The sequence below is a fragment of the Amblyomma americanum genome, chromosome 4 (assembly GCF_052857255.1).
Source record: "Amblyomma americanum isolate KBUSLIRL-KWMA chromosome 4, ASM5285725v1, whole genome shotgun sequence".
NCBI classification, from domain to species: Eukaryota; Metazoa; Arthropoda; class Arachnida; order Ixodida; family Ixodidae; genus Amblyomma; species Amblyomma americanum.
Genome location: NC_135500.1, coordinates 126,002,534 through 126,074,622, shown reverse-complemented (window position 1 = coordinate 126,074,622; position 72,089 = coordinate 126,002,534). Strand labels below are relative to the sequence as shown.

The 72,089-nt window shown below is 46.2% G+C and overlaps 1 protein-coding gene and 1 long non-coding RNA gene across 3 annotated transcripts in view; both read left to right on the top strand.

Annotated features, from left to right (window-relative positions):
• Positions 1–10,112, top strand: part of LOC144128325 (DNA damage-regulated autophagy modulator protein 1-like) — a 14,302-nt gene extending 4,190 nt beyond the window's left edge. For both annotated transcript variants that reach the window (XM_077661645.1, XM_077661646.1), the window contains exons 5-7: positions 1,025–1,202; positions 6,305–6,369; positions 9,744–10,112. In XM_077661645.1, coding sequence (XP_077517771.1) covers positions 1,025–1,202; positions 6,305–6,369; positions 9,744–9,893 — 393 coding nt within the window. In that variant the 3' untranslated portion in view covers positions 9,894–10,112. The remainder of the gene's footprint in view (positions 1–1,024; positions 1,203–6,304; positions 6,370–9,743) is intronic.
• A 30,751-nt stretch (positions 10,113–40,863) lies between these two features.
• LOC144128323 (uncharacterized) lies at positions 40,864–71,755 on the top strand. Its single transcript, XR_013313771.1, has 5 exons — positions 40,864–41,294; positions 41,385–41,421; positions 57,382–57,515; positions 71,394–71,543; positions 71,659–71,755. It is a non-coding gene; the product is annotated as an uncharacterized LOC144128323 (long non-coding RNA).
• Positions 71,756–72,089: the final 334 nt, after the last annotated feature.

Sequence of the window (72,089 nt, the reverse complement as noted above, 5' to 3'; positions counted from 1 at the left end):
CATGGTGTAGGTTACGTGTAATCTGCATGTAGGGAGACTGATGCCGACCGGATAAAAACTTCTTAGTTAAGACAAGCATAAAAAATCACTTGAGGTGTTGTCGTTCTTGAAACACAAAGAAATCAGACTCTAGAAGATAAAAAAACTAAGCTACATAATACATAATATGCATTACATAATATATTACTCAGCATGTAGAATGACTTGAAAACGTACTACACATTTCCAGAATAATGGGCGTCCTCAGCTTAAAGAGGCGCGAAATAGTGGTCTCCATTCTTTTTCTTACAGGTGCTGTCATAGCACATATTTTCACGTGACCGGAACATAAGGCTCTGCCGTACAAATGAAAAAAAAATTAATGTGGCGCAGAACTTGGGCTATTCGATGGAGGCAATTTTGCCCACAAGCAAACAATTCGGCGACCGCGACAGCAGCAAGTTCAAGAGACGATCATAGTGATGAGAGTGCGCTTCTTTATCAGTCACACTCAGGATATAGTTTACAGGGAAACGAACATCCCAGACAAGGCGACTGAATCATTGACAACGATATCACGTCTCTTAGGAACTACAATGAGTGATCGTCACTGTTTTACGGCCTTCTGATCGCTTCGCGGGAAACAAACATAGCGATAAGTGTGCGCGATCTGGGGATGATAAACAAAGGTTCGCATCACACAAAATCTGGTTTAATCACCCCGAAGCAATGCGTGCAGCAACGGGGCAGTAATGTTATTTTTTTTTTACTGAAACTTCGCGCAAAAGTAGAGATACTATTTGACGCAGTCACGGGAACATTTCAATTGTAGCACCACCTACTACCTGTGGCGGTGTTTGACTATATGTGATCTTAGTGTAGCCCGGAGTAAAGGGAGGTTTTGTGGTTACATTTTCTCGCAAGCAGAAGAGCTGTGGAGAGATGTGTTCCTGAACTCCTTTTCCATTTGTTTGTTTGTTTGTTTGGCTAGTCAAATTGCTCCCCTTCTAGCTCACTCTTCCCTCGTGTTTTTCTCCTCCCGCAGTACTCGTCCATGTTCGTGCCTCACATGATTGGAGCATGCATGGTTTTCGGCATCGGCTATGCTACGACGCTAATGCACCTCTATCTTCATTACCTCACGGAGCCACGCTGGAAGACGTCACCCCTCTTCTACGTCAGGGCGCTCCTTTCCACTGTGGGTATCGTCGCCATGATGATCAGTATCCTTTGCGCGAAACGTGACACATTTTAACTCGATAGCGTTAAAGACCCAGTTCTCCAGAAAATCCGGCGTCGGCGTTGTCAGCGCCGGCGCCGTGAGCGGAAGATCAAGGGCACTGCACCGGCAGGTGGTCCCAATGGAGAGATCAACCTAAAAGACAGGTGAGCTACCTAGGTCACGTGACCTTGCGGCGTCGTCCAACCTATGCACGGGATAGCGAACACAATTTCCACCGTGGCAGGTGGCAGTTAAAATAATGATTGATAATGAAGAGCCACCTGGGTCGCACAAGACCAGCCGCTTTGAGCACCTGCCATCGCAGGTCATCAAAGCATCGCTTATCCGCTGCACCACCGCGCCAAGTGGGGTATGAGGACTCTCAGGGGTCTATGAATGTAAAGTAGAGACTACCCCTATAAAAATGGTCTATAGACAGTCTATAGACATCATATAAACTCTATTGCCTTTCTATAGATATTTCTTTTTCTCTATTCGTAGTCTATAGCCTCTCTGTAGACAAAAGTACTGAAAGTGTATGACCATAAATCTATAGGTTGTCTATGAAATTTGTATTGCCTATAGACTATTCTCTAGGATTGGTCTACAGACAGTCTATGGTATTTATAGACAGAAGTCTATGGGCAGCCTATAGACTGTCTAAAGAAATTTTTGTAAGGGTAGAGAATGACCTTCTGCATATATGGGAATTAACTCATTAGGCTAGCGCCCTTAAGGCGGAGCTTAAGTTTGCCCTCCTGCGTATATGGGAATTAACTCATTAGGCTATCACCCTTAAGGCGGAGCTTAAGTTTGCCCTCCAAATTTTTTTGTAGCTTTCCATGTCGTGCATAGATGTGAGTGAACCACTCACTCCTGTTGGTTGTCAAATACTGTTCGCTGATTTGTGCTGAAATCTTGCAAACTCTGGGGAGGTTTCGGGCAGCCTTGTTTATTTTAAGCCTGTGTCCAGTGCTGTCAGCTGCAGGGGCCGAGAAAAATTATTTAGGTTCTGGCTGAGGAGAAAATAATATAATGGGGGGGGGGGGGTTACAAATAAATAATAATGATAATGTTTATGATGGAAAGATTCAGCTACCCGTTGTTGAAAAACTTGGTCTCTCCGTGATTAAGGTGAAGGTGGATGAGCTTAACGAGATCAAAGTGGAGTTAAGCCTTTTTTTTTTTAAAGCGAACTCTTTTCTATTCAGAAACTGCCGTTTGAACATTAAACTTTTCCACCGTCTAGCTCTCCTTTAAGAGCATCACATCTTGCGGAGAGCCAGATTTGTTGTATACTGCAGTGAAATTTCACGAAACTAGGCACACATTGATCGTTTCCATTCTCCAGAAATTTTAAACATTACCATATTTGACACTTCAGTGTGTTTGTTTTATTATAATGTATAGAGTACATCACTTCCCCTTTCACTCAGTTGTGAGGAGAGGTGGAAAAATGCCCTCATTTTTACTTTTCCTCCCTTACCCTCACTTTTGAATCCATGGCCCTCACTCACCCTGGCCCTCGTTTTGAAAAGCTATCCGGCACTCCCTCGCCCTCACCCCCACTTTAAGAAATTTTCTGGCCCTCCCTGGCGTCACCGCGTGTTCGGATCCCGCTCCCCCAGCTGTGGAGTTTTTTTATTTCGTAAGTGGCTCCCCCCCACTGTGATGCCGGCTTTCCGCTGCAGTTTGGCTCTTTTACTATCGCTTAAAATAAAACATTATTCGGGCCATATGAAAATCAAGCGGTTCGCTAAAATGCAGCATTTGGGCTGAATAACGGTAATCACTAACTCCCCGAGTCTGGAGTAAACGATTCCTGTGGTTGCCATCATAGTGTCCTAGAGCTTCCACTCTGCCGAAAAGTGGTTGTCTGTTTGTCCGAAGCCTGCTTCCACACGTGGTCATCTTTGTCACATGACGTTATGTCGTCCTCACAAGCTACCCATCGAATTGTGAGCAAACTGCCCACCGTGGCAGTTCAATTAATGATTAGTCGCGAGAGATTGCTCAGGAACAACATAGGTCTCACAAGGCCTGCCGATGGCAGCACCTGTCATCGCAGGGCAGTGGCGCGTAGCTTAACCGCTGCACCTCTGCGCCAGGAGCGGAATCAGAACCCCCAAGGATCTGTAAATGTGGAGAATGACCAATTCTGCCGCAGTACAAGTCTAAAATGATGCAATATCACGCAAACATGCATCATATGATATATAAACAAATTAAGCCAGTTCAAGTCAAACAAAAGCATAGAAATTCAAAAGGAAGCATGCAAAAACAGGGATATTGGTGCTAGCGCACGATAATTCGCGATTGACCCCGAGCTAAACCACCCATGATATTTTAAGAGCGTTAGCACTCATCACGTTTCGAGATTGCGTGGGTTCTCCCTACCACCTTGAGATTACAGCGCCATCTGTGGCAGCAACTAGAAAACAATGTCGCACTGAGACTTGTAGCGCCATCTAGAATAGCACTGTAGAAACAACCACCCACCGCGCGCAATGTTAACGCGATGTTCCAATATGGTGGATAGAGGTGGAACTAAGTGAGTATGACGTCAAGGGACAAAATGGCGGCATAGTTTTCGTTTCTTGAATTCAAAAAGGCGGCATTAAAATTGGTTTTTCCCTCCCCTCGCTTTACACCTCCCCCCAAAATTATCCTATAACGAGTAGGAGAACGGCCCTCTTACAGGACCGCTGTGTAAAATAACATTCGTTCCGCTATATATATACTATGACAACAGTTGTGTACCGCATTTGGTAGGCAAATAAAACCCTATGGGTTGTGGTATAGAAATAAAACCACAATTAAATAATAGGTACCCGTTGTATACATGCAATTACTAATTGAAACGTTACCTTACTGCACCGCAAGCTGAATTCTAGGCCCACCTTGGCCCCCCAAATAATAATAATTAATAATAATAAGTTTTTTGGGAAAGGAAATGGAGCAGTATCTGTCTCATATATCGTTGGACACCTGAACCGCGCCGTAAGGGAAGGGATAAAGGAGGGAGTGAAAGAAGAAAGCAAGAAGTGCCGTAGTGGAGGGCTCCGGAATAATTTCGACCACCTGGGGATCTTTAACGTGCCCTGACATCGCACAGCACACGGGCGCCTTAGCGTTTTTCCTCCATAAAAACGCAGCCGCCGCGGTCGGGTTCGAACCCGGGATTTCCCCCCCCCCCCCCCCAAACGCAGCAAATTCCGTTTTGACGTATCTTCCTTTCTTCTTTCACTCCCTCCTTTATCCCTTCCCTTACGGCGCGGTTCAGGTGTCCAACGATATATGAGACAGATACTGCGCCATTTCCTTTCCCCAAAAACCAATTATTATTATTACGTATCTTGAGGAGGTGTAACTCGACAACGGGTAGACGTGCATCGTAACTTCTCTCATAGATGGCGCTTGACGGCGATCGTTCCGCTAGGCGGCGTGCGTGCACGCGTAGCCGAGCATGGTGGCAATCCACCCCCTTTCAAAAGGTATTAAATTCCGTTTGTCGCGACGAGTGGCGCGTTCCTCTTCGCTTTCTTCGTCTAGTAAACAAAACAGCTAACGCTCGTTGCTTCAGCGTCTTCCAGACGGTGGCGGCCTTTTTTTCTTGCACGCATACGCGTTACCCATATAGTGAGTGTCAATTCCTACCACGGCTGCAATAAATTTGGTTCGTAATATCAGGTGCGCCATTACGTGGTCACACGTCTCACCAGAGACAGAAATAAACAAAGCGATGTTACTGCTATTTGAAGAACAGTACAATTTTTTTCTTTGCTAGCATATCGTTCAATGCAAGGTGGAGCGTGAGATGACTTCACCGAGGGGGCTTATCTGTTGCTTTATTTCGATGGTAAGATACAGTCGTTTGCTTTGCCCGGCACATTGCGGCCCCGCTTTCCTATACACATACACACGACCACGGGCAGGGCCTTACTGGTACGACTGGTATACCCTGACAGCCACAGGACGGTTCAGGAGACGGAGGACGTACCAGACGACATCAGATTGACCTACACAGTCCTAATCATCCCTAAGCACATGCAGCCACAAGTGCACCGAGGCAGGAGGGAAGGAAGGGCTCAATAGGTAGAACAGCGCATTGCTGGCAAAAAAAAAAAAATCAATCTTTGTAGACGCAGCCAGCTGCCCAAGATAGAGTCTTGGCGGCAGCTGCAATCGTCTACTGTCACAAGGAGCTAGCCAGCTTCACCATAAGGGCTTGTACCTCTATTGAGACAGAAGAGACTGCGATTGCTCTCGCGAATTCCTGGTAATCATATCGGACTCGCAGACTTCTTGTCGGAATTTCCTGCGAGGGAGAATTGCCAGGAATTCTCTCCGTGTTTTAAGCCAAGGTGGCTCAAGGGAAGGAACACATTCCATCATGTGGGCACGGCAACACGCCGGCCTGGCCGGGAACCACGCAACGAATCACGTAATCAGCCACGGCGCCGCGCCGCTGGCCGCTCCTCCGCACCACGTGACCAACCACATGACAGCGTGGCGGCGCCGCCAAGGTGAAGGCTCGAAATGCTACCGTAATGTAGCTTTCGCTACAACACGTTATTCCGGAGCGGGGTTCGGGCCACCACCCCTGCCCTCAGACAGTGCATCTCTCCCTCCCTAACCCTCACCTTACCATGTCTTTCCTCCCTCGCCCTCACTTCACCATGTTTTCCTCCCTCACTCTCACGAATTTTCATGCGCCCATCGTCCCTAACCCCTACCTCACCGAATGAAATCATCATGAGGCGAGGGTGAGGACACCCTCATGAGTGCTCGCTCTCGTGAGGATGCCCACCTCTGGTTGTGAGTAAAGGGCGTTGTAGCACATCGCTTAAGAATTTAAAGCAATACATATATTTCTACAGGCTGCAGAAATCCAGCTTACCAGCATTACGCGCAGTGTTTCAACCAGCTTCAATGGCCCTTTACGATGGTATGATGAAGCTGCATTTTTATCAGGTGATTCTCCTACCTCGTTTTTGACAGGAAGTGCAATGGCTACTGTGCAAGCAACAGAGTTAAGTGCCCCACTGTACGTGTCCCAAGCATTTACGTGCAATATTCCTTGACTTTACTCCAACACTAAAGCTGCGTTCAACTGGCTCCTCTTCGATATGACCCTAATGATTCCACCGAGCGGCCGGGGCAAAGTGGTAAGACATCTTTATGCTACTTCTTCGTCAGGCAACCATGCCTTTAGTCTCTGCCACCCGCAGGATGGGATTTTCCTGCAAATAAAAACTGACTGACTTTGAAACTTTCTAGAACCCCAGGATCAAAATTTCGCTCGCAGCCATCCTGCTATCTGGAAGTCTTCAAATGCTCGCGCTAATGAAAGTAAACGACAGGAAGAATACTTGACATGGTGGAAAGGTAGCCGATGTTCGCGCCACACCTCCAGCATTACTAATGTCTCGAACATTTTAATCCCTAGATGAAGCAGTTGTTTGGTTTCTTGTTGTTATCATACAACGAAAAAAAAAGTTGTAACCTTTACAAAATCCTACTGTGTGTTCCCAACTTGTTTTGCGTTCCTCTTCCGTTCCAGTTTTATAATTCGCTTTACTGGGTGGAAATTTCCTGGTCTCAACAAAATACATATATCCATGAATCAATTATAACTGTCAAATATACGCCCGCAGCAGACGTGCTACTCGTGCTGCCAAAAGATGCTCAACATAAGGATCGCCGTATGGCCCCCAAAGCCAGCAGCATTAAATTTTTAAAAGCGGGAACAGACGTTCATACTTCGCAGACGGCATAAGAAGTGACGCCACTGACTGGCACTTAGTTCACGGAAGATCAACCGACTTTTGTGGAAATGTAGACGGCTGCCAACGTTAAAGCACGCACGTGAAAGTCAATATGTCAGACGGCAGTAGCTTGAGTGTTACTTAGTGTGAGAACACTAAGTCCAGTGTGCGAGTGCGTACGTGCTGGGTGTCGTGTTTCGCTCGTTCTCTAATTGCGAAACTGCGACGATCTTACGTAACATTTATCTACGCGCGGTGATTGCGCGTTCAGATCACGATCGGGACGCCGATTGTGGGAAGCTTATTCAGCACATAGAGAACAAGGAAGACGCTGTACCGATTGCGGCGCGTTTCTTACGTCACTGCCGCCGTAGAGAAGCACGTCCTTCGCACGTAGCGAGCACTGCTTGTGACACTGACCTGGCTTTCCGCCGTTGCTCGCTTCAGTCTACGGTCGCCCATTGGCCTTGAAAGCGCCCGCCGTTAAGACTTCTGTTGGGAGCCGAGAAGGACAAGACACTTATAGATATATAGGCAATCACGCCATACTCGCAAAGACCTTGATTCCAAAGATCACTCGGTGATAGATATCCCTAACGCGTAAACGTGGTAGAAAAGATCAATGGTGGAGTGATACAAACGGAGCAGCTGACACTCAAGTTAACGAAATATATCTATACGCCCTTGTCTGTGACGTTATCTGCGAGAGACAAGGACTTCTTCGTGGCAAGGATTCCTCTGATACTTATCTTTGCAAACCAAGGGCTTGCGAGGAAAGGACGACTTATGCAAAATCAAAACACCTTGGTTTGCTAAGCGAGCAACTCTGGAGCCAAGAGCCTACTCTTTGGGATTACAAGGTCTCCGAAATGCTATTACGGCAATTTTATGTGTGTTCGTCATTTCACACCTTTTATGCCACGTATCCGTCAGGCGATCCCGGCGCATTATCTGCCCATCCGAAACAAACACACAAGGTACACTCACGCATAAGTTTATTGCTCTTTTCCCTCTTCGTATCTTTGTCACTTTCCTCTTCAAGTAAAGAGTTTTGCCTCGAAGGAATACCGACTCGAGTCTTAATCTTCATTTTGCGTTCTTTATTAATCAGTCACGCATAAGCCAGCCATGAACACCGGAGCTCGAGCAGTTTCTTTAAGCGCGACATCCCGTAAATAAACACCTTCGCCCAATATTTACAGTGCAATGTTGCAGGCATACCCTCTCTTTCCCTGTCAGAGAGAAAGCAGCAATTTTGTCAATATTTCTACTACTTCAGTTTCTGCTCGATGGAGAATTCAGTAAGGTATCTTGTCGGGCTAGTCGAAGCTGCATGTTTCATTAAAAAAAAGGAGGGGGGGGGGGGGGGCGCAACATCGACAATACATAGAACGAGGCAACTGACACAGACACCGTCTTGTTCTCCGTCTTGTCAATGTAGCATCCTTTTCTTTTTTTTTTGAAAATACAGAATGAGAGTTCAGATTAGACTGAAGTGGCAATGCATGCAGCCGTAGTTTGTCTCTTAACGACAACAGCACTGCTGACGAGTACGAAACACGGTGGAAAATGTTTTACTTCCTTTGAAAGCGTCCCATTCAACCACACTAGCAGCAGAATCAGTATTGAATGTAAAAACTTAACCCCAATTTTCGTTCATTATTTCTGGATGCCGTTACGGATGACGCAACAGTTATACGCACTGCCTCGAGGAAACTAGACTTAGCAACGAAAAACATCTGTCTGTCGAAGTTTCTGAGCAATTCCAGGCAGCCGCTTGCGCATCGACAACCTCCTGTATAACCAAACATGTGCTCAGTCAACCAGCCGGTTTAGGCTGCGCTTCAAAGCAATCGCTGCTTCTTGCGAACACCTCCGTGACATCGCCTTATGTCGATCATTATCGCGTCCTTATCCTTGGAGAATACGATTACTAGTGCCGCGATTGTTTCTAATCGGCGCAGCGTTTTTCTTGTGGCACGATTATCATCTCACGCACGACCAGCCGGCTGTAGGACAGCGTCATCAGCGAAAGCAATTAAGTCGTGGGTGACCGTATTATATGCTGCACCGCTGTACAGTTTGGTTGCCCGGTTGAATGGCAGGCGCTTTCGGACTCTCAGTTCTCTAGATTTATTTGGAGCCACTATTAATTGAATTGCCTTATTCATCTTCCTGGAGCAGGCGCGGGTCATTCTTTTTTATCACTCTCTGCTATGAATAACTTACTTCTTTATGCCGGTTTGCACATTATACCGGGAGTGCAGTACTATATAGGTTTGTTTCCGCTTTTGGGATTCCAAAGCCCACACAACCTCTAATTTCGACGCTCGTGGCAAGGCTCGGTATATTAGGACTCCTGTATCTGTCTCGCTTTTGTACTCGGTCACCTGTCCTTTAGTTGTGAACTTGTTTTCCTTATTTATTTTTTCGCGCTTGCGAACAGCAGATGGAAGAAGTTCTGTCGCATCGTACAATACGAGGTATTTGATACTTTGCCGCAGAGCAGTTAAGCTGGCATTCTATTTTCAAAAAAAGGTGTAAAACGAAGCGGAAGAGTCCTTTCTTTTTTCATTGAAAAGTTTACTTCCTTCGAATATGGCGGCCCTGATAACTTTTCTTCGCCTGTACTCACCCATCCAGTCTGGCACTCAATTAATTTATTCCTTCTTTCCTTCATTGCCTTCTAAACTTATATTTACTGCGAATGCTATGAGTCGCATTCTACACCCAGTGCATTTGTAAAAATGTCACCCTTGTGGCTTTCTTTCCAGTACCCGCAAGGTATGCTGGGCGCAGTCATCGCTGAATGGATAATGGTGTTCATCTTCCAGTCGTACGTCCTGACATACATTCCTGACTTCCGCAAGGCGACGTTTGTACTCAAAGTGAATATGGACGACATCCGATCAAAGCGGGAATAGCCCGGATGCCAGCGGGTGCGGCTGAACTTGCCTTCTTTGCACCCGTTGGCGTCCATCGCATTATGCTACTGAGGCTTGACAACGGATCTTCTGACTGGCAATGACTTGAGTGTGGAGAATCTATTCCATACCGTTCATGACATTTTATGAACGGCGAACTGCTACACCGTGTATTATGTGTAAATATATTTTAGTAAATCGCTTTAATAGGCATCTTTATTTCGGTGTGTCTCTGTCTTATGTCGCGGCCTTCCGTTATCTTCAACGGTACCAAACCGGGCGTATCTTGAAGTGGTTAAATTAGTTTTGGCGAATAAATCGACAAAGTAATTGTTTTGCTACTGTGAACATAAAAAAAACGAGTGAATCATGGTGCGCTAGCAGTATATAATCAAACTTTGAGATGAAAAAATTTAGATAACTGTGGACCTCAGTTGGGTTCTGGGGTTCTGTTAGGGATCTGGCCATCTCGGCCGAGACGGTGACCTTCGTCTGTTCGACGAATAACTACATTAGAACGGCCACATCGCACTAGTGGGAGTTGTTCCTAAGATAACATTGTTTCATGGCTGTTCAGAATTTTAAGCCTTACCAGTGAGTAGCATGTCAAAATATTCTGGAAATGCACAATACGTGCCAGTAAGGTCAGCGGAATGAAGAGGTAAATATTCAGTATTTTATTATTCCCCAGAAGTTTTCAGAAAAACACCTAACCGAGTTTGTTCTGATGTAAACTGGAATTGTCGCTTTATGCTCTTGTAGATATTTGGGCACAACATAAGTAAAGCATATCATACTTCTACGCTGAACTTCAGTAGGCGGAAATTTGGATACTGTCTTCTTCGTCGAAGCAAACGCAGCTGATAAGGACGTTGAGTGTCGCGAATCAACATAATGCTAAAAGAAATAGGAAATATAAATGAACCATGTTTTGCGCGCCAGTGTAGTGTTTTATGCTTATTGACATCAGCAAGGCGTTCGTAAAATTGAGAGAATTTAACAAAAACACGTTAGTGCAGGGTGAGCCAATAGCTTAAACTATAGTATAAAGTTGCCCTGCCATACTACAGTGAAGAAGCTTATTTCAAAGAACCAATGTGGACCTGAAGTAGGGGTCCTAATTTTTGTGAACCGGTCAGTTAAATGGTGCATGGCTGTGCTGGTCGTGCAGACTGCAATACCGTGAAATACCCGAAGTACATATCGAATCAATTCCATCCGGCAGCCAGATGACGTCAGAATGTTCAGATTAAATCTGCTCTAGAATACAATCCGAGCACATCTCAGACGTTCACAGGGAACACATTTTAGCTTTTGTGGATTATTCACCGTACAACCTGCAGTAATCGGCACGAACTCAGCGGACATCTGTGATATCGTAAAATGAATGGTAACAGCGGAGTGTTTTATGGTTTATGGTGCGAGTGCACTTTCGAGATTTATAGTAAAGTATTCCAGCTTTTACAAAAGCGGAAATTCCAAAAGCTTAGCGGAAGTATTAAAACGGGAATCCATGATCGTGAGTTTTTCTACTGAAAAGCGGATGATGAAAAATGCGTTGCCGCATTTTAACAGCTTGTCTTCACGTGTAAGCAGTTACAAGGTTTTATTGGGTATAACGTCCAGAAGCGACCCAGGCTTTGAGGGACGTGGTAGTGGAGAGCTCTGGACCACCTGAGTTTCTCTCAAGTCCACTGACATCGCACACTATACGGGCCTCTTCCATCGCTTCCATCGAGATTGCGACAGCCGCCGCCGGGGGGCACTCGCGTTTCTCGGGTGAGCAGCCTAGCACCACAACCACTCAGGCGCCGCTGAGGCTGGGTAAGCAGGTACGGCAATTCATCACCATCAAACTTGGGAACTCTGCTTGACACAGACAAAAAATAGCGCTACAGCTTAAGCACGTCAACCTTTAGCTTCATAAATCCACTTAAAAGAGCCACTCTACCAACTATCAGATGCCTTGCTCTGACTATAAGTGTTGCTAGCACGGCACATTATCTTGCGCTCTCAGTACCTCGATGTTTGTGATCGAGTAACCTGTGTGCTATGAACTATGCTTCATCCTAAGCCTTCCTTCTTTTTTTTTTCGGGCGGGGGAGAGGGGGGAGGGAGCAATGACACTTTTGTGTCACAATTCAGAATACTGTGTTGTGCCCTGGACCACCTCGATCCTCGCCCATTAACAGAGCAAATGATCCTCGGTCCCTGGCCGCAGCAGTCGACTGACCTCAAGGCATACAAGGCACTCTTTGCCTCCTTGAGAGCGACTGGATTGAGTGACATATTGTGACAGCGTTGTGTGTGTGTGTGTGTGTGTGTGTGTGTGTGTGTGTGTGTGTGTGTGTGTGTGTGTGTGTGTGTGTGTGTGTGTGTGTGTGTGTGTGTGTGTGTGTGTGTGTGTGTGTGTGTGTGTGTGTGTGTGTGTGTGTGTGTGTGTGTGTGTGTGTGTGTGTGTGTGTGTGTGTGTGTGTGTGTGTGTGTGTGTGTGTGTGTGTGTGTGTGTGTGTGTGTGTGTGTGTGTGTGTGTGTGTGTGTGTGTGTGTGTGTGTGTGTGTGTGTGTGTGTGTGTGTGTGTGTGTGTGTGTGTGTGTGTGTGTGTGTGTGTGTGTGTGTGTGTGTGTGTGTGTGTGTGTGTGTGTGTGTGTGTGTGTGTGTGTGTGTGTGTGTGTGTGTGTGTGTGTGTGTGTGTGTGTGTGTGTGTGTGTGTGTGTGTGTGTGTGTGTGTGTGTGTGTGTGTGTGTGTGTGTGTGTGTGTGTGTGTGTGTGTGTGTGTGTGTGTGTGTGTGTGTGTGTGTGTGTGTGTGTGTGTGTGTGTGTGTGTGTGTGTGTGTGTTATGCCTTTTTCCCCTTCTCTCTTCCTCTTTTTAGTCCCCTAATTCCTCTTCCCCAGTGCAGGGTAGCCAACCGGAACCCCTTTTTGGTTAACATCCCTGCCTTTCCCTTCTCCTCTTTATCTATCTATCTATCAGAATGAAAATTTATCTTCACGCAGTAAGATAAAGAGAAGCGACGACTCGAGCACACCCCGCTGCACGACGCACTACAGCAGTGCCACGCTGACGTCACGAGCTCAGCGTTTCTTTTCTCAGCGTTTCTCTGCGTTTCCGTTTCTCTTCTGTCGCGCCAACGCATTTTTAACGCGTGTCGGTTATCTTGTGGAAAATGGCAGGCGCACTGTTAAGATACAGGAAAAGAGGAGAATGAGTAAGGTAACAAACGCGAGTTAATGATATCTTAGTCGAAATAAAGAAGAATGGGCATGAGCAGGGCACGTAATTTGAAAAAAAAAAATAGCTGATGGTCCCTTAGCATAACGGAGATTTTTCAGAGAGGCCAAGCGTAGAAGGGGAGTCAGTGTGTCAGGTGGGCGCAAGAGATTACGAAGACCGCCGAGATAATGTGGGAGCAGCTGGCACAGGGCGGAGTTCATTGGAGAGATATGGGAGAGGCATTTGTCCTGCAGTGGACATATTTCAGATCAAATGAAATTTATTCCTCAGCTATACATGATGTAAGTGGCACAGAAAAAATAAACAATGAAAGTTTTCGGCTTGACGAGAGTTTGTGCACCTTTAGAATTTGCATATACAATACTGAAAACATTTAATTGGCAAAAACAAACAAACATAGGTATCATTATGCAATGATAAGAGGGAGATGCAGGTGTACGGAATAAAGAAGTGTACCGCAAGCAGTGTGATATGATACAGTCATCAGTCTTGAAAAAGCAGAAGAATGAGATGAGAATCAAAAACCAAGTGAGTTCAACAAGCAGGATAATGAATGGGATATTAGTTGTCTTGCATAATTCGTGCTTGCGCGTGGTGGAGCCAGGTCTCAATATGAACAGTGTTTTTATGTTTTTGTAAAATTTGGTTAGTTGCTCGCTGCTGTGACTTTCTCGCTTCTTTTCTGTAAGGTACCGTTGCAAGAGTCATTCATTCAATATTAAATTTACAGGACAAACTTGAAGTTTCTTAAAAAGAGGTTCAGTATGTGAGTCATAGGCTGCGTTGCTAAAAGCGCGTGCAGCCTTGTTCTGTAGCAGAAAAGGTTTAGCAGTGTTTGACCCTGTAGCGTTACCCCGAACTAGGAGACATAATTTTAGGTGTGAAAAAAAAAATTGATTTATGCACTACCAACATGACGAAGGGGGCCGAAAAAGCCCACTTTTGCAAGGGCACCTACGACGCCTGCAAGTTCACCAGAAAGCATGTCAGAATGTTTATTTAAGGTTAAATGCTCTTCAAATGTGACGCCAACGCAGTTCACTGAGGACGCGACATCCACAGCTGAGTTTCCAACACTTATACGGTCCGTAATAATAGCCCTAGATCTTTAGGTCGAAATAGAAGAGCTTTCGTTTTGTTCGCGTTTGTGTTTATTAAGCTCACTATATACCATGTATTTAGGTTATTTAACGCTGAATTTGCGCGAGCCACAATTTCACTACAGCTAGGAGACGTAATAGGCTACTATCATCAGATTAGATAATATACACAGTGTTTTATATAAGACTTCATACAATTTTTAAAAATAGCCGTTTTGAGGTAGAATGGGATTTTTCGACATAGCATTGTCAGCGGTGTAGTATTTCAGAATACAGTTAAGACGTGCTAATCAGCAGGCTGGTTAGCAAATACTGAATGCTTGACTTTTACTGATTACTGTTAGGCTCCTTAATTACTGAGAGGCGTGTAGCCCACTTTAATTAATACTCATATCTGTTTTTAGAACTTCGAAAACGTGGTCATCTTCGGCGCTCTGGCCAAACAAATTTTGGCTAATTCGGCGAGTTGCGTGCACTGGAGAGGTTGCTTTGCCGGCATGCTTCTTGAAAGCGCATGTATTTTGGCACGATGCAGCCAATATTTACGGCTTTATATAAGAGTGTATTTGGCGAATTTGAAATGCTGTAATTGGAGTGGACAGGTAGGCTTAGCAGCTGCCATTTCGTGGAAAAGAGCCACATACCTGAATTATCGAGTATTCTTGAGCTGGCACCTCGTCGAGGAGTAACAGCGCCCTCTAGATTCGAAAGAAGCGAGGCAGCAAAATAGGTCGAGGCCGCAAAATAGGTTGAATGTCTGATGACATTTCTGTTCAAGACAGACAGCACCACCCTCACTTAAAGGCAACAGCAATGAGATGCCACTGGTGCTCATCATTAGATACTTTTAGCATCGCGTGCACCGTTGTAGCATCGCGTGCACCGTTGCTGCCACCGCTTATTACGTACCGTGTCCCGCCCCTGTGCGCGCGCTGATTGGCCCCAGCGCAGCAGACAAGCGCGCTGTTGGCGGGAAAGTGGTGCCATCTGGCGCCCTCAAGGCGATTTGCGCATGCGCATTGGTGGGGCGCGGTACGCGGTAAGCGGTAGCGGTACGCGCTGCGCTAAATCTATCTATTAAGAGGCAGGATGATGCGCAAAGCTCATGTGCCAAGTGTGTAAAATGCCGCTCTGCGTGCAATGTTTCCCGCCAAATCCAAGCGCCGATAATGATCTTGCATCGAAAAGGTAAATCCCAGCTTTATATTTTGCTGGGGGCGGAACCATCTGTGGAACTTCTAGTGTCCCAATTTCTACGCAATAGAAGTTCAGAAAATTAGAACTGAATTTCATATTATGCTTTAACAATGCGCATTCAGTGCCACAATGTGAACTTCTATTTCTAGAAAGTGTAAATGTATGTCATTTCACATAGGAGTGTCACAGCTGTACCACGAAGCTTATATGCAATGCCCCTGTCTCTGAAAACAGCCTAAACCTCGCGGGGAACAGATGGTGCCCCGCTTTCAATTTTAAAAGCTGCTAGAAAACGTAGCCTAGCTTTTTATTGTTTAGCATTTCCAAAGCAGAGAGACTGCAAATGTGCAAAGGGCAGCTGCGTAGAGACTGTATGTCTCTCGGGTCTTACATAGGTTTGGCATTAATTTGTGTTTCATTTGTCATGTCTGGCACGCGCATCGGAACGCATGGAGGTAAACATTTAGCTGTCGCTAGGTTTCTTCACTCCTGGATGACGTAATGAACTCAGGTCCCCCACCGAGTACCCTAAACCAACGCAACATCGTCTTTTGAGGAGTTTGCCGTGGGAGCAAACAATATAAGCAAGGTTGCGTTTTTAATGCAGAGAAGCGCTTCTCTTCACAAAAAACCGTAGTAACAGATCTCACTATCCGCAGCAGTGGATGACCGATGCTCTTTACTGTTCATCGGATGCAACAATCAGCAAAACATCTCAAGAAACTAGCCTCGCAGCTCGCAAAATCCTGCTGGGAGTGGAAATTGAGTAGAGGCGCATAATTATTTCTTCTCTGGTTGTCCCGCTAAGGGACGTTCACCACGCAATCAAGGAGCACGTGTTATAGTGTAAGGTAAACAAAAAAAAACGACGTTTACCTTAGTAGCAATATGAATTACAGTGACAGCGACAATACCTATGAGGAAGGCGTTAGGCATTACAGACGCCGCGACGACGAGAAGGAATAGGAGTTGAAGAAAGGAGAGGGCAAACTTGTGACTTTCAGACTGCCGTCATTGTGGTCGTAACAATCAGTGCGAATGCGTGGCACGTTGTCAGGACGCCGCGGACAGGTAAAGTGGTATTATTAGCCTCCGCTGTAAAGTTCTGTAAACATAAGGACGTCGTCCAAACTGTTTCAAAAGGCCTAATGGTTCCTGGAGACGGCAGGAGGCTTTTTTTTTTAATTTCTGCCGTCTGCGGGCACGGAAAAAACATTTGAAATGCGCTGCAACGTGAAAATTTACCTCTCCGAGCTTTAGCTGCTGAACAGTCGTGTATGGTATTATTGCACATTACGAGACGTTATTAAACATGTTTTTTGTTTAGGAAAATGATCAGAACTTTAAAGGAAATTGATAACCTTTTATAAGATAAACGTATCCAAGTACTTCGAACTCTCAAGAGGGACAGCTATACACACCCTGAGATGGACTTGATTCTGGCTAGTAGACTACAAAGAGCGCTTAGTTGTAGGAACGGCCAACACAAAATGACGGCTATAGTGTTTATATTTTTAAAAGCAGTATGTCCTTCTTGGAATTTAAGTGCGAACTTGGGTCGCACAATCCCTACCGGTGGCTGTGATAGAAATAGCAGCCTGCCGGTCTAGTGGCGCATCAATCGCTTTAACCGTTGCGCCACTGTGCTGGCAGTGATTTGAGGACTCGCCACGATCTATGAATGTTACGTAGAGAGTGACAATTTCTGCATATATAGGCATTAACCCACTAAAGATACCCTTAAGGCGGAGATTAAGTGTCTCCTCCAATTGAAAAAAACAAAAAAAAACAAGTGTTTTCGCCAGTCTACTCGTATGCACGCGGTTAAGCCGCTACCAATTTCTGATTTTAGTTGGTGTCTAAATCTGCAAAATTCGTGGAGGATTAGTAAAGCCTGAAGATGACTGATTCACCGACAGAACAGTTTTGATGTTACAAAAACATTTAGAGACTGGGAAACTTTATCCCTGCATGAACCGTGCGCAAGAATGGATTTACGAAAAGTCTTCTCCCCCCCTCCTCCCAAGCAACAAAACTGAACTGGAGAAACCACGTCGCCCCCGAGTTTTCGGGCGCACAAATTTCAATAAATACATTGCCTCAATACGACTTGCAAGAGGACCGTGGACAACACAATGAAAACAATGACGCAGCAGCGAACACCAAAAACATGAGGTGGTGAAACACCGCTCGTGAAAGAAGCACAGTGACATGGCAGCATCCACGTCATGACGGCGCAATGACAGTTGATTGCACCGAAAAAAGATAGTTCAGAAGGCTGTAGTTTTTCGTAGAAACAACACACAATGTTAGGACCACATGCAAGCGAGGAATGAACAGGTGCAACGACAAAGAAAGACGAGGCTGTTTTAGTCATGATGCTATTTTTTTCGTGCCCTTCTGAAGAGTACTACTGCTGCCTTCCAGGGATAATGATCTCGCTGACCTCCTTAAGGACGCATCATAGGTGGGAACACTTCAGAGTAATGACTCCGCTTATAAAGGTCCTATATATGTGGCTCAGTACAAAGAGAAAATATTACTGATCGCATGCCTGAGTTAGCGGTCCAATAAAATAAGAGCGTTCAAAACACGCTTCAGTAGGAAATGTAGGGGAGCGTTGGAAGGGACGTGCGTGTTGGCGAAGCCAATATTCATTCATTTAAAATTATTATTTCTGTTATTATTCTGACTACAGTTACTGGTTTAGAGGGTATAACGTCAAAAGCGACCCAGGCTATGATGGACGCCGTAATGAAAGCCTCCGGAAATTTCGACCACCTGGGGTTCTTCAACGTGCACTGACATCGCACAATACACGGGCATCTGGAATTTCGCCTCCATCGGAATTCGGACTCCGCGGTCGGGATCGAACCCGCGTCTTTCGGGTCAACGGCCGAGCACCGCCACCACTGAGCCACCACGGCGCCCACTTATTACAATTACTAATCTTATTCTTGCTGCTTTTAAACTGTATGGAAGAGGGACCAACCGCTTTTTTGTCCAGTTTCATTATGCAATTTGCAACTATGACTTTACATCAGACGTTTGGAAACTTCATAACCTTCCGAAGCTAGCTATTGTCTCTGTATACACAGTCTGACGGGATTCTTAACTGGCTACTTACTTTTGTCCATAGCCTTAAATGTTTTCATTTTTCTTTTCTGTAGTGCTTAAATAATCTCAGGCTGAGGAAGCAGCAGTTCGCCATTCGCATCTCTCGAGAAAGTCTCTGGGAGAGAGCAAAACATCCACCGTGGGGCTCGGGGCCATCTGTCAAGTTCGCGGCCCATTCAGCTGTCCGCCGCATGCTTGTGGCAAGTGTGCTCGAAGGTCCAGTTATCCTCAGTACGATTCGGGCTTCGCACACAATGGCGGCTCGAAAGAGCTTTCTCCAGGCTCGCTAACAGCCGAGATGCCAGCCGGCACTAACCGCCACGCAAAGAAAGAGTTCAAGGGGACGCCAGTGCACAATACTGCAACCTGCACCATGACCAGTTAAGGTGAGAAAGCAGGAATAAGTCTGTATTGCCTCAGCATCTTTCCATAACACTTGTTGCATATTCTTGAAACGGAATTTGCATATGTTCAGTAGCAACAGCTTTCGTAACATTGTGTGTTAGTTTCTACCTTGTTCCTAATTTTTCTCGCCGTTCGTTAACAAACTGTTAACAAAATACGTTAACAACTCTAGTCATTACCAACAGCGAGGCGTTGTTTCGATCTTGTTACCGTATCCTTCTGCAACCACGACGTCAACAAATGCCGTCGCATTTGCATGTATATAAAAGGAGAAAATTACTACTACTGCTGCTGGTGCTCTTGCATCCATCTTTACCGCATAGCAACACGTAGAGCTCCTCACTGAAACATCTTTCCGGACCGCAGAATAAAACTAATAAGCCTTTTGCAAAAAATGCTCTTTACAGCTAATTATGAGCTCGTTTATTTTCTGTGTGCGTCATCTAATCTTCAAAAATTAGGTGAAATATCTTTCCTCCACAAGTACACTCCCCCGAGAGGTCAGCTATATGGTAGATATAAACTTGAAGCAAACATTTTTTCCGTGAATGTTTTCGTAGCGTGTTGCTGATGTGCGGTTCTTCCACGGTCCCGACTACCGCACGTCACGTGGACTCGTTCCTGGCTCCGTGGTTATTTGCCTAGTAGAGTTAATTCTTCGAAATGCATCAGGCTGATTTTTTACAAGTGGACTTATATTGAATATGCCAGTTACCTGTCAAACCTGTTGGTGTCGGATATCTAAAGGTTGGTATCTTTAAGTGATATAAATTTTCTTTCTGCAGTATCCAAAAAATTAACTGCAATTAGGCGAACTCGCGGACACGGAAGACACACCTATATTTCCTATGAACACACATACGTAGTCTGGGGAAGAGATCACATGTCCGGGATAAACAAATGGCTGTGAGTGATATCCACAAAGCATCCCTTCCGTGTCGCCTCAAACACAGCTGTTTTCTTTTTCGGGTACAGTGATGTGGACCATTTTTTTTTTACATGACCGGAATCGCTAGCACTTCTTCCTCTGACATTCAGTATTCATTTCAAGCACAGCCTGGCGCTTGCAACTATATTGCAGCACTGTACTTGCACGACAATTTATAACAGGTGCTGTTACTCGGTTTCCGCCGGGTTATCCACGACCAATATCAGTGATTACGAAGGCCTTGTTTATTTACTTAGAAATACCAGGTTTTGATTAGCAAATGGAATTAATATTCTTTAAGTGCTCAACGGCTTTTATATCTGTAAAACTAACATGGAATGCTACCGCATGACCCTCAGCCACTGCTTACACGGAATGGCGGCCACAGCGAGCTCTACACAGGGGTGTGCTACATTTTATAATTGGAACTCGAACTAAACCTACACGTAGGATATTCGTATGCGGGTGTCAATTACTGGCGTGGTCGATGCTCTGTTATAAAGGGAGGCATGCAGGCGTCAGAACATTTATTCTGTAATAAATAACTGCTTTATTATTTGATCGTCATATACTCGCAATTGTCTAGCCTTTTTCTGTCTGTCTCGCACTGCAATTGCGATGCCATTTTGGTGCGGTCTCAGAGCGAGAGAGTCGCGAAAGTTTCAAAGTGTACAAAAACCCGAAATGTACAGTTAACTACGGCTGTAGCTATCCATAGCTTAACTGCATATTCTCACCGCTCTTAATTAAAGTATCCTGCCTAATGGCTACCTAAGAAGTGCGGTACTGATACACTTTCTCTAAAAGCAAGCTACAATATTTCAATCAGCACGGAATCATTGAAGCAACCCTACTGAAAAATGTATATAGGTTTGAACGGGTCAGCAAATAGGATTATGGCACATTTGGTTTGGCTTTATAGGATGGACGTCCCAAAGCGGCTCAGTCTATGAGGGACGCCGTAGTGGAGGGCTCCGGATAATTTCGACCACCTGGGGTTCTTAACAGGCACTAACAATGTACAGTACGCAGAATTTTCACATTTTTCCTCCATCGAACTGCTACCGTAGTGGGCGGGTTCGAACCCGCGACTTGCATGCACTGTGTGATGTAAGTGCACGGTAATTAACCACGGGGAGTCGAAGTTATACGAAGCCCTCCACGAAGGAGTCTCTCAAAGGCTAAATCGCTTTGGAAGTTCATCCTATAATGTTAAACGAAATGTGCCATAATCCTATTTGCCTCCTATTCAAACCTGTACACATTCTTCAATAGGGAAATAAGGGTGTAGCGATGAAGCAGCAAAGTGTAAAAAAAAATTCACAGCAGCTGCTTCGTCCGCTTACTCGATCATAAAAAAAAAGTCCCGTATGACATTTTTTTTTAGCGCAACCTGCGATTATTCGTTGTTGCCAGATCATAGGCCAACTTACAATGCATGTTTGCCAACTCTATAGCATGCGTTGCCTTACACAGGCGCTTCTATGAAGCACTGACTTTCCTGCTTTCCTTTTTTCTTCTTTTTTTAGAAGGGCGGCGGGGAGCACGAAAGTGTGTTCTTTTAGCTGATTTCTACTTTGAATTCATATTGTTCGTCCATGTCTGAAGCTCGGGTGAATGACTTTTGAAATCATCAATGTATCTTATCTACGAAAGTGCACTGCTCCATTGGCTGTTCCATTGTTTGACAACTTTTGCTTTGCATTTTTGCTCGCGCTGTTATTTACGCTATCGACAACAGACCATATTCATACAATCAGTCGGGTGATATAGAAACGCGCAGAGTATAAGCAAACCCTTATAAATAGCTTTTTTAGATTACGAGAAAGCATAGGAGTCAGTTGAAACCTCAGCAGTGATGCTGTCATTTCGGAATCAGTGTATTGAAGAGCCTTATGCAAAAATACTGGATGATATCTATACCAGGTGCACGGCTACCATAGTCCTCCATAAAGACAGCAATAAAATTCCAATAAGGAAGGGCGTCAGGCAAGGGGACATGATCTCGCCAATGCTATTCACCGCCTGTTTACAGGAGGTATTGCGAGGCCTGAATTGGGAACAATTTGGTATACGAGTTAATGGAGAATACCTAAATAATCTGCGATTCGCTGATGACATTGCCTTGCTGAGTCACTCAGGGGGTGAACTGCAAATCATGATCAATGAGTTAGACAGGCAGAGCAGAACAGTAGGTCTTAAATTAACATGCAAAAAAAAAACAACGCAATGTTCAACAGTCTAGCAAGGGAACAGCAGTTCACATTTGGTAGCGAGGTGCTGGAAGAGGTAAAAGAATACGTCTACTTACGGCAGGAAGTGTCCGTGGATCCGGATCATGAGAGGCGAATAACTAGAAGAATAAGAATGGGGTGGAGCGCATATGGCAGGTTCTCTCAAATGATGAATGGCAGTTTGCCAATATCCCTCAAGAGAAAAGTATACAACAGCTGCATTTTACCACTACTCAACTACAGGACAGAAACGAGGAGGCTTAAGAAAAAGGTTCAACAGAAGTTAAGGACAGCGCAACTAACTATGGAAAGAAAAATTATAGGTGTAACGTTAAAAAATCGGAGGAGGGCAGACTTGGTGAGGGATCTAACACGGGTGACATCCTAGTCGAAATCAAGAGGAAGAAATGGGCTTCGGCAGGGCATGCAATGCGAAGGCAAGATAACCGATGGTCCTTAAGAGTAACGAAATGGATCATTTCGTTTACGTTTCGTTTCGTTTATGGGGGTTTAACGTCCCAAAGCGACTCAGGCTATGAGAGATGCCGTAGTGAAGGCCTCCGGGAATTTCGACCACCTGGGGTTTTTTAACGTGCACTGCCATCGCGCAGTACACGGGCCTCTAGAATTTCGGTAACGAAATGGATGGAAATTTTGCTCACATAACAAACATGGACGAAACAAGGGGGCACGCACAGGCGCATGTTTGTTATGTGCGCAAAATTTCACCCATTATGAACAACCAACTCGCCCAAAACGCAACGATGCTTAAGAGTAACGGACTGGATTCCAAGAGAACGCAAGCGCAGCAGAAGGCAGCAGAATATCAAGTGGGCGGATGAGATAAGAAGTTTGCGGGGATAGGGTGGCCGCAACCGACACATGGCTGGATTAATTGGACAGATATGGGAGAGGCCTTTAACCTGCAGTGGGTATAGTCAGGCTGATGATGATGATGACTTACACCATGCGTCATCTTTCGCTATTAGAAAGAAATGAAGGAATCGCAAGGCATGCTGTCTGCAAGGAGCCTTGCTCTCTCCTTCGGCGTCCAGCTTTGATTTCTTTTTATTTATTTCACTTGGCACGGACCCACAAACACTGCAAGCATGCAAACATCGTAATATCTTGCTCCGGGTTTACCCATCGGAATAGTGCTTCTGCACTAAAATGACATTCCACGACGTCAGCTCATTTACCCCGAAGATCAATATAATTATAATCATCATCATTTACATAACGATTTCCTTTTAATGCGCTAAGCCAATAACCCTCTCTAAAAAAGAAGTGCTTAAATTAATGATGCATTCTGAATAAGCGCGACTTTTTTGTATTCTTTTTGATTTAGTGCGTGTACGTTTGTGCGTGTCGCATAGCTGTGCTCGCTAGGCACTATCACACCCGATAGAGAATTTAACGCGCCTACGATTGATGCACATCGCGGGCGTCGAAAAACTGCACGCCTTTGCCGAACAAGTGCCGAAGTGAGTTCCTTAATTTTTGGTGGCGCACTGTAATGTGGTAAGAGCGAGACATCGCTAGGGACACATATCATATCGGATAGAGTGAGTCAGGAAGCGCTTCATGTGGGTCGCTTATTGCTTCTAGCCCTGGTGTCGTCACGGTAGGTAGCTTCTATCATCTAGAAGTAGTATATAGTAACATCTGTGCGATAGAAACATTGCGTGCCTCGCTCGAAACAGTGTCACGTCGTTTTAGGGCTACAGCCGACGTCGTTAATAATAGGATGAGCTGCAAATGGCAGTCAAGAAGTAAAGAGGTCTAAGATTCACTGAAAATGCCAATCACGAAGTTGCGAGGTCCAAGCCTGACTATGTCAAGTGCACTGGTTTATGACGGCAGTGAACGAAAGTACAGCGAATTCCCCAACCGCAAAAGAACGCCAGTCACACCGGATCAGTTCTTTGGATTCGATCCTTGATTATTTGCTTATTTATTAATTTAAGCACGCGGCAGGCGGCGACACTGCCCACCCAGGGGAAGAAAACTGAGATTCTTGTTTCTTCCGTCTCTCATACGCGCTTATCTTAGTACATGGCATTAAACACTTTTAATTTTTCATGGTGATTGGAGTGCTATTTGGAGGATTGGCAGGTGCCTCTCATACATGTCGCTGTGCACATTTTTTAAAATTTTTATGAAGTGCCTTTGTGGAAGTGCATGCGCGCGTCCGTTTTAGCACTGGTGCCATCATTTTCCATCGGTGATCGAGTACGTAGTACTGTCTGCAGCAAAGGTTTAAGGGATGCCGTTGGGTGGGAAAAAAAGATGTATTGATTGAAGGGATGGAGGAAGCTGTGGAACAAGGAAAAGTAGCCGTAGTGGAGACTATGAAAGGAAAATCTTTTTGGCTTTTTTATGCCGCTGTACCTGAAAAGCGCGCGCCGTTGACACAGCATTCTGCCTAGTGGACTGAACGAATAGTGCATATGCGCATGTTATGCACGGTAGCATAATATATCGACCGGGGTATATTACCCGTAACAATAACTAGTTTATCGTGCTGTGTATAATTTGTTTCTTGATTTTTGTTTTGTCCAGAAACTCGCAACGCCAAATGCATTACAATGGGGAGAATGTACGAAAGGAATGCGTGAGATAGCTACGCCTCTGCCCTTGGTCAGATTGAAAAGAGTCCCGTACAAGAAACAGAAAAAAAACACTATGCACTTATAACAATATTTAAAGGAAAGAATCATGGCTTAGATTAGTAGGGCTCATTGGGGGGTGGCTACCTGGCCTTACGACGCTGGGATCTAGGGGCTCTCACCATTGTGGCGAGGGCAGTTTGTCAACGGGTCTATCTGTTGCTAAACCCTCGTCATCGCTTCAGATGGCGCGGCTGTTGCGACCACGCATCCTTTATTTTAATCTTGTCTCTCACATCTCTTTCAACCCTTGTACTGTCTGCACGTGGCAGTGATTGTGGCTCAGCCTGAGCCAGTGGGCAGGCCCCTGCACTTTCCTTTTCATTCTTCTTTCAGTCTCAACAACAGCTTAGCTTAGTGTAGCGGTTATCACCTTGGCGCTGCTCCTCACCACATCTGAAACGAAGTGCGTCGCGACGACCGCGATACGGCTGAGCACGTTCACGCAGGTACCTATACCACCGCACACCGCGACGCGCTAGGGTGTGTCGGTAATACGAGCCAGGCCGCAGATGTTCCGGCCAGGGCATTCTCGATACGAGACAATAGCGTGGCGCGCCCCCCTCGCATATACAGTGCGTGGCGCCGCCGAGCGTCGAGCACCGCGCGCGATCGCGTTGTCGCTTCCTGCCAGCGCTCCGCGGCACCCCACGAGGAGGATCGGAATTCGGCGTGCAACTCACCATTTTCAGGTAAGCTGTTCTCTTAAGCGTGCAAGCATTGATGTGATCAACACGCGGATTTGTGTTTGATTATACCGGTTGCGAAAGTTTCTGTAGTGCCCTTCTTTGAAAGAATACGACGGTCGACAGCCGCGTATCCTGGTGGCATTGAAAAGAACTCTGCTCGAGTACACTGCCGCTGAAGTCACTGATACGGCCCAATGAATGCAGCGTCTCTTGGCGACAAAATAAGTGAAACAGGCACTGTAAAACTACACAGAGATATAATTGGCGTATAAATAACTGGAAATCTAAAGCAAGAAATCCGCTTCAGCGCTTCTAATGTTAATAATTTCAGCTAGTTAGTTTCAGATCGTGGCCCCAGGTCGGCGCCTGTAAGTGCAAACCTTGGCAAAGGTACCAAAAGGTGTAGCCGGGAGTCGAAGCGAAGTTACGCAAACCGGCATGTTCAAGCATCTGTTGTGTTGACGAATGCTGATCGCGCGCCTGTATCTGTTCTAAATGCTGATGGTACAGCCCGTCGCGCTCGTAACGGGGCGAGATTGAAATTTTAAAGATAACATTGTCGTAATTTTGAAAACGACGGCATGCTTCCAAAGAGCACTGGTGCCTCCTAGCTGTCTATTAAAAAGCAGAGCTCTTAGATCTTACCAAATGGCCGGACTCCAAATAAGCCCTTGTATTAAAATGCGATATTTTGATTGGGCCAAAGCTCGATGGTTAGTAAGGACGGCTAATTCCAAGACGGCTGATAACCGCGCTGGTGCTTGCCAACAGAATCATTGGAACAGACGCAGTAAAAGCAACGCATGGAAGTAACATTATAACACAGAAAAAAAATTGGCGATGGTTTGGCTCTGGTTTAACCTGGAGTGACGCGACAGCTACAGCTGGCCGAGTGGAACTTGGCCACGTGACCAACCACGTGACGAACCACGTGATCAGCCACGGCGTCGCGCCGCCTGCAGGTGCTCCGACTCACGTGGCAAACCACGTGACAGCGTGGCGGCGCCGTCACAGGGTTGCAGTGCCGCCACCGCCACGGCACCGCCACGCCGAAAGCTCGGAATGCTACCGTAATGTAGCTATCGCTACAAAAATCTAAGGCAATAAATACACTTCAGCTTTTATAGAGTTCATTCTTCCCTCGTTAAACCTGCCGCGGTTGTGTGTGCAGTGGTTTGGCTTTCAAGGTCATGCTTTCAGCAGAAGAGAGGCTGAAGAAAGAGCGCAAGGGGGGAAACAGTAAGGTCAAAAGGGAAATCGGTCCAAAAAAGGCCAACCCGCGGCGGTGGCTCAGCGGTTAGGGCGCTTGGCTACTGATCCGGAGTTCCCGGGTTCGAACCTGACCGCGGCGGCTGCGTTTCGATGGAGGCGAAGACCTAAGGCGCCCGCGTGCTGTGCGATGTCAGTGCACGTTAAAGATCCCCAGGTGGTCGAAATTATTCCGGAATCCTCCACTACGGCACATCTATCCTCCTTTCTTTGTTCACTCACTCCTTTATCCCTTCCCTTACGGCGCGGTTCAGGTGCCCGCCGAGATGTGAGATAGATACTGTGTCATTTCCTTTCCCCAAATCCAATTTTCAATGTTTCAAAAAGCCCGCCTTGTATCAATGGCCTCCACTTTTCAGACTTTCCTGGTTTTAGTTGCGATCGAAATCTATGTGAATAACGGCGCGTTTCGCAAGTCAAGTACGCAATGGATAATACACGTTCTGACGTTTCTTGTTTCCTTAAGTATTGCTTGAACAGGCTGATGATTTTGTTCATTTTTAATTCTACTGAAGGCAATAGCCCGACTAAAATCTTTTTGCCCTGACAATAATATAGAAGTAGTCGATTATTCTCTTCATTTCCTCGTACGAGGAAGTCACAGCTGGGTGGTTAGCGTTCCGCGCTAGTGAAGCTAGGAAATATTTATGAATTCTTTATATTTTTTATTTAAAGGGACACTGGAGACAACAACAGCCAATTATGGTTCGCAGAAAAAATTAATTATCTGGCACTTTCCGGCTCGGCTGGTGAGTGCCAGCAGCAAAAGAGTATTGTATCGCCGAAAAAAAAATTACTTTAAAATTACTCCCGCCAGTGAGCTCAAACTCGCGCCGTCCTCTCTGAAAAGTGCGCATTGCCGCCGTTTAGAAGTAAACAGCGGATTAGCGTAGCGGCTGGGATTCGGGCCAAAAAGAAAACGATGTCGATGCATGCATTTTACTCATTTTATTTATTCAATACTGCAGACCCTAAGATGGGTTCAAGCAGGAGGGTCAAAAAATACATAAAAAGAAACGCGGTAAATTACATCGCAGAAAACTAACATATGGGTAATAAAACATATTAAAGAAGAAGAAAAAACAATTCAGCAAGTATCAATAAGCAACTCTGTCAATGGCGTCCAGGCACGAGTTCTTTCCATTGAGTTATTTTGTGAGGAAATAATAAGTATTTTAAAGCATTGATTCTAGCGCTGTACGATGTTGGTGATTTCGCGTGACGATGTCGTGTTAGTCGCGTTGTGATCGGCTCAAGAAATAAATCAGGGTTCAAGGAGAGCTTGTTATTTTTGAGTAAGAAAAAAATTTTTTCAATCTTTCAAAAAGTTTCTTCGTGTTTGCAATGTCTGTATGTTGTGTTGTGTGATAAGAGTTGCAGGAGAGTCAGCAGAAAGATATTTATTAAAGATGAATCGTACAGATTTACACTGGTATATTTCCAGTGCCTCGATGTTATGTTTTGTGTAAGGGTCCCAACCAGTACATGCGTACTCAAGTTTTGGTCCGATGATGGATGTGTAGGCTAAACGCTTTGCACTGGAAGGGGCGCCTTTTAATCTATGCCTAAGAATTATCACAAAACGAGCCGATGATTGCGACACCTACATTTTGTTTGTTGGTCTTTTCTAGGTTTTACCAGCTCCATCTTTAATCACAACGCGGTACTGTATTAATAGAGGGCAGCTTCACTTTGCCCTCGGTATCCCTTTAAAGAAATGGAATTGCTCCTTAGATCTTTTTTTTTCTTTGAGTAACAGTTCTGTTGTGTGTTTGCGTTCTGTTGTGTGTTGTGTGTTTGCCGCTTAAGATTCAGAATTAGTAGATAATGTAGAAATATAAGAATACGAATATTTGCTGTTGAAAATAGCGCGAGAAGGAAAAGTAGTATACTGGGCTCGCTCGCATTGAACGTGAGTGTTGTGGACGGACTGAGAATAATTAGCAGTATCGGACAACGTGTAATTAGCGGACGGTGGCGATCTGCAACAACAGGCGCTATTGTGCTGCTTTATCCCCCCCCCCCCCCCCCCCTCTCCTTTCACATTTCCTCTTTCTATGCTCAATGAGACTGGGAGCACAAAGTGGTCGTTCGCAACGCCCTGCGTCATGAGCACATGTGTGCCGTCGACCAGCCGTGAGCCGAATTTGTATAAAGGTGCCAAAGACACGCGAGTTCGTATACAATTCACCGGACGTACATTCAGTCTGTCGCCGTGACACGTCATGGGCCGGCGTCAAAACTTTACTCATTTCTCCCGCCGACATCTTTCTATACTTTTTCTCCCAACTTGTGTGCACGGAGTCGTAGCTGCGTGCCAGTGGCGTCAGTTTCCTGTTCCGCATGTGTGGTTTGCTTATCTAGCGCATGAGGATAGCGTACTAATGGAAGCGGTCGCCTCGCGTTTGTGTAGCTTCTCTAGAACGCAAAATCACCAAAAAATTAATTTAGCGTACCTTTCGCAATGTGCGGCTTCAGTTGATGCCTACCAGTGCTATACTACACCTCTCGGCAGCAAGGCTTTACGTCACGTGCTGCTGCGGCGCCGAAATCCGACGCCGAACGTTTTCCCGCCGATTGGAGCAAGGTCATGCAGTGCACAAGAAAAATTGAAAAAAAACGACCGCAAACCAAGATTCTTTCCACCTTTAATCCACCCACTCACATAGGACAATTCGTTTGTTTTTTAGTAGACACAGACACTAATTCTTTGTTGAATATATGCTTACTTTTGAAGGTTACAAACATTTTGTATATGTTGCCGCGAATCTTTGTAGTGTTTGTTCAGTCTGCAAGCTGCCGGCACACGAATTTATCGCATTTTTTGTGATGCAAGACGCGACTAGATTTATCTCGATTGATCGCATCCAGGCTGAGCTGGTTCTAGGTTGTTCCAGACTGTTGTAGTAAACATGCACGCCGTGTCTAGAAAGTTCGCTATCAGTTTTAAATTGAGTCCAGACGGGAGAGGCGGGCATTCTGTTCGACGACCGCCGAGTCATTCAGTTTAATGTGGGCGCGGGTTAGACCAACAAACAGTTTCTTTTGGAAGTCTTATTTCGCTGTCTGCCTCACTGCCTGGACTGCCGTCACCATCACGTGGAAGCATTATAAACTTTTGGCCCCTTCTGTTCACAACGTTTCGTTTTGGAATATCTCTTTTTATCGTGTCTGAAACACCCTAAGTCGCAGGAGCGTTGTGAATTAGTTTGACGATAGTAGAGTGAGCTTATGTGACAAAGCACAAATAATGGACACAAATAGCAAGTCGATCGCATCGAACAAGTACGCACTCCACGCGGAGACATCGGGAATCGGCTGTGCTCCCTAGCAGCATTACTGCTCTGATTATAGCTATAAGCACGCCAGCAATAAGAGCCTACGCGTTTCATGTTCATTCTTTATATAGCTACCCGTGTTCCCGTTCCTGAGCTTATACAGCATTTACGATAAAGCGAAATAGCAAGCTGCTGGTTTTTGCCGCCCGTTTAAGACATTTAATTTAGTTCCTTGGAGAGCACTGAAAAAAAAATGCCTCGTTGTTTAGCATTGCTAAGCACAAGATATTGTGCGAAGCACAGTTTTTTTGCAGGTGGACACCACCGCCGCTTACCCGAAAGCGCGACTGAGGTGTCCACTGACCCAGGGAGCCAGTTATGCGCGTCTTCAACTTTTTCATCGTCAATGCCAATTTACCCAATGTACGCCCGTGGCCCATGCTCCACAGCCGCGTTTCTGAAGCAATGTTGTGATCGCCATGAGTATTAGTTCAATAGTAGTATTAGTAGATGAAGAAGACGATATACCATGCACAACAGGCCAATCCCCCATGTGGGTATGTGCCATGCCTTAAGAGGACGAAGAAGAAGAAGAAGAAGAAGAAAGGGAGAGTGTGTTGCAGTTTAACACGAGGCGTGATCGGCTGCGGCCATAGCCTAGTGCTCTCGTGCAGTGGGCAGCGTACTCGTGCAGTGGGCAGCGTAGCTGACCAATTCGCGGCGCCGCAGGTTCGAATCCCAGCCGCGCATTGTTTATTTACTTATTTATGGTTTGCCCAAGGCCACCCTCCCCTCAAGATCAAGCATCACGCAGACCGGTGAGCCGGTTTTATCTCGTTAAATAAGGCTTTCGCAATAAAAAGAAAATCATCACGAAACTGAACCAACGAACCAGCTGGTGGCTTCGGGTGGCGTGGCACGGATGTTTAGGGTTGAGTCAACGATCTTTCAAGAATGCACGTTAGATTTTATTGAATACCGATTTTTCAAATGAAGTACCAATACTTTCCGAAAGTACTGTCTGTTGCATTCATTTACCACACACATGTCAGGGTCTCCGTGGCGCGAAACTACAAACGTTTAGCGCCAGTTTGTAAAGGTCCATAGGCTTCCTACTATAGCTTACGGCTATGCGTAGCTATGCCGGAATACGTGGGGCCACGGGAGTTGGAAGGAAGGTGGTAACGCTCTCTTTAAAGCTGCTAGGGGAACTATTGGGGCGACATTTACTTCTCTATAGATGATGCTGAAGTGAGCCAGATTTTGGAACTGTGTGTGAAAAGGTAGAAAACCAACCGCATTTGTGCAGCCAAGAGCGCCGAACTGGATGGCGCTGGTTGTTACAGGCTCTCCTTGAAAATCCAGTTAAATTTCAGGCGATAGGATGAGATTAGACAAAGATATATGTGAAGCGCTTACATAGAGAGCTACGCTAGTTGGCGTCCGTTCATGAGGAAAACTTTTCCCGGCGTTAAAGAAACGAAGTATCAAAGGCGAAGCACCCCCACACCAGCGCTGTCTCCAAAACTAAAACACGTTGAACCATGGGAAGGCATGTCTTCCGATGGAAAGGCATGCACAGCTAAAGCATATGCATGACTTGTGCAAACAACCATGTCAAAAAATCGCATGCACACTGTAAAAGAGGTACTTTTCTTGGGTAAAATCGTTATCAATAAAGTAAACACCTGTTTGCAATGACTCAGGAATCTTGGCTGACACATGCACACTGTAAACAACGTACTTTTCTTGGGTAAAATCTTTATCAATAAAATAAACACCTGTTTGTTATGACTCGCGAATCTTGGCTGACATAGCTATTGCCGGTTTTGGCGACGCTGAAAGCCTGTGGAATATTCCATGCCAACTGCGTGCAGTACTTGAAGAAATGGTCATCTCCAAAAATCTTGCCATGCAACCTCACATGCCGCCGCGATGCAGTTGCGATTCAGTCAACCTTCGATCAATCTTTCTAAGAAAGGGTTTGACTTCGTAGAAAAAGAAAGAATAATTTTATCTTTTTATACTTTCTAATGTTTCCTTTTTACTTCTGCTCATCTTGCGATTTTGTCGTGCGCTTGTTCACATGAGCCGTGCATGAGTTTTAGCTACATTTTTTATGCCTTCCTATACTTATCGGAGACAGCGCATGCATGTGTGCGTCTTTCTGCGGTGCATCATTTTTGGCGCTGAATGAAAGTTTCATCATGAAAGCAGCACTTGGAAGATAATTTATTGCAATACCATCTGGTTTGGTTTATGGGGGTTTTAACGTCCCAAAACGACACAGGCTATGAGGGACGCCGTAGTGAAGGGCTCCGGAAATTTCGACCACCTGGTGTTCTTTAACGTGTAATGACATCGCACAGTACACGGGCCTCTAGAATTCCGCCTCCATCGAAATTCGACCACCGTGGCCAGGATCGCACCCGCGTCTTTCGGGCCAGCAGCCGAGCGCCATAACCACTCAGCCACCGCGGCGGCTTCAATAGTATCTACCTGTTTAAGCAACGACGTGTGACAGGCATCTCCAATGCGCCCGGAAGTGCTCGGGTATTGACCGAAGTTCACTTGCATTAATGAGAGGGGCGAAATAATGCAAGCTGAAACGGTCGTTTTTCATTACGTAACCCCTACAACACTATATCGCTCGATATACGAACGCCTGGAGTATTTACAAATAATTTAAACCTTTCAAGAACACGGCGTACTTCGTTTGCACAAAGCTTGACTCTGCGTGCATGCATTTTCTTGCTTCTGAATGAAATTCTTACCATATCAATGTTCGCTCCATTTCCTGAACGAGTTGGTATCCCAACTGGGAGTAGCAAGGACAATACGAGGCTGTTCCATTCTCAGCGCACCAAATAATCGCCAGTAAACTAACTAAACAGAGCCACGGCGTTACTCCAAGTAAGTCGCGCCCAGGTGTAATCCAACGTTGCATATATGTCTGTTTTTCGCGACTATTCCAGAGAACTACGTGAATAAGTATTCAATTGCTTCGTTTAACTGAATAGATCGCACACGACGCAAGTATAACGAGGCAGGCCAGGCTAATCGGTTCATCTTGTTTTGTCGAAGGAGCGAGGCACTTACTATTTGTGGAATCCTTTAAGTGTTTGCACGACACACCGAATGCCGCGATCGTAGCTTGCCAAAGGATGCGGCACGTGCCGGGTTGAAGCTTTGATACCAACGATATAAGTCACTTTGGAAGAGAACCGGGTCACGGCACGCGTTGGCTTCGGTCCATTGCCTCGTGTTAGGCAGCGAAAGCCGACTGTTTACGGCTCTACATGACGCGGGTGCGGCCTTCGGTGAGATGCGCTTAATTAGGGGCACCTGCACCGAATTATATTACCAATCGTCTTGGCTTCCTGGACATTTCACGATTTTAATTTTGATTCATTAATTGAAGAGCGGTATTAATTTGAATTCTTGATGGCTTGACGTCGACTTTGGCGTTACGAGGTTGTGTCGTCCCAAAAAGAAGGCGTCTACTCATAGGTGGATTTCTTGATGCCCTTGTGGTACTTCAAAGCAAACCCCCTTTCTGAGGACTAAATTTTCCGCAGGGAAACCGTTTTGGCACCCGCTTTTTTTTTTATGAACGAAACTCAAGAAATGCGATATAAAAACAAGACGTCCGCCCTTCTCCCTGAATACCATCAAAATACCATTGAATACCATTGCAAGCATGCGGCTGGATCACTGTTAGCAATGTTTTCAACACATTCACCTCGTTGATTTGGTGACGCTGAGGTGCTGAGAGCATATTCTTGACAGCGAATCAGTACGAGTCCCTGCAAAAATACAATATCACCTGCGCTGCCTCACAGATGACTGCACCATGTTTGGTTCTAATTACGTCACCACTGAACTCTAAGTGACAAAAACTGACTATTTAAAACAGTTCGAAGCCGACACTGAAGCCGACATTTATCACTTACTGTGGGACTGCCCAGCCATCAAGCCTACGAGGATCCGGCACCTGATGGTAGCGGGTCTCTCACCAAGCAACCCTGCTTCATACATTGCCTGGACGCAGGGACCGTACCATCGTTTTCTACTGGACTTCATCAAATCAGCTAGCCTTTTTCCATTCATTTAATCACTGCTACATATTTCATCACACCTTCACTCATTATTGATAACCTGCGGCAATACATTTCGTTTAAAAAAAACTGTTCGACGCACTGCTCCATGCATGATGCGCTCCAGGATTCTAGCATGTGTCGATATTGGATGCAGGTGCACGGGTGGCTGCAATATGAAAGATGGCCCGCTATTCTGGAGAAGCACATTTCCTTTTTCCGGCGGCAAGGTGTTTATGAACACAACTTTTTCGCAAATCGCAAGGCTGTACCTAATTAGTTAATACACACGCAGATTCCTCCTCACTACTCTTGTAGTTCACCGTTATTTCTTGTCAAAAACGCAAGGCTTTGGTTTTCTATGGCAGTCTTGACTACTCGGTGTGATCACAAGACAAGCTTTAAAAGCAAGATTTTCCTCCGCATCAAAAGATTGTACCCTTCTCATCAATATGTTTATGGCAATAGCTTACAATATTCCACTGTTACCGCACAAATAAAAGTGATGTCGAAGAAGCTGCACTTCAGAGCGAAGCCAGGTTGCCCAGGTTTCTGCGTCGAAGTTTAAGACTCCTTGTGGTTTATATTTGCCAACGAGAAAGCTAAAAAATTGCTTGTCACTCGTATTTACGAAGTAATTGTTTCGGTACTTACAATTCTACTTTTCTTAATGTCCGCACATGTGCACCCTAGGTCAAAGGTCTTCGGGCCGCCTGATTTGCTCTCGAACGCTTTTGTGTAGCGCTCAGGGCACCTATTTTGGGACCGAAACATCTTAAAAGGTGAAGGCAAGGATTATTCGCACTATCATTATCCTTACCAGGATTATCCCCAAACACTGAAAGCAAACCATTCGACCTAATTACTGTTGACCAAAGGTCTCCGTTCAAGCAGTGTTCCTCGCATTTCGTCGCTGTTCGTGAGTTCCAAATATACAGCTCCAACCAAATGGGTCGCATGTGAAGCCGCTTAACGAGGTCGTAGGCGCCGGTAGTAGTAATACAATTGCAGAGTTGCTAACTGGCGCACGATATGCTTGCTACACCCACGGGATAAATCTCGGGTTTTTCGTCTCCAGAACTGCGCCCATACCGATGTGCATGAGCGCACGTCATAGGTAAAACTCTGATGCATCTCCGCGCCTTAGCATCACATTGTGTTTCACGGAGCAACTATATTAGCGTTCCTCTTCTTCGACGTGCTTGTCTGCCCTCCTTTTAAGGCTGCCTCGAAAAGGCTTACTGAAGGAGCTTGGCCAACTGAGCCTAAATTGGCAACTTCCTGTTTTCCCCATATAGAGGTAGCCAGTTCTTTCGTAAATATCGCTCGAAAGAGAGGAAAATATAAAAGGCATTTGGAAACCACCCAAAGCAGGCAAAGTAGAATATTAGTTTCTTTTTTTTTCCACAACATTAATAATGTCGGCCGCGATTAAATATCTCAAGTGCACTTCCTTCAGTCTTTTTTACAGGAAAGTCTGTGTGCGAGCCACTTGGTTCATAGCAAACAGTCTTTAACAGCCAACAAGGAAGCAACACAGAGGGAAAAATATTTCACTGTGTGTTGTTGGCTGTTAATTTCTTTTCCAATCTCTTCTACACAACCAGAAAAAATTTCGTTAAGGTCAAAGTCAAAGAAATCTTTATTTTAGAACGTACAAGCAAGTGCATAAAAAATATTTCGACCGATAGCCATGTGGCTAGCGAAATGGTCTACTGTACGATAAAATGAAATACACCAGGCAGCCGTAATGAGCAGAAAAACATTTAATGAAAATAAATAAAAAGAAGCAAACAAACAGGAATAAAAATATCTCGGAACAAATACGCACGTGAAGCAAGCACAACAGACGGTAAAGCTGTAAACCCATATGTATTTTAATGAGCGCATACCTGTCTTGAATTCCATAGTTCTGAACAACAGTAATGGATGTTCTGTTATGAATTATTGCGATGCATTTTATAGTCTTTTGCAGTTTTTTAAAATGGTTTCTATGATTTTGCCAACCTTTTCACAATGTTACATTCCTAAGTGATCAGAAATCGTGGTGCTCTATGTGAAACGTGTTCCTTAACGTCTCAAAGCTGCCCACGGGCTCTTAGAGGCGCCTTAGTAGAAGTCTCTGGATTAATTTAGAGTGCCTGGGACATTCTAATAAGCACTTACACCGCATGACACACGGGTGTTTCGGTGCTTCGGCGCCATCGAAGCTCGGCCGCGGAGGACGGGTTTCGGCGGCCGGGTCTGAATAAATGGAGTAGAAAAGAGCGTTCACTGAAAGTATTGCCCTATGGTCTACGGGGGTTTAACGTCCCAAAGCGACTCAAGCTAAGAGGGTAATCGTAGTGAAGGGCTCCGGAAATTTCGACCGCCTTGGGTTCTTTAGCGTGCACTGACATCGCATAGTATACGAGCACGAGCCTAGAATTCCGCCTTCATCGAAATTCGACCACCGTGGCCGGGATCGAACCCGCGTTTTTCGGATCAGCAGCCGAGCGCCATAACCACTGAGCCACCGCGGCGGGACCTCTGAAAGTATTAGCGGGGTAATAAATGTCCGATGCACGTGCACATGCACATGCACATTGCCCATCATTGATGAACGCTTATTGCACCAAACGCATATCCAAGCGTTCGCGCAGCGGTGCATGAAGATGTCGTTTTAAAGAGAATACATTGCATCAGGCGAGAAATAGTGTATACGCATCCACCTTATGTCGTCTGCGAGACGTTTCACGTTGCCGGTTAGGAGTCGTGTGCACAATTACGCTTTCGTAACGCACCCTGTGCCTATCCGGCTACTTAAAGTGTGAAAGCGCTACTTCACGTTGTCTACCCGGCTCACTGAGTTTCTGTGAAGCTTGATCTTGACGGTGAGCTTGGCAAACCTAGCGTAAAAAGAGCCGATGCAGAAATAAAGTAAATATTTCCTACGGGACAGAAACGTGGAGGCTAACGAAAAGAGTTCAGCTTAAGTTAAGGACAACGCAGCGAGCGATGGAATGAAAAATTACAGGTGCAACGTTAAGAGACCCGAAGCGGGCAGAGCGGGTGAGGGTACAAACGCGGGTTAATTACATCCTAGTCGAAATCAAGAGGAACAAATGGGCTTGGCCAGGGCATGTAATGAGAAGGAAAGATAACCACTGGTCCTTAAGGGTAACGGAGTGGATTCCAAGAGAAGGCAAGCGTAGCAGGGGGCGACAGGAAGTTGGGTGGGCGGATGAGATTAAGAAGTTTGCGGGGATAGGGCAGGCGCAGCTGGTTAAGTACAGGGTTTATTGAAGAAACATGGGAGAGGACTTTGCCCTGTAGTAGGCGTAGAGAGGGTTATTATTATTATTATTATTATTATTATTATTATTATTATTATTATTATTATTATTATTATTATTATTATTATTAATATTAATATTATTATTATTATTATTATTATTATTATTATTATTATTATTATTATTATTATTATTATTATTATTATTCCTGCGACTGGGTTTCGAACCCTCGGCGGCGCGAACAGACCATCTTCGCCGGCCACTGTACGAGCGCCCCATGCTATCGCCGCAGCGGATCACGCCTCGTGTTAAACTGCAACGCACTTTCGACCAGAGCTTAACCTGAGTCTAATATCGTCGTCAGGCATGCCGACACCATCAAAACAAAACCATGAGACAACCACGCTATATGCTTTCGCACGTCTGCTGGGTTTTGCTACGTTAAAACCCTACAACATTTTTTCGTTCCATTGTGCCTCTCTCCCAGTATTCCCATTATTTACAAGAGCTGCAATGCACTTCCTCACCCCACTTTTTTCTCCCTCTCTTTTTTCCGTTTCTCTTGCCTCGCCTCGGAAGATGTTCCTTTCGATGGAGGTATCCTTTAAAGGAAGGCTGGGGATAAATATGAAAGTCCTCCTATATCAACTGAATACCGCGTTCTAATGATAAAGAGGCAACTTTAACTAAAACGGAGCTTCTTTGAGATAGATGAGACGAAAAAAGGGGAATGAAGGTATCGCTCCAACCCACCTTTTTCAGTCAGACAGCGATGACGTGAACGCAATTTTCGCTTACGGGCCTCCGAGATCATACTCCCCCCTCCGTCCACATCCCGTCGACAAAGACGGAGGCCACTCTACTTTACTCGATGCCATCTTCAACGTCACGAGTTTCGATCGAGTGACGAGAAATAGGCAGGACATTTTCAACTCTAAATTCGTTAATAATAAATTCGTCGTTTGTGCTCTGTGACGAACGTCAGCCTTGGTACAAAAAAGAAAAAGAATCGAATTTTGCAAGGAACAACAATTTCATGGAGTTGTCCTCAGTCTCCTGGGCTATCTTTATTATGCAAATCCTGGCCAATAAGGAGACTAGCCGCCCGAGTTATGCAATGTGGGTCGAAGATCGTTCCATGAAGTTAATCTTTCTCGCTCTATCTTTCTATCTTTCTCTTGGCGACGCCTATTTCTGCGCGTACGGTGTGATCTAAACCAAATTTCGGCACCGCCGCTTTCTCTGAGCTTCCGAGCCCCTGCTCTTCGCGAGCCCCTGGCTCTATGCCGCTTAACGGACATTCGCACCCTCGCATGCTCTCCGCCACTGACAAAGCGCACCAGCAGAGAATAAACAAAATTCCCTCCCAACACTTCGATTGCGTGCACTGTTTTTTTGTGCTAATTTTGTTCGAAAAAAAAGGGCGCCCAACTGTACGCGGTTAGTGCGCTCAGAAGAAGAGAGAGAGAGAAAGACGGAAAGGCAGGGAGGTTAACTAGGCAGCGCCCGGTATGCTACCCTACACGTGGGAAGGGGAACGGAGGGAGAGATAGAAAGGGGAGAGAACAAAGCGATATGATCACTTTTCCACGTGTCCGTTGGCCGTTACTTGCAGGGTACACAGGGCACACACTGATTGTTCACAATCTTGCACTCAGTCCTGAGTCCTTCAAGAGAAGAAAGCACAGCAATACTCAAAAGGATGAAGTTTTGCGGTTAGCTAAAAATAGGGCTTTTTATAACATGGCGTGGCTGTTAATGTGAAAGCACTGAAAGACCTATAATTTGCAGTGGACTTTGTGCAAACAGAATCATGTTGATCCGGATGCTAATATAGGCACATTTGAGGTGCTTTATAACAAACCCCCGCAGGCTACTGACGCTTAGGATTTTCAATGTCAAACGCTTCCCCATGACATTAGACACGTTTAGCGTAATCGAGACGCATTAGTATTATCGTACAGTCGGGGACAAAAGTATCTGGACCACGCGCTCCTCAAACGAAACCGATAGCTCTACTAGTGGATAGCGGCTGGAGACCACATTTGTGGAGATGGGAGAACAAAATTTTCACTTTTACCTCCAGAAGTATGTTATCCAGCCACCGGCTAATAGCAGAGCTATCGGCTTTGTTTGAGGAACACGTGTTCCAGAGACTTTTCTCCCCGTCTATACATATGAAAGAAGCCAACAGCCACCAAAAGCAAGGAGCATAGTGGAATATTTATATGTATACATTTTTTATTTGTGCTGTTGATCAATGGGGGAATAACAGTGTAATTATTTATCGCTTAAAGATAATTGATTGAGACGAAGCAAGAAGAACCACATGCAACTGGTAGGATTATTAGCATAGATGTATAGCGGTTTACTATGGTGCCTCTGGAGAGACCACACTGTGCGCGCGTAGCCGGCATCCGGTAAACCGGCATAATTCAATTAACGCTGGTACGTCCCCGCTATGCTAAAACCACCTACAAATAAACGTCCTATCGGCGTCTGTGGAAAAAGCTATGTCCGTCTATGGCCTTTCTGAACGTCTGTGGGCACCCAAAGAAGTGCTTATTGCCAGCTATTCAAAAATCTATGCCACAGCTTTGGAGCCATACAACTGGTTTTAGCTCTCTATAGAAAAATATATCCGTCTGTAAACTACGGCTATAGATGGACATAGGAAACGTTTGTAGCTGTTTGGGCCGAAAATCTATAACCGGCCATAGGACAGTTTTGTATGGGAATAGTGAAAAGATAAGCGGTATGCTTGATATAGTCACGCGGACGGGCCTTCCGAGAGCCTCTTTGGTGATTCCACGCCGCCTGGCCTCTCGCGAGCGCACCTCTACAGGTTCACATGTATAACGGGCGTGCAGCGCAAATTTCAGTAAAAAGAGAATTTTGTAATTCCTCCGTACACGAGTAGCGCCGCAGATAAAATTGTTATCGTAAACTATTGGCGTTTATTTTGTCCCTTTAAACTTAAGGTCTCGCTGCTTGACGATCGCCCATTTATGGGTTTCAAATAGGCCCGGAGTGGCAGCACAACGTAGCGCATCGCCCATGCATGGTTCGAGGCGAAACTAAACAGAAACAATATATGCATGACAGCTGTAGTCAATAAATATTACCACGCGCTAAAGACACTCAACGGGGAATTGTCGCCGTTTGCTACAATGTTGAGCTTTTCCCCATTGCCGTGAGGGCATCGTCAGCGGCATCGTGGTTAGGCAGAAAGTAACAGTAGAAATTGAAAGCGCCATCTGTGCGTCGCCATAATCACTACCTTACAAGCAGCATTTTTATTTTGATCATAGATGGCGTGGCATGAACGCAAGTAGCGCAAGTAACGACACTATGAGGCGGGGGTGTTCATCAACTACAAAAATAAATGCTCTGCGGTCTCGCGAATCAACGCTTCACGCCGCCGGCGCCTCGCGCCGGAAAAGCCCCCGCCAGATATTGCGTTGTCACAATATGCAGAGGCGCATCGCAGGCGCTCGGAGAGACTCCTTTTTAATAAGCCAAGCGTCGTGCTGGCGTCACTTTCGCTGCATTTTGCTCTTCGTAGAAACTGGATTCCTCCCGGCTTTTTCTCCGCATCTAGGCGTGCCGACGTGCTTTCGCGTCTGATCGTGGGCGAGTGTTTCGCTGTTTGCTGACCGCTGCTAAGACGGCGCCCGTTTTTTTAAAGGCGACGGGTTTGTTCCAGTCACAGCGACAGCTACGCGGCGCGGTTCGCGTTCCGTCACGTGACCCGCGGATCTGTTTGCATGCTCTAACGTTACCCTCGCCGCTGGCGCAAAGGAGCCGTCAACGATGGTCTCGGGTTATGTAGGACGCATGCTATTGCTTGCATGTGACCGTGTTGTGCCACGCCTAAGGATATTCCGCGCGGCGCCATTAGTGAAGAGTGAGTGTGCTTGATCTTCTGGCTGGTGACGTAAGTAAAACCGAGGCGATCTGTGCGTCACGTTCGATATTATTGCGTTTCGCTCGTCAGGACTCAAGATTTGTTTTCTGCTGTGGCTCGTGACAATGTAAGTGGTGCCGTTGTGCTACCTTGTGTCGCTTTTTTTTGCGCTCTCTTCAACCTTTGATGACGCTGTCGATTTTTTTTCTTTGCCGACATGCCTGCCAGATTTGACAGCTAGGGCACTTTTTATCGCGGGAACGACGATTTCTACCTCAATTTTTGACAACATCAAACTCGTTGCGACGAAGCGACACGCTGTGATTTGTTGTAAAGTGCGCCAAAATTTCACCTTATTAATTAAAGAAAACATGCCACTACGATTACTCCCAGTCATCTAGCCCATCTACAGAGCAGAGAAGTGACCGTGGCGGTTTACCGTAGCCAGCTCTCTCCCCTCTTCAGCCTGACGCTTTCCGATTGCGAAAGAAAAGTGAAGTAAATGAAACGAACCGTATGGTTTCATATACCCTGTGACTGGTCCAACACCAGACTGCTCTGAGTAGCCTGCTGCAACAGTGTATCGAACATTAAACAAGTTCTGGTAGACTATGAAGATGCACATCCAGATATTCAGGCGGACGACACGGTCCGCCTTACTGAAGCTCTGTAATTCAGGGACAGTGAAAGTGAAATTAACGCATCGGCTAGTTGAGTAGAAAAAAAGGCACGGACCGGCACAGAAACCCAAACAGCTAGCTTAGTACATACGACGAAAATAGTTTTCAGTGCCGGCGAACCAGAATGCGGCTGTTAAATAAGAAAGCAGGTAATTTATTAATACGGTGGTCACTTAATTTTACTAGGCAAGGTGGCGCCAATAAAATCCATGCCAATAAAATCCATCAATCCGATCATGCACTTGTCGCTTGCAGGTTGCTAGCGATGCCGCGAGAGGAATGGGCACAGTGAAACCGAAACGTCGCATTAGGGACGAGGCTATTAATGGTAGCAGTAGAAAGCACGTCCTGCTAAATATTTGAGTCCGCTTTCGTACCGTCTGTGCGGCCTAAGCCGGCTGTAGTTGAGCCCTCAAGACTGTGTTACCACTGATCGTATAACCCAAGACTGTATAAGATTCGCGGAATGCATTATCTCTTGGAGGGGGGGGCAAACATTGCAAGGAAACATGGACGGGATGAAAGGAACACGGACCATCGCATGTTGGTGTTCTTTCCTCCCTTTGATGTTTCCTAGCACTATTTTTTCACCCTTTGAAGATATACATTAACTAGTCCAACATCCAGCATTATTAAAGTCCGCATATATATTGAAGGCGGGGCGTGGTATACATGTCTGTCACTAAATTTTTCATTCCAGGTAAGGCCGACGAATTTGGGATGTTTTAAAACTGCGCATGCACCTAACGTTCTGTGAAAGCGTGTGGTTCCTGCCTTTTAACAGCGCCTTAGTTTTCACGGCCAAGATGCCAAAGCTACCAGGCGTACTCATCACATTCTCTACCCATTCCCGCTGCGCGAAGATGGGTTTCAAAACTGTTTTTCCAAACTCGTTCCTAAAATCAGGCATTCGAAAAAGCCATGCATGGTTGCAAACATTTAGCAACTGCTCTGCTCTGCTCAGACTACAATGCATGTACTTCGGTTCATGTAAAATAACGGGCAAATGCCGAAAAAAGAGATATTTTACTTGTTTAATGCAGCCAGTTGCATATATGGGTCATGCACCATTTGTGCTTCAGTGCATATGTTCAGAAAACTAAAATGCGATTCGGCACAATTTCTACACTTCTGAGTTGATCGTAACACAGCATAGGGATTTAGCAAGGCGCTGTACGCTGAACACGCGTAAGCTAGCGTATAAGGGCCAGGGACTCCGGAACTTTTTTTTAGTGCGTATGTGTGCGGGGCGGGGGGGGGCAAGACTTCGAGCTTATTTTGTTATTTATTTATTTATTTAATGCTCATTCAATTTTCAAAGGTTGATGTAAACTATCACGTTGGGGTGACGACACTCTAGCAGTCAGGAAGACAACGAAAAGGCTTCCGAAAGAAACCCTTTAAGGGCTCCACTAAGAACTGTATGGCCCGGTGGCGGCGTTCGCCACAAGTGTGTTCAGCGGTCATCGGAGTGAATGCCTGCAGTTCTTGGCCGCGCTCAATTTAAAGCTGGCAAGGAACTTTCGAGATAAAGAACCAAAAGAAACCACAGCAATCTGGAAAAAATGTGGAAGCATTTGCACGTGGCCACGGTCAAGAGAGATAAGTCTGGTCGCATCTCGCATTACAAAACAAAATGATAAAGTCGCGCGCCGCCGGTTTTGGTTGCAAACGAACAAATGGCGCAAAGATTCACGACAATATAAAACAGACTAAAATGGGACAGCTTTATGCACGAGGAGAGATCAATTGCATTTAAAATGTTTGTGCATGGCTTGTTTAAATTCTGCTAATCATGATCATGTACACGGGCCAGACAGTCTGCTTCTGTTGGGGCATGACTGGTTTAGGTAACTCGTATACGAAATGCTTTACAACTGGCTACGAAACCAATAAGTAGCTCAGCTCCACTGTGCTTTGCATTATGAGAGTCCTGTAACATAAGTGTTTCAATTGTCAGAAATCTGATCCAAGTGCAAGAAATTGGGGACTGGGGGGGAGCTGCCCCCTCTGGAAAAATGTTGGGGGGGGGGGGGGGGGGGGCGACCGCCCCCCTTGGCCTCGCTGTTCCGGGGTCCCTGTATAAGGCAAATAGACCACCACCAGTCCTCCGGCCAGTGGTTGGGTTTTGCCGGAAATTCAATATGGCGAGCCATTACTAAATGTTATTCTTCCTCTTTTCAGCCCTGAGCCTCGCGCTCGCAATTAGCAAATTTCCTCTTGTCTTGTGAGGTAAACGATGTGTTACTGGTTAAAGTGCGGATGTTTTGAAAATTCAACCAAGGTTTTGTTCATTTCCTAGGCAGAAGGAAAGGATGCTGTGCGGCCTGCCTGCAAATGCTGCACAGAAGCAAGCTCGACGCTCACATGAGCGGGTTTACTTAGCACAATACAGCAGAAACACTATACTTCGAACAAGTAAAAAAAACTACAACCTCCAATAATAAGTCCGCGCTCTTTATTTCTTACCTCCTTTGCGCTCCTAATTACGATGCCGCTTCAGGCATAATTGGTCCCCTAAATTGATTCGCCGGAGAGTTTTGTGTGCTCTAGACAATTGGAGTGCGAGGAGCTGCTGAACACATTCAAGCAGGCATTCGGACATTATAGTTTTAAAAAGGACGGCTGCACTTTCCATCACCCTGCGAAAAGCAATCAGCAGTGTAGTAGATGAAAAGTATGGTTTTTTTATTGCAGTACGGTGGGCTTCATAGTTCTAAAATTTCATTCATAATGGTCATGAATAATAAAAATTTGGTGAATGAAAGCAGCACAAAAAAAAACGTTCAGTTTTTCGCGCTGCCTCCAGGCGGGGAATTAGTGATAGGCTTAAAAGCAAGTTCTACAAAGAGACAAAGAGAGAAATAATCAGATTGATTTTTATTGAGAGATAGACCGATAAGATCTAACTGTAGTGACAGATAGTAGTGACTGTACTGACTTTATGCACCGAGCCGTTTATGCCGGTGTCGCCAGCAGAGCACTGTCACATTTAGTTTTACATTTTCGAGTCGTACGCCTCTGCTCTCAGCTTTGTAGATGCTACGGCTTATCACAGTCATTCTCATCCTCCAAGACTGCAGTTGAGAAAGTACGAAACCCAAAGCACAGTCAGAGTCTACTTGCGACTAAACGTGAGTAACATATGCTGCATATCCATGAGGGCGCTCATCAGGACTCCATGTTGCACCGTCGCTGCCAGCCTTGCTCGGGCAAAAGGAAAGTAATAGTTGTAAATCAATTCACAGATATCATATTTGTCTCTAATATCTGAGTCCTTTCAAATATCCCGAATACACAGCTTAGGATCAAGCACGGACATTAAATGTGCAATATTCTACTAGTCTTGGTCCCACTTCCCGACCCGAAATGTGTTTTACTGCGGACGTCCACCTAGAGCATTCTTCTGTTTGGGCAGTGAGTGAGCACGGAAGGTTTGGCCGCGGAATACTGACACATCGGTAGTTGGGCACTTTAACATGAAAAAAAAAAACAATGTTCACACAGCAATCTATTGAAAAAAAAAAACACTGCCCGCCTTTTCCTTTTCTGCACATGCGATGATGCTACTGCGATATCCTTATTGCACCCCTCGCCAGAAAGTCCCAAGATGCCCCGAGTGCCCGTATCACACAACCACAGTATCACACAACCACAATAAATAAAAGTGATGTCAATCAATTCCTAGTGTCATTCTGAGTGCGATTTTACTATCTGTGTGCATCTGGGACACGCACACAGCTTGGGCCTTATAAAGGGGTAAGGTGTGTTTAAGCAAACTTAACGTTCACTGAGAATCAACTATTTCAATGTGGTTGTTATAAGCTTAGCGCTGAGCGAAATGTACGGCAAAGTTCAGCGCGCGCGTGTTGCAGTAGCCCCACTTTTTCACTATTGCAACAGGCCCTCAACATTGGCTCGGTTGAAGTGCTGCAATTGCAGTGTTTCTAGTGTTTCGGTTACAGTGCTGCTGTAGCTAGGCGTAGTAAGCAGTTATGGGGTGTACACGTCGACGATGACACGATCATCTCGAAGAACGACATTAATACAGCTGTCGTTCTAAATACTCTAAAGCACTTTGCATACCGCGTGATATATAATAGGCATCGCGTAGTGGTAGACGACTAAGGCGAATAAAGCACTCAAATGATCCTGACAGTTTTTCTCGATTCAAAAGAGCAATGATAATGCTTCTAACGAAATCTAATTCGACCAGAGACTGCTTTTTACCTTACTGCTTGGCATTCTTGCTAAAGCTAATTACCTCAGATTTTGCTGGTGAATTTTGCCCAGCCAGCCCGAATCTTCGTCAGTGGCAGTAGGCAATGAGGCCACCAAATGCTCCGTCAATCACTATTTACAGACATATTTTGGTATCTGACACCAACTAAGTTCTCTGACCTGCTCTTCTTCATCCCTTATCTTCGATCGGTAAGGATGCAGTCTGTGAATGCGACGTTCTTTTAAAAATTGGTGGTGGTGGTGATGATGATGACGATGATAAACTTTATGGCGCAAGGGCAGCTTTGGCTAAAGAGCGCCATGACACAAGATAGTCTTCACTGCACAAGGTGAGGTCAAGGACAAGTTTCCTAAGCACTTCAGCCCAGATGAATCGAGCACAAGGCCAGGTCAAAGCTTGTACACATTTTATCACTAGTGGGTAGCCGGTGGCACTAAGGATCGAACCGGGCACCTCCCGCATGCGAAGCGGATATTCAAACCGGTATGCCACCACCGAATTTTTTTTAACAAACGGAAAACCTGTCTTGTATTAAATGAGGGCCGACAGTTTTTTTTTGTGCGTGTGTGGACTCCTCGCTTTAATCTTCAGCGTCTCTCTTCCCCGGCATAATTTTTTTTACTAGTATTATTTCAACAAACAGCAGGCCAGATTGCCCCAAGTCAGAAATCGCAACATCATGTGAACAGAAACCTTACATTGCTTCTGAAAATAAAAAAAGACTATATATCAATGAAATCAGCTAGTAAATACTCAAGCTCGCAGTACCGAGAAGTCATTGCCTTTCTAAAGACAAAATTCTTATGACGCCTGCTTCATGTCAAGAGAGCGAATAATAGGTACAGTCAACGAGTTCCAATCAGATATTGTTCGAGGGAAGAATCTGTTCTTAAATGCGTTTGTTCTACCAAAAAGAGTCTGTAAAGGATGCTTCTCATTACGACGAGTCTTTCGCGTAGTGTAATAGTACACTATTATCCCTTGGAAACTATCAAAGATGCTCCCATAAATAAAGCGCTGAAAAGCAACGTTCATCTAGCTACAGAAGTACACAAGTGCGTTCACGCAAAATGATTGAATGTGTAATCTATGAACATGACAAGGAATTTTTCAAATCAACTAACACGTCTTGTTGTCTGTCTTTTCTCAATTGCTGCCGCCGTGGCTGACATCCCAAGAAAAATGAATACAAAACGTACATGACAGCTTCTGCAAAATTACATTTAAGGAAATAATTTTTAATCGCTATAAGAGGTTTTTGAGTGGGACACCACACCCACACTCCGGGAAACGTGGTGCGTCCGAATAGAACGCTCGCAATTATTTCCAGCACTTGATGTTTCGTAACACATGCCTCGCTCTAAGTGCGGCCGCCGCGACCAGGAATGACGCACGGCTTGCTCACGTAGTCGTTGATGAAATTTACATGGATGTGTTTCAACATAGTTTCCGTGATGTCTTGGCAAGTTGGCCTTTTCCTGTGGAAGCATACACGATGAACACCTTAATGCTTTGGTTGAAACGGTCTCGGCCTCACTATCGTCAGCGCAAGACAGGACCGGTTCAAGGTTGCATGTGATTGGATGACGAAACAAAGGTAGAGTAGAAACCGCGTGAAGCTAAATATGAGTCTTAAAACAACATAAACTTAGAGAACGCCCTGGCCTGTAACCCAGCTTTCGAAAAGAATCCCAAAACAAGCTCCCAAGTTTTTCGCCGGCTTCCTAAATGAAGATATACGGGGCTCCGGTAGCTGTACTGACGGTAAGAACCTGTAGCCCGCCCACCGCATAGGCGCGTGACCCCATCCAGGACCATGTGCGCCCCGTTACACCAACTGCATCTTCTTAAACCAGCCAACCAGCCAAGACGCAACACGGGAGAAAAGAACACAAGACAAGGCTGGTTTTCTTATTTTCTCCCGTGTTGCGTCTTTTGGCTGATTTTAAGATGATCCAGTACCAACTCGCCCAGTCGTGAGCCTTGTTGAAACAGCTGGCCCATTCTCCATTGCACCCACTTTTCAGTCCACACATTTTGTATGCCTCAAACACTGCAGAATAAATTTATCTTGGCGAGCAGGTGAGCGCGGGACTTTTCATTTACTACACACCACGACGCCGACACAGACCCTGTTTATCTGGGCGAAATTGCCTCAAAACCGCTCATAGAACGATAGATAGACTCAATCGCTTTTCGTCCATTGCCTCCTTTTTTTGCGTTGTGTTCAGTACAACTTGGTACATCGTCGTAGCCTTGGAAGAAGGCAAGGTTACGGAGAAGTGTTCCATTCGTAGGGGACTCCTCAGCTGCACTTAAGGAACGAAGAGGATAAGAAAGAGGAGATATATGATTACAAATAAAAACCATGAATTGTCCAGGTAGAGTGGACACTATCTTGCTTTTGCTCTTTCGTGTTATACCTAAAAAATCATTTTCCTGCACACGTCCGACGCCTCTGCAGGCAGCGGTGCCGAAGGCTCAGTCGCCAGCCGCTGTCGGAGCCATATAGCGTTGGTTGATGACAGCGATCACAAAAAGCTTGGAGTGGGCATAAAAACAGCAGTTACAAACACGAACTGACATTCAAGAAAAAAAAAACGAGTTATAACAGTTTCAATGTTTTTGAAGGCTTCGCATGCCTCTTTTTTGTTGCTTCATTGAACGAACCGGAATAGCGCAGGTAGCGCAGCAGTACGGCTCACAAGGCACGCATGCTCCTTTGGTTCGTTTCTCCTCTTTGATAGGTGAAATATACAGCGGTGTAATAGAAAAAAAGTTTCGCGGAAAAACTACGAAGCCTTAGTACAATAGGCCCGCCGCGGTGGCTCAGTGGTTAGAGCACTCGGCTACTGAGCCGGTGTACCCGGGTTCGAACCCGACCGCCGCGGCCCCGTTTCGATGGAGGCGAAATGCAATGGCGCCCGTGTGCTGTGCGATGTCAGCGCACGTTAAATATCTCCAAGTGGTCATTATTATTCCTGAGCCCCCCCCCCCCCCCCCCCCCACTACGGCACCTTTTCCTTCATTTCTTCCCTCAGTCCCTCTTTTATCTCTTCCTGTGCGGCGCAGTTCAGGTGTCCGCTGAGATGTGAGACAGATACTGCGCCATTTCCTTTCCCCGAAAAAAACAATTTCAATTCCAATTTAATTTCAGTACATCAGAGACAGAAAAAGAACGCTGAAAATTTAGGTTACTTCAGCAAAATTCTCACTTACGAACTTCCGCTTAACGAGGAACCTTGACTCTAGTTGGAAGCAGAAGTCGGCCAACGTCGCTGTGGACATGTGAGTTGGCTGTTCGAGCGTGGCCAGCTGGTATACTGGTGACATCCGTTTTTACTTAGGCATGTACCTAGCGCGATCGCGAACACTGCGAATTTGAAGCGGGGACGTATACCTCAAGAATACGGCGCAGAAATGTCGTGGATATACGTGCTCAAAGATTGCGCACTTAGCAGTGGGAACGTTTCCCACCTATTCCGCCGTCTCCAAGGCGTGTTTCTTTTCAGACTCGAAGGCCTTCGACTTAGTCACGGTCGGGTGATTCAAGTTTGATTCTGTCGGCCTGGCGTTCTGTCGGCCTCGCCTGGCGTCAGCGGTGGCGTGTTGGTACTCTCACCGACAGGAAACAGCAACAAACTCAACAGACATACGTATAGAAACTTTCGATACGTGTATAGATGTCCGTCAAAATAAAAAAAAAATCTGCGCAATGAAAACTCCTAACGCCAACGTAAAACGCCCCCGAACGGAAAATAAAAAGGTACTTGTTTTCGTAGGATGCTTATCGAGGCATGCTGTTTGCAAATGTTCACTGCATTCTCTGCAGCAGCACAGGGGGTACCGATAACGCTTTCGAATAACGCGTTATCTCTGGGTTCATTGTGATAAAACATTTGTCCCGATCAGATGTGGATCGAATTCCTCAGAGGCACAAGACTTAATCAAGTGATCCCACATCTGAAGACCACGGATCCCAAAGCCTGTTTACGCGTTCGCAACAGGAATCCACTCCCGTGCAGTCGCAGCTTGAGTTGAGGCCGCGCATTACATACATTAGATAACGCAACGTGTAGTATCATTGTTTCTAGTGGTCTAAAAGTTTTGTAACTGAACGATAAAGAACAAGAAGGCCTTTGCTTTTCCTGCGATATAAGCTGCGTGCGGCTCTCATGTGCATACCAATGGTAAAATTGCACTCACAATGATTCAAGAAATGGAATGACATCACTTTCGAGCCATTTAGACCACTTGTTTTGTAGAAAATAGTGTACGTGTTAGTATCAATGACTTCGTAAACAGATCTCAAAAGTGGTATCTGCCCGTATCGCAGACAAATTGAAGTGGAAGAAAACTTGCATATTCTAATGCAAGTTTTCTTCTAAATTTTTTCAAGTGAGGCAGTTTACGTGATGGAAAAGGCTCAAACGCTGAGCGATTTTTAAAACTTTAATTTTACCGCCATATTGGCCCGCGTCGAACTGCACAGCTGCGCTTGTAAATACACAAAAAACACCAAAGAGGCGCATTAGGGAAAGATAAAAACGCACGCTGAATGGTTCATTTGATAGTTCACTAATAATCGTCCCGCAGAAATATGGTACGGAAGCGCACGGCTGTCTGTTTGTCGGCACTTGAAGCAACTGGCTAAAATATGTCCCGCTGTAGTAAAGCGGGTTAATATGGAACCAGCTTTCAGGAACAACAAACCAAAGCTAAATAAAGAAATGCTGTTCAAATTCGTAAATACGTACGTAGGAGTTAACATGGAATGCATTCCCACAGCTCGCTCAAGATACTTCTGGGCATAGCAATTCGCGGAGAAAATGTCGTGTGTGGCTCGTGCCAGGTCAGCTGCTAGCATAGTCGGCAAAGCGATTCCACTTTTACGCACAGCTCCATCCTTTGCGTGGGTTGTCAAAGAGGTGAATAATCAGTCCACCATAACTACTAATACGCCGCAACCGTTTATTTATACGAGCCTGGTTATAGGAACTTTGAAACCTGGTACAGGGCTGTCACCACGAAAAATACCGTCTTCGGCGACGTTGCTATGTGTAGTAGCGCAAGCTTGCGCGTTCACGTGCTGACCAAAAAGCAGGCTAGATATATAGGATGACCTAGGTCATAAGTGTAATGTAGGAGGCGTTGCCTAACACACTGCGTACAACCTATAAGCAGTTGCATCACTACTGTTCTATTTGGAGTTGTTTTAATACGGCCCACAACAAAGGTTCGGCTTTCTTTTCTTACAATGTAAGCGTGTAGAGACCTTTTATGCTACAATAAGTGCTTTCTCTGTTTGTTAGCGGGCGCTTCCAAGGCGCTTCACAGCCATTTACACCACTGGATTTGTAGAATAAAGGGGCGCACAGGTTTACCAGGTACTTCGCAAAAACACCTCATATGAGGTATACATCCTTCCCCTGTCTTTTGGGTGCATTAGATTATTTTTTATTAGAATTAAAAATTTCTGCAACAAATATAATCAGGCAGTTGACTGATGGAAAAGGCTAAAAAGCTGAGTAATTTTTTCAAAGCTTTTTTTTTTCGCCAACATGGGTCTTGTCGAACTATACACACGGGCTTGTAAAAACACGCAGAACGCTAAGGAGGTATATTAGCTAATTAGAAAAACACGCTGAATTGCTCGTTTGCTAGCTACATAGTATTTCGCACGCAAAACTGACACGTAGGTCCATCGTTTTCGGCTTCCCGGCAAGTGGGACAAGTGCGTCCCGCTTCTGCGTAAAGGGTTACACAGAGGCTAAACGCGGATATTGATAGTCGCCTCGGCATAATATGACGCGCTCCGTGCCAGATCATTGGAACGTGCTTTACAACTGACGAAGGAGAGCTTTCGGGGTGAAATTTTAAGCATTTGGGCGTAGGATTTCTCGAACTGTTTATGTTGCCATCCAGAAGTAGCGAGGCGCGACTGATGGCTTTCCTTGTTCTTCGCGGCAAGACACATGAGTAATGGGGCGAATGCAAGACAGAGGGTGAGGACATTAAAACGCTAGCCACCAACAGGACGGAAACCATCGCGTGGAAGGGGAGCGCACGTGCATATCTTTCCCGACTCTATCCGGGCTGGGCATCGCGGCACGTTGCTTCCATCAGTCTGCAGCGCCTTCCGGGATTGTCTGAATAAGGCGCTGGCACAAGCGTGAGAAGGCTCGTCATATTGAGCGTTCCTCGAGCACCTGACACTACCATTTTGTCGTAACTTTATATGGTGCGCTGGCAGAAGCTCTAAGTTAATTGAGCAAAAATTAGGGCTAATTGGAACTGATGGAAGGTAGATGTACAATGGTAGCTCTGCTTGCATAGAAGCCCACACGTTCAAAACATGACGGCTTATTATGCGGAACAGCCAGCGTCCTCTTCGCAGTGTGCGGACAAGTAAATAATGGCACCATAACTAAATGACACCGTAACCTAAAAGCAGCGCTGATAAAAGGTGCGCAGCCGCGCGCAACTAATTGAAGAGATGATGAGATTCGTCGGCCAAGATGGATGGTATAAGAGCCGCTGCCCGCTGCTGTGTATAAACATGAAAAGAAAGATTTTTTTTAAAATAAAGAAACGCTGTACTTCCCAACGAAATGTAAATAACTAAAACACTTTTAAAATCAGTAGGTATGGTATGGTATGGTATGGTATGGTATGGTATGGTATGGTATATGAGGTTTAACCTCCCAAAGCGACTCAGGCTATGAGGGACGCCGTAGAGAAGGGCTCCGGAAATTTCGACCACTTGGGGTTCTTTAACATGCACTGACACTACACAGTACACGGGCCTGTGGGATTTCGCCTCCATCGAAATTCGACCACCACGGCCGGGATCGAACCCTCGTCTTTCGGGTCAACAGCCGAGCGCCATAACCACAGAGCCACCGCGGCGGGTGTTTTGAAATCCATAATTAAAATCATGTTTTACTTGTTTATAAATTACAGATATGTAACCAATTATTTTTATTTTATTTGTGTTTGTCCGCGCACTTCGCTTTGGCGCTCAAGTTCCGCAGCTTTACGGATGCCGCTGGCGCTTGTTTCTAGATCACTTTCGAGCTCTGCCTTCGCGACCTGTGTAAATTGACCTTGACTGGCTTCTGGAATTCGTGATTTCAATCGCTAAAAAAAAGGCGCGGTACAAAAGGAACGCATGCACGCGGAAATGACGCTAGGTGGTCGGTTCTATACAGTGCCAGTCCCGTGAATATAGACTCTGTCTGTGTTGGGTCTTCTTTTGAACCCATGAAATTACGAATGAAATTCAAGGAAAAAACACTGTCCAAATTGCCTCATGCGCTGGTACACACAGGCAGAAGTGCGTTCTCTGTGCTCGCTCGCTCAAAAAGTGTTGCCAAGAATCGCACACTACGCGAATTTCGCTACTTAGGTGGTTGCTTGTGGGCTATTCTTTATAAAATTGTTTACTTTTTTTGGCGGCTGTTTGCAAAATATTGTAGCGGATGAAATGGCTTTAATACAGGTGAAAGCTCAGTGGATGAAAGCTGGTCGCCGACGGCCCAGAGCCCAGATCAGACTGTGCGCGCCTCTCTCCTCTTCTTCCTCGAACTCCGCGGCGTAACAATATGATACAATTGAAAAGCAGTACGGGCTCCACACTGATCAAGCCTTCATTCGCAACGAATTGCTTTTTCTCGACTCTCTTGCTCGTGGCCTTGTTTGCCAACACCGCGGTGGCGTAGTGTCTATGGCGTTCGCATGCTGAGTACAAGGACGCGCGATCGAATCCTGTCCAAGGAAGCCGCATTTCGTTGGATGCGAAACGCAACAAGACGCTGGTAGGGGTTTACAGTGCAGAAAGACAACAAGCACGGGAAGAAACGAAGTGGCAGAACAGCGCTCTGTTTTGTCACTTCGTTTTTTCTTGTGTTTGTCTGTCTGCGCTGTAAAACCCTATCAGTGAGCACCAATTAGCCTGCAAAAAAAGCTTTCGCAACAAGACGCCCGTTGCTGCACGATGTCAGTGCATGTTAAAGATCCACAGGTGGACTAAATTATACCGGAGCCCACCACTACGGTGTCCCTTAGAGAACATGTTCGTTGCTATTGCGTTTTATTTTGGTTCTTTGTGAGCGTTACAACTTTGACATCGACTGACACTTCTAATAGGACCACTGAATTTTTGTAGCGATAGCTACATTACGGTAGCATTTCGAGCCTTCAGCGTGGCGGCGCCGCCACGCTGTCAAGTGGTTGGTCACGTGGTGCGGAGCAGCTTCCGACAGTGCGGCGCCGTGGCTGATCACGTGGTTAGTCACGCGGATCACGCGGTTGGTCACGTGACCAGCCACGTGGTGTGGAGGCATCGCGGCTGTGCGCATGCGCCGTATCAAGAGGGACGAAGATGAAGAAGGAACGCCCAGCGAAACGGAGCGGCGAAAGACTGACTTTGCAATTCAGCTGAGCTAGTTCCACTCGGCCAGCTATAGCTATCGCGTCACTCCAGGTTTAACCAGAGCTAAACCACCAGCAATTATTTTGCTTTGATTAGTATTCGCCATATGTCCTGCATTCATGCTACTAATAAGTACCTTGTATCTATGTATATTTTGCCTTTTAGCTTTCCCTTGTACAATAGTTTCTTTATGCTTTTTCCATTGTATCTCATGTTGTAACGGTTAGTTTCTCTTTTACATTTGTCGCTCTTTGTCCCCCTTATTTAGTGCCCTTCTGAGCCCTGTAAGATATTATGAATAAATGAATGTGCTGCTTCTGGATGTTAAGCCTCGTACACCATGCCATACCAGCTAGGGTTATTATGTAGTGCGCAACCAACAGCGACACCCAGCAGCAGAAAAGTCCCTGTGTGGCCTTCACAATTCGTTACTTTGCAAAACCAACGCATGGTTGCATAACGGACAGTCATGCATGTCATACTCCTTGTTAACAATTAGCTTTAGTGCTTGCCAGACGTGTTTCCCCTTTCCTGCCGTCTGGTACGAGTGGCTACCGAGAAAGATATGGATAGCAACCGGCGAAAGTGACAAGCCAGTGTAGATAACTGCGTCGCGTAGTAGTTCTTTCGGCGAATGTATTGCGAAGTAAGAGCCCCCGAACAGTATCTATGCAGACGTACTCGATGAGGCAGTGAATGCGCTAGCTTATGCCAATCTAAATGCTTGCGGTTCTTTCAATGGTTTGTTTGCGTAAGCATATGAATCTTTCTTTATTAACCTGTGTGCGAACAAAGTGTCCAGCCTCAACCTGCTTATGAATCACAGGAAAGCTGCTTTAGCATTTAATTTCTCATGCCACTGTTGAGAGCCGTTCTTGTTCACGACTATGAAAGTCGTCGCAGCGTGAGCTTCCATAGCGCAGATAAATGGTCGAAACTGTGAGCGACGGATTGCGCTTGATATCCGTAATCACAAAGTAAGCCCCACTTACTGAGATCACGTTCTATAACGCCGTTGTAAGGGGAAAGGTCCGCTGGACTTCTCTACTTGCTTATTACATCTGTCGCTCAATTTCCTGTTTTCAATTTAATATATGGTCCCAGTATGTTCTTTCGTCACAAAGGAAGCACAAGGCGCTTTACTTGTATTCATAATCTTTTCTTCGGGCGGGTGGGGAGAAAGATTGGGCTTTCTTTTTTAAACGTGGCGTAAGTAGAAAATAAAGCGATATGTTGTGCGAGCTTATTAATGTGACATCATTAGAATCCTCATTGGGGAAAAAATGCGTCGCCGGCCGCATAATTACCAGGACCAGAAGTGACGTCATCAGAACGGAAGTGCCAACTATACATTTCGATGTATCTTCACTGCGTCCGTGTTGCCACCTCTAGACACCATCAGGAAAAGATAACCACGAGCTAGATGACCTGAAGAGAAGGTCTGTTGTGTTTAGACAGGCGTGTAGGGTTCTACAAACGCAACTATGAAATAATACTCAAAACTCGATGTAAAGCATTGGCAATGCCAACGTGTAATGTAATTAGGTGCCCGTGAGAAATTTTCTTTGGATTTTAGTGCGACAGTGTTAGAGCGAATGCTCGGAGGAAAAGCTGTGCGCGTTGTCACACTAGTTCCGAATTGGTTGAAAGAGTCATGACGTCATACATTGATCCGTGGAGAAGTTAAATTGGGATCATGAGGTCATAGCACGACTGAAATGTCATTGTAATGTGTAAGAATGTGAAGCAAAGTAATTATGCTGAAAAGGAAATTGGGACAATTTCTTCGAATTGAACCAACGACCCTTGGGTTGCTAGTCAGACACGCTGCCCATATATGACACTGAGGCACGGTTGCTCGAATTGTCCTAAGGAGACCGTGTGTGTCTCGTGGTGTATCAGTGTTAGCCTAGTATGCCTACTAATGTATGCTAATGAGTATGCGCAGTTTATGATGGTGCCTATGCAGATATCCTTCGGCCACTGCGGTATTAAGCTGGCGTCCGTGCAAGCAATCAGAGTGCTATCGACGTCAAAAAAGAAGTTTCGCGATTCTGATGCCAGAATTCGCTGATATGAGGCCTAAATCAAAATGTGCTGCAAAAAGGTGGCGAGAATATCGAGGTCTGGAAAGATATCAGGCTGAAGAGAGGGGGAACAATCGGGCAACGGGAAGTTTAGCAGGGCACTAAGCTGGCCACCATCGACCCCTGTTATTGCCCTTGTCGGAATAGAAGCCTGAAGATTTTACGCAAAGACATTTCGGTCTTCTTGACAGCCGTTGTAGTATAGTTTCATGGGCTTTCATAACTCTGATCTCGTTAAAACTAGACATGGAATCTTGAAAACGATGGAAGCTAATATTAAACACAGAACATATAAGCCACCTCACCAAGCTGGGCTTGTTTATTTGTTAATGTGAAATAAACGATCCAAGGCTTTATTTTTTGGACAGCGAAACTCTGAATGCTTCTTAAACCATATCCTTGATAACGGTGGCCTTTCTGCTTACATTATGTATGCAGGACAAAGTAAGTCGATCCGAGGACTATGGACGGTGTTTGGGTATACTCGATAAGGCAGTGATCAGGAGAGAGCATATCGCAGCTTTCCTGTATCTTTTCCTGTCGTTAATAGCACAGAGCACCCAGGAAAAGAAAAAAATACGATGTAAAAATAGCAGAGCTAATGGCAACGCGTTCAGTCCACAATCTCATCTCTGTCGCGTAGGCTCCTCAAGGACGAGAGCTATGACGTCATGCGCCACCTCTCAGGGTGACCGGCTGAGCCAACAAAGCGTGCAGAGGGAAGTCGCTCGCAGATGACTTGGCCGAGCGCCTATAGATCATCGCACGCCCCTGCAGGTAAGCGATTCGTGTGCATGCTTCGCAGACGCCGCACGGTGTAAACTCGCCGTGCCTGTGTGTCCAGTCACAGCTGACACACCTGTGCGAGTAACCGTACCCCGTTAAAAATGATCGCGTCCCTGAAAGCTTCACTGTACTGTCGCAGGTAGTTCAAACAGTGCAGAGGTTACCGGCATTGATCACTTTACTTTCGGCCTCCTGCACAGCCACCTTTTTGTGTGAGCACAGAAGGATTTTCAGAAAAAAAAAAAGCTTTCTTATAAGGAGGAAGTTGCGCTTGAATGCATCGCGCGATTGAGTGGGAAAATGCTTCTGTTGCAAGTTGTTGATCTTTCTTGACTGCGAAGTCCAGAGTACGCCTATGCCACCATTTCCAAGCTGGAAAAAATTTCATGCGGACTTCTGTAATGAGGAATGAAAGCATTAAGCTTACGCAGCCCACTGCATACAACATGAAAAAAAGCTTGGTACAAACAGCCCAGCATTTTCGAAATGGATGCAGCATTCTATCGAAGCTGACGCAAACTTGTCCACATGTGAACGCTCCTGGCTCGAATGCAGTGAAAAATAACTCGTGATAACTTCACGGTTTGAAAAGAAAGTGTGCATGGACAATAACGTTTCTTTTACAGGTTTTATATTTAGGGGCCGATTTCCCCCACAAGCATACCTTTCAAGCTCCTAGAACTTATATCATAAAAAAGTACGTCTCGCTTAATCAGCGTGGTTTCCACAGCGGTCGTTCGTGTGAAACATAATTATTCGAACTGGTATAATTGACCTCCATTTAGTATTTCATGCTTCACTATTAATTGATTCCAGTGTCACTGATTTTTAAAAATATTTTGATATAGTGCCGCACAAACGTTTGTATTGAAACATAGCGACCTAAATATAAGCACTAACGTTGTTCAGTGGATTACACATTTTCTAACCGATTGTTATCGGAATGTTTCCATGGATTACTTTAGTTTCTCTTTGGCTATGCAAAATGTGGTGCGCCTCAAGGCACAGTACTCGGCCCTGTCCTTTTATCAGTATATAATAAGGACATTAGTAATAAACTTTCCTCCCCTCTAAGATTATCTGCAGACGATCATGTCACAAAGGCCATACGATATTTATTTACACAATTGTATCTGCCGCCGCACACAGCCCGCGCTTGTCGTTAGTAGTGATGGCCGCCGCGGTGGCTGAGTGGTTATGGCGCTCGGCTGCCGGCCCGAAAGACGCGGGTTCGATCCCGGCCTGCGTGGTCGAATTTCGATGGAGGCAAAATTCTAGAGGCTTGTGTGCTGTGCGATGTCAGTGCACGTTAAAGAACCCCAAGTGGTCGAAATTTCCGGAGCCCTCCACTACGGCGTCCCTCATAGCCGGAGTCGCTTTGGGACGTTAAACCCACATACACCAAACCGTTAGTAGTGGGGACTGTGTTCAACCGCTAAACGGTAGCACAAGTGGGAGGCAAAACTTTTGTGGTTGTCAGCGTAATTTGGTCCCGGGTATGTCGATAGCCGAGTGGACAGAATGGCTGTGACCTGCAACGGTAGAGCTTGACGGCGTAGTTTTTGAGGAATGAATTTGTGACCATTCCAAAGAGCAGGCTCCTACTGGATGGGAGGCTGGCCGCCTTCGCTTCCTCTCGCCCGATGTTGGCGGGTGTTGTCACAGTCGGCGGCCGCCCAGGGATCGTCACCTTCGCTTTTGACGCGCGACCTGCGTTCCAACCTCCCACCCAGTTGGAGACGGTTTTTGGGGACGCTGCCGGCTCACCACAGTGCCGCCGGCGAATCTCCAGAGAGCTCACACTTTCCTTTCACAAGAAGCGAGTCGTCCAGCGCTGCGCTTCCCGGCCGATCGATATTCAAGCTGTCCACTCGGATGCTGACATGTATAGGAATGAACCCTTGTAAAATGATCTATAGACAGTCTATAGAGTTCATATCAACTGTATACATATTTCTTTTTCTATTGATAGTCTATAGACTGTCTATACAAAAGTCTAACAAAAGTGTATGGCCATTAATCCATACACTGTGTATGGGCACTCTATAGACTTGATAGACAGGTTTAAAGTTTAAGGGGGTATAACATCCCAAAGTGACTTAGGCTATGAGAGACGCCGTAGTGAAGGGCTCCGGAAATTTCGACCACCTGGGGTTCTTTAACGTGCACTGACATCGCACAGCACACGGGCCTCTAGAATCTCGCCTCCATCGAAATTCGACCGCCGCAGCCGGGATCGAACCCGGGTCTTTCGGGCCACGAGCCGAGCGCCATAACCACTCAGCCACCGCGGCGGCTACTTGATAGGCAGAATTCTATGGACAGTCTATAGACAGTCTACATAAATTTTTTTAAGGGAAGTGCGCTTGAAGCCAAAAAAATGAATGCCTCCGACTCATGCTGCTGCAATCAGGCGGTGGAACTGTCCCTATTGGTAATGGTAGGCGCAACGAACGATACGGTGCAACATGCGGTGTCGTAGAGGCGAAAGTGCAAAACAGTATGGTACGGCTGTCGTTTGTACGTTGAGATAAATGAGCCTTCGGATACATTCTTTGGAAATAAAGGTAAATCTATAAGGGAAGACTGCAAGGCGAAAGAACAATACGACGAAGAACGGATACAGTTCCTTTACAGCCAGACCTTAAAGGGCAACCGCACCGCTTTTTGAGATTTCCGGGATATTCAAGGATTCAAATATATATAGCATGCAAAGTGTTTTTTTTTTTCGCAAGCGTTAAGATAGCGGCGTAATAGAGGAAAAAAAAATTAGGTTTTCTTCACAGCACCGGAGGAGTGCGAAGTTTGCTGTGACGTCACGGAAGATGAGATGTCAAATTTGGGCTGCCGACTACTACCACACTCGGTCGTGCCCTGTTGGATGCTGTCTAAAAACGCTCGGAGGCCTTTCCCTTCGGTGGAGTTTTTTTTTTCCTTGAAAACAAGAGTTTATGCATCGAAAATGTACTGGTAACTTCGATGACGTCATGATGCACCCGCCACTTGGAGCTGTGGGCTGCGGAGAATCTTGATGGTTGTCTTAATTTCAATCGACGATTACGTCACCATCTCAAATGCCAGCCCGTCAGGACTTCGCATGCTTTACGTACAAGTTTCATACATTCGACCCCTTTAACATCGACGATTTCTAAGACCTCTGCAGTTGCCCTTTAATGAACTAGCTAGCTGCGTGGCGCGAACGATGGCCGATGGAAACTAACGCCATCTAGATTGAGCCGTCATTGCACCGCTCTATACCACGAGCGTTGCGAATACTTTATCCGAGCCACCGCCGAAGCAAAAGGAATGCTTCGCTCTGGAACGCCTGAAAGGCGTACACAAATTGGCTGGCTGAAGTTGGACAATAATAATAATAATAATAATTGGTTTTTGGGGAAAGGAAATGGCGCAGTATCTGTCTCATATATCGTTGGACACCTGAACCGCGCCGTAAGGGAAGGGATGAAGGAGGGAGTGAAAGAAGAAAGGAAGAAAGAGGTGCCGTAGTGGAGGGCTCGGGAATAATTTCGACCACCTGGGGATCTTTAACGTGCACTGACATCGCACAGCACACGGGCGCCTTAGCGTTTTTCCTCCATAAAAACGCAGCCGCCGCGGTCGGGTTCGAACCCGGGAACTCCGGATCAGTAGTCGAGCGCCCTAACCACTGAGCCACCGCGGCGGGTTGAAGTTGGACGCTGTTACTACATTCCTCTGGCTCTTTCCGAACGCTAGGTTCTCGCTGACAACGCTTCGAAGCGCTCCGCCATTTTTCTCGGAGCGGTTTGGGCACTCTGGGTCACGGGGATACTCCCACCAATCCTTTTGCGCTGCTGGTATGGCGGCGATATGGGATGGGGTTGTCGGCTGCCAATGAGGGGAAAAAAAAAAAACTCAGCAGGGAGCGTCCGCCGATAACCTTGAAGCCTAGTCATAAAAAGTAGAAAGGAGGGAGTCGATCCCCCCCCTCCCCCGTGATCACACCACGCGACAGCGTATGGTGATAATCAGCAGCGCTGGGAGCGCGCATGTGCGGATCAGCGCGGAAAACATACTGTTGACCATACTGCTTGCTGTAGACGCACGCGCCACGGGCAGCTCAGACGCGGGTACTAAAACTATAGCGAAAAACCGGGGCAGGGAACGTCTTCGCGAAGGCTGGCCGCGTGACACAGCGATCTCTCCTGAGTTTTTTTTTTTCTTCCTCCATGTTGTCGGCGGCGGGCTGCGAAGTAGACTGTGGCAACGTTTCAGTGTCGTTGCACTCGAGTTCTGCACTAGCTTCACGCCAGCGATGTTCAGCAGTATGTGCCGGTGTCTCGGAACGTTTCTTCGCTGTGGTTTTAAGCGTACATCACAGCGCTAACGTCGGCGACTTCACCAGCAGAGTTTCCAAGTATGAAAAACGCTTAGCGCGAGGGCCCGGGAGGGGCCATCTTCGGGGCCCGCGCCTGCATTTTTGACGAGGCGTCTTTTCGGCTCAGTTATTGTTACTGCAAATGCAGAAGTGTTCATTAGTACATACGAAAATATACATGCGCACAGTTCAAGTGAAACGTTTTTGTGGCTCAGTGTAAGCTGGCGAACTGCTCGGATGATGAGCTCGCTGACCGAGCTGGTAAGTCATGTTCGATAAGTTTTTTTGTCAGCGAGTGCTCTTTGGATGGTATAAGGACGTGGTTTGAATGAAAGGTACGATACGGAATAAATAAAATGCTCCAAATGTTGCTACCAGCCGGTGCCAAGCGAAAAGTTTTCGTGTTTTGTTTCCCTCACGTGACCGCTCTGGGAGCGCCTTGCATACTGGGCTCGGCGGCGCCTCTCCGAACTAGGATTCAGATCTCGCCCCGATAGGCGCGCACTGACCCATAGGGTCGAAGCGACCTGCAGAAGACGCCATTCGTGTGACCGGAAGAGAGCGCTCCCGCTAGGGGCAGCAGACATTCAAGGTGTTATCCTTACCGCCGATTAGCTGACGTTGCTATGGGGAACCTGCGCTGCCAAGGTGGCACTGCAATTGTACCGTTATGTGACTCACAACTGCTTTTGTCAGCCGCTCGGGCCGCTGCAAACGCGAGGACACATTCTGCGCGATTAGATACCCGCGTTTGGCTGACAGCATTCATTGCCTAGCTTCTCTCAGCGTAGTCCAGATAGCTGACGCACGGCACGTGCGCCTTCGACAGAGCGCGGAGCTAGGCTCACGCCAATAAGCGCCTGAAGGTGGCGCGGAAAAGTACTAGGAGTACTACCCAAAACTGCTTGCTCTTCTCGCTAGGCAGTCTGTTATGGCGCTGCAATCGGCACCGCAAACTTCAGCGCAAGTTCCCCATAGAGCAGCGGCACACGTGTGGAAGATCTGCTTCAATTGTCAGTCAAAGATCCCACCGTTGATATATGCCTGAATTCGTTTTTTAAACGCCCAATTCTGAGCACGTAGAAGCTTTTATACCGCTTACTGTAAAAATTGCTCCTCTTCCTACAGCAGAGAGGCCCATTGTCTGCTGTTGGGCAATAGCCGGACACATCATGCACCTAAAAATGTGCAAGAAGCAAGTGTTACATCTTTAATAAACAGTTGCGAGTTCGGGCGTCGTATTTACTTTTTGTTTGTGTGTGTCATCGTCAGTAGTGTTGCGTAGTAGCGCGCAGTGCACGAAATTGCAGAACCAACTTTCTCCTGTTTCAGCTTTGCTTCTAAACATGCCACTGTACATGTATACGAGCATCGGCCAAAGACACCAACCATATCCGTTGCACGTTGTGTTTCTGCGTTTCTTATTTAGCTTTTCTCTATTGGAAGTTTTGTTTATGAGCGTTAAAGTAGACAGATGTCTGTTTTCTTAACAGGAAGTGTGACCTGCTTGTGGTGCGTGAGATTATATTTCTCAATATTATAAAAGAAAAGAACTAGAGGCTGCAGTTTCCTCTGGTCATTACATTGCGTATACAATTAAGAAATCGATAACAGCAACCTTCCACTCGCGCAGAAACATGCGATAAATGGTAGCTGGAGCACAGCGCAACTTGTACATTTTGGCAGCGGTGGAGGATTATCTAGTTCTCTCGTACCCCTCTGAATGGACGTTACAACGCGCTTACTTGAGTGGTTTCAATAAATGCTATTGTAGTAAGTGCATCTCCTAAACGTTACAGTCGAACGCAGATATGCTCTGAGAAGACAACTGTTCCACTATTTAGTAAGCGTTCACTTATGCGGCCTCGAGTCGAGTTATCTTACGCAATTTGGTCAGAGATATACAGGGATGTCTTTCCAAACAAGAAGCGGAGTTTCAAGCAGGCGAGTGTCGTATTTGCGTCGAAATCAAGCAGCTTTGCCAAGCGTTCCAATAGAGCGCCAGCAAAACGAGGGTGATAAGAGGCCCCCCGCACTGGTGCTGCCCCTTGCGGCCGCGCCATGCGTAAAAGTGACACTAACTAGCCGGGCCTCGCTCCGCCGTCTAAACACCTATTTTTCTTCCACGGTGGTTGGAGCTATCCTAAGAGTTTTAGCCCTGTCGCCTCAGTAAGCTGCCTTCAGCATGCAGCCTTCAACGTACGGGATAGTGCATCAAAAAAAGCCTCCTGCAACACTACACTTTCTCTGCAGGGCACCCCAAATCTTCACACGTTGCTCTTGCAGGACGGATGGTAACATATTTCGGCACGTTCCTTACTGAAACCGCGATGTATTGCAGAATATCATGCATGATAAGGCGTTGCGAACCGTGACCCACGCCGAATTCTCGATCCGCACCATCGGTGGTGACGCGTCGGATTCCGTTTAGCGGTGCGCATTTCAGAGGTCCAACCTCGCTCCGTTCAAGGTGGAGCCAAGCCAGATCGAAGCACGTCTACTAAACCTGACACTCTAGGGATTTTTTCCTCCCGGTATAAATTTGCAGGGGTCCTTGATGTTGAACTCCGCGATGAATTTCTTCGTTTCTTTTATTATTTTCCCCTGAAAACACAGACCACTCATAGACCCTGTTCTTATGCGTGCTTGCAAAGGGCGACTAGCTTTAAATGGCAGTGGTCGCATGATATTCCTTACCAGGCATCGCGTAAGGCATATCCATACCTGAATTTCTTGCTTCTTCCCAGGTACCCTATGCAAGGGCATAATCCTTACAGCCGTAGCTGTTTCGTGCTCTAGTGTGACTGCTGACTACGAACACGGGGTTAACAAGGTTCAGTTAGACCTCGTAGAGCTCGCAATTACAAAATGCAATAAAATTTGCGCTCATTTGGAAATCCTCTTGGAAATAGTGCCTGATGACTCCCAAAGTCGATTAAACTCGATGCGTGCTTTGCGCAAAACGATTAGTGCTGCATAATTTGTTGGGCGTTATGAAAGACACCGCAGCATCATGCGATGTCGGTTGATGCTTTTGTGACGACACACTCTGCGCACATATTCGCGCACCCTCCACCTTGTTATCATCCGGCCCAGCGTAACACGGCCACACGCTGGACTGCGTTGCCGATAACACACAGCGCCACCGCTGCGTCACCCGAGTCATGCGTCACCGACGGTGGCTACAAAAACAGGCTGCCCGGCTGGGAAGATCGCTAGTCTACCTTCCGCTACCGAGGCGGGCGTACCGTCGGTATGCTCGTCCGCTGCCATCGGCAATCGAATAAACCTTTGTTACGTTTTTATGTTGGGATTCGTCCTTCTGTAGAAACAACGTCCCACACTTTCCTTGAATTCAGCGCGCCCCGGCCCGGACACTGGGAGGATTGACAGATTGAGGGCTCTTTCTTGATTCGGTGGATGGTGGTGCATGGCTATTCTTAGTTGGTGGAGCGATTTATCTGGTTAATTCCGATATCGAGCAGCGCGCCTTAGTACTGCTGCAATGTATTCATGCCGGATTAGTTAGGATATGGAAGAAGTTAGCGCAAAACTTAGACAGAGACCGAGAAAAAAACACACCAGACGACAGACGAGCGCTCGTCTGTCGTCTGGTGTGTTTTTTTCTCGGTCTCTGTCTAAGTTTTGCGCTAACTTCTTCCATATCATGCAAAGCCAACTTGCCCGACAACACGCTCTTCTGATTAGTTAGGAGTCTATCGCTGTCCCCTTGTTGTTTCTGTCCTCACTACAGAAAGCAAGCATTCGCAGGTATCTTTTTTTTTTTGTATTGGCGATACGTTCTGCGCAGCATCTTAATGCATTCAGCCTTATTTGCATACTTTAAATCAGCTTGTGCTACACGTGGTGTCAATGTGAGTGCATCGTATGGAAAGAAAAGGAAGAAAACCAGTCAGTAAATAAAAGAAAGACTAAAGCAGTGCTCCCGAGTACACTGATAGTTTTGCGCGCGCATTTCTAGGTGTAGAATTTTTCATTTCTGGCTCGCTTCTCGACCTACAAAAATAAGTTTTACAGTTTAATTTCTATATAAGTACTTATATAGAAATTAAACTGTAAAACCTATTTTTGTAGGTCGAGAAGCTGCGTGAGTTCTTTGGCGTAATGAGAACTGGCCTCTTGCAGCTGCTGACGATATATTTTGGTTTAGCTTTGCCTAACCGGTATTTAATTGATTTGCATTCCTTAAGACTCCGCCGGTCTGGAAAAAGTGAAGAGAAAGGGAGTAAAAAAACGGCACTTCTGTTTTCCTTTAATGCTCGCTCAAACTCATCCTGTATTCAGCAAAGTGTGTCTTAGACAAAATGTAATCTTAGAGGCGTCCAAGAAAATTCACAGTGGCACCTAATTACCTTATGCGTTGCCATTAATACAACATTAGAAGCTGTGGATGTCTTTACCGAAAACGATGTTACTACGGGTCCGGTGGCGTCACGGCCGGTCTGGTGACGTAACTTCCTTCCAGCCAATGGGCGAATTTTAGGACCAACGACACATTTTTTTTCGCGATGAGGCTTTTAATGCTGTGGCATTGAAAAAACGCTATCCTGGAGTCGCAGCTGAAAGTAACCAAGGTGTCAAAAAAGACAGAGTGTCCTAGCCACGATGAAATCAACTGAATGCTGTTGGGAGTCGCGGGGATTATACTCTGCAGTATTTATCTCGTTCTGCGAAGCTAATTGAGGAATAAAGTTTGAATTCAGAAGCTGCAGATTGCCTTGAAAAAACAGCTGGCTGAAATGTTTGCACCAAGCTACAATTGACACAGATTATTCTATCAGCCTGCAAAGATAGCCTGAGAAATATGAAAGCTGCTACGTGACACCTGCCCTCCCGCCAAGTTCACACATTAAGCCCCGTTGTGGTCAGAGCTCCGGAGAAAGCGGAGGTTCGTCTTCTGAGACACATTTTGGGACGCTGAAACAGCATCTCTGTCTCGTGGTAGAACGTTTTGCGTTTTGCAGGCTTTTTAAAGCGCAGCTTTTAGGCGCTCATTGCTGCGCTCCGAGTCATCGCCGTCGTAACACGTCACCTGTCACACGCCGTAACAGGTGGCGTGTCACAGGTGGTGCATTCGCAGGTAGTAGCAGAGCGAAGCGCCACCTGCCACTGCGAGAGCGGAGAAATAGACAACTGGAAGGTGGATGCCACAGAAAGATCCCGGCGGGTGACTAGCAGCAAAACACGCCACACCTGCGAGCGGTGGCAGGTGGCGTTGGAAGAGCTGCGCTCAAATTTCGCATTACCGACTATCGTAATCGTCTGCAAATCTTTTTAAACGCCGGGGGTAGAAGAGGCATAAATGGCACCTTGTCGCAAAGATTTCAGTCGGCTATTTTTCAAGGCGACCTAAAACTGCTGGAATGACGCTCATCCGTGACGCCGGTATTTAAGAAAGTCATCGAGTTCCTTACTAATTAAATGCGTTTCCACAACGAAAAAAATACTGCTGACTAGGCGATGCAACTCTGAACATCTATTTACTCAGTTCGGTCACCCATAAGACACTTGGCATTTTTTTTTTCAAATTGCGGTTACGATTGGCAAAGACACCCGGCATTTTGTGGCAGAATTTCGCTTTCAGAGCAGAGTAAAAGCTTGCCACAAATACGTATACCGCTTTCTTGGCAAGCTGGAAAAGGTGATCGTCTGTCGAAGGCTGTTCGTTGTGCTGGTTACCTTCCGCGATCCTCTCCGTTCGCTTCCGAAGTGCATTTTTGACGGGAGCCCGTGGACGCAATATATATATATATATATATATATATATATATATATATATATATATATATATATATATATATATATATATATATATATATATATATTCAAAGTTGAAAACGCTTCATTTAGCCATAGATTTATTTTGAGTCCTGAGCCTTCCCTTTTCGTGGTGTTTGGCACGACAACCACGACGGGGGCTCAGGCTCTACGGACCAAAGTGGTGGAGAAAACCAATTGCAAGTTCTCGCTCTGTGTTACTTCCTTAACGCTAACAGATAAATTCTGGGGATGGTAGAGGGAAGGGGTGAATAATAATAATAATAATAATAATAATTGGTTTTTGGGGGGGAAAGGAATTGGCGCAGTATCTGTCTCATATATCGTTGGACACCTGAACCGCGCCGTAAGAGAAGGGATGAAGGAGGGAGTGAAAGAAGAAAAAGAAATAGGTGCCGTAGTGGAGGGCTCCGGCATAATTTCGACCACCTGGGGATCTTTAACGTGCACTGACATCGCACAGCACACGGTATCCGTTTTTAGTGCGAAAGCCCTACTCCGGGCGCATCATCCCCGGGCAAGAATCTTGTATTGTGCTCCGAGCCAAGCCGAGTTTACCCGAGTAAGTTCGGGTTAGTTCGGAGAATCGTCGCGCAAGCTGCAGCCAATGGGAGGAAGCTCGGGTAAGTTCGGAGGAGCCTCGCTCCAGTTGTAGCCAATGGGAAGAGGGCGTCACGCCACCTAAGTCACGTAAACTTGCAGCGTAATCACAACCTGCCCTGGAAAGTGTGAGTTAAATCAATGATTGGTCGCGATATGTTGCTCGGGAAGAGGTTAGGTTGCTCGGTATAGATTGCTCGGGAAACGTGGGTCGCGTTCTGCTTTTCTCGAGATGCCACCTTGGCAACTCGTTTTGTTGTGTTTACTAGAGGATTAAATTAAAGGCGGTTTAAATACTTTGACTTAATTTACACTCTGAGTTTGTTTTTCTTTTAAGGACAGACAAAAATACCTACTAGTTGTCTAAGTACTCGTTGTAAGCGGCGCGGCGCTGGTGATTACAGCGCTGGTAATCATCATAGCGAAAGGCCGCTTTTTTTTGTTCAGGAAGAATATCGTCATTTTCTGGCAATACATGTTTTATACGCGACAGATACGAGCTGGCAGTATGTGTTGATGTCAGTTCCCGCCTCTATATCGAAAGTGTCCAACAATTGCATGCCCTCGACAATCAGGAGTATTAATGGTAGCCAGCAGCTTTTGATTTCTGTCTTATTTTTTCGTGGTTGCGAAAATGGGGGGGGGGATGTTATAATAGCACTGTATCCTTGCTGTTGTCGTCTCTGCAATGAAACAGTTGACGCAAAAATTCATTCTCTCCGGTGGAAACGCAGTCACAGCCTCCCCACCGGTTCCCGTGCGAGTCAATATCTGCCCGCTGCCGGAAAAGCCTTCTTTCATAGATTGTGCAGATAATATTATACCGTTAAACGCTCTTCGATAGGTTTATGAACACTTCTGATACTGATATGCGCGTAGGCACAGTTTGTTCTGGGTTAATTTTTTTTTTAGGTTCTCAAAGATAACTTGCTGAGAACTGATTGCATTTCAGCGAACACGTTCATATGCCTCGTTCGACAGCGGCTGTTATGCATCGGCAGACTGTCGGCTCCGTTAAAAAAACGTCTTGCCGGTGTCGTCACCCTTTATCGTGCTTCTGTCGGTATCTTCACAGACAGTATTCTCCGTTTACCCGCCCTTTCGAATCAGTTTTAATCATCCACCCGCTTTTCCACAGCTGCAATATACCTCCCTCCTTTATCCCTTACCTTACGGCGCGGTTCAGGTGTCCAACGATATATGAGACAGATACTGCGCCATTTCCTTTCCCCAAAAAACCAATTATTATTATAATATACCGGTCGTGATGATCTCAAATGTTTTGTCATACTACTGGCGTTACTCAATCCATTATGACCCGAACCTTCAAAGACTCATCTTACATGAACGTCAAAAGCTGCTACGCTGAAACCGACCGGGAAGCGCCCAATTTAACGCTTAGGCGAAGACGACGTCACCGCCGCGTGTTAGGGTCGCTCTTGCAACGCTGAAACAAAGCCCCAATTAAGCTGCCACGCGCTTGACCCCAGCTCGAGAGAGCAGCTCCAAAGGCGAGTGTCCACCCTCTCCCATCCTCTGCGATTTCTGGTATTTAGCGACCCTGTCCCCCTTACGTGACGCGCAAGTCGCCCCTTTCTCCAATGTGCTTCGCGCGTCCGTGGCCCGTATATGTCGCGAGGTACACTGAAGCTGTAGCAGCAAGGAGGAGGAATTTGTTGAGGTCTAAGACACACCCGCTTCTGTCGCCGCCGTGTCTAGGGCTGTCCGAATTCGCACAGTGGCTCGAGTTGGTTCTCGAGAGCTGCGGTAATAGCTTGTCGGAAGGTGCGAATTGTGTTCATTCTCTTCGCTACAGACATATTCTGACGCTTCACGTTCAAGAAGCGAACAGGGACTCTGTTCTCAAACGATCCGTATACATTTGGTTTGGTTTGGCTTATCGGGGTTTAACGTCCTAAAACGACTCAGGCTATGAGCGACGCCGTAGTGAACGACTCCGGAAATTTCGACCACCTGGGGTTCTTTAACGTGCACTGGCATCGCACAGTACACGGGCCTCTAGAATTCCGCCTCCATCGAAGTTCGACCGCCGCCGAGCGCCGTAACCACTCAGCCACCGCGGCGGCTGCCCGTATACATCTGGCCCTTTCTCTGTTCGACCTGCTTCGGTAGCTCAGCAGCTCTGGGGTCCGGCTGCTGAACCAAATGTCCTAGGATCGAATCGCGGCATCGGTGGCTGCAGTTAGACCGGAGCGAAATGCAAAAATTGGAGGCGACACATAAGCTCCGCCTTAAGGGTATGACGCGTTAGCGATTATAGGTTAATACCCATTTAATCCAAATTGGTCATTCTCCTTTTTACATTTATAGATCCCTGGGAGTACTAGTACCACACCTGGCGCAGTGATGCAGCGATTAGGCAATGCGCTTCTGCCCTGAGGGGCTTGTGCGACCCAGGTTGCTGTTCGCGTGCAACCAATCATTAATTTAAGTGCCACTTGCCACGGTGGTCAGTTTACTCACAATCTGGTAGGCAGATTTTGATGACGCCACCCAGGTCACGTGACCGAGGCGACCCATCTAGGTTGCTTTCGGAATTCTTCGCTCACAACGCCAACATCAACGGCGCCGCTGACGACGACTCCGGATTTTTTTTTTTTTCAAAACAGAATACCTTAACGCTATCGCATAAATAACGCCAGTCTATTCGGCGATGTCAGTGCACATTAAGAACCCAGCATATGTTCGAAATTGATCTGGATCTGGAATTTCGGCGTCCCTAAATGCACACGTGTAACTTTGGCGCGTCAACCCCGTCAAAAACACGTCATACTTTTCGCTGAACACCTGGTTGTTGTGGCACGCGAAACGCAACACGCATAAAATTCTACCTTTTTTTTACCGCTTCGATGTAAACAAGGATCGAAAGCGGCAGCAGACAAAACACAACGAGAGTCGGCTGGCGGGTCGTGTTTCTGCTGCGCAACAACAACAACAACAACAAAAAGTGTTGCTCTTTTCCCGGCGGTTTCGCGCGCGTGAAATTTCCCCTCCGGTCCGTGGATACGGTCTCCGATGCGCGCGCGTCGAGGACGGTAAGGGAGGGCGAACACATATATATGTATATGCGCCACGTCTCGAGCGCTATACAGGGCCAGCTGGGCACACGCACGCACTCGCGCGCGCTTCGCCGCCGCTGCCTTTCCTCCTGGCCCCACTACAAGGTAGCCCGCGCGACTCGATTGCCTTCGCGGCGGCGGCGACCAATCGCGGGACGCCGGTAGTAGCCTAAGGGAAGTTACGTAAGTGCAACTCTCTTTCCCTTCTTCTCCTCCTTTCTCCTCTTGTTTGTCGGCTGTCCGGGAAAATGCGACTTTTTTTTATTCCCCCCCTTCGCTTTCATGTTCGCGGCGGCAGTGAGCGACGACGATCTCATCCCCCGGATCGAGCCAAATCTCGCCGCCGTCACGGAGCGTGGCTTCTGCTGGCCCGGCCGGCCTCACCTGCGACCACGTGAGCGAACGAGACCCCTCTTTGCTTGTTTATTCGCGGTGCGCGCATCATTTTTGTTTTTCTTTGGGCGCAGCAGTGCCCTCACTTGCCAGCTCCTGTTGAACTCTGACCCAATGACCGGCGGCGATTTGAATACAGAGAGGAAGTCCCGCGATGATTGCATGGCGGCGTTTCATACAAGTCGGCTTCAGAGGCATCAAAACTAATGCGGTAGAGCAGTGGAGATTTTTACAGGGTGCCGGCTACGCAGTTTTCCTTCCTACTACGGAGACGATCACCTGAAAGACGGTACTCGCCTATTATTAACTGAAGACGTTAAGAAGCACATGATGTGA